The sequence below is a fragment of the Hemiscyllium ocellatum genome, chromosome 27, assembly GCF_020745735.1.
Source record: "Hemiscyllium ocellatum isolate sHemOce1 chromosome 27, sHemOce1.pat.X.cur, whole genome shotgun sequence".
NCBI lineage: Eukaryota > Metazoa > Chordata > Chondrichthyes > Orectolobiformes > Hemiscylliidae > Hemiscyllium > Hemiscyllium ocellatum.
The window spans coordinates 2,118,776-2,190,864 of record NC_083427.1 but is presented as its reverse complement, the minus strand read 5'-3'; the positions used below and the strand labels follow the sequence as shown (position 1 = coordinate 2,190,864).

The 72,089-nt window shown below is 39.3% G+C and overlaps 1 gene segment (V, D, J or C); it reads right to left on the bottom strand.

The window, feature by feature from the left end:
- Nucleotides 1-33,255: 33,255 nt before the first annotated feature.
- LOC132828620 (Ig heavy chain C region, membrane-bound form-like) lies at nucleotides 33,256-65,825 on the bottom strand. The segment is given in 9 exon segments: nucleotides 33,256-33,354; nucleotides 36,412-36,569; nucleotides 45,407-45,727; nucleotides 46,323-46,643; nucleotides 49,763-50,080; nucleotides 50,157-50,453; nucleotides 52,583-52,897; nucleotides 65,379-65,657; nucleotides 65,783-65,825. Coding segments are annotated over 9 exon segments (2,151 nt in total).
- Nucleotides 65,826-72,089: the final 6,264 nt, after the last annotated feature.

The window sequence follows — 72,089 nt, the reverse complement described above, 5'->3', positions numbered from 1 at the left end:
GGTCACGTCCTCTGACTGCCTGTCTATCTGCCTGCATGTCTGTCTATCCATTTCGACTTGAACTATTCATCCATGCTTTGTCATGTCAAACAAACACACGTGGTAATTACGGTATCCCTGGATGTGAAAACAGAACTCTGATAACAAACATAGAGATTTAGAGCCCATTTATCAACCTCTCGGAAGTCGCACCGAACATGATGCCACCCACCGCAACAAACCAAGACACTTCAGAAGCAAGCGACACAGAATAGCAATACTTCACTGGAGGCTCACTGATGATTCTACCCAGCATGGCACTGAAACGTTTGAAAGCAAAACCATTAGCACAACGAGCAAACCTACAACCTGCTCCACAAGCGGAGCTGCAAATCTTGTCAAAAAATCTCAACGTGTCCGTGCCAAGTTTTGCTCAGGAATGTTGAGCTCAATATCCCCACAATTATTTTCACATTCACAGAATATAGGCAGCTATATTTATACAGGCAATCACACCCAGACTTTCATAGTCTGCTGAGGATTTGTATCATTCACCATGCCCACAAATTAATCTGCAAACTGATGCCAATTTGCACACAATGTTGGTTTTGTTTTTGTTGCTTCCTGGTATTATGTTATTTTAGGCATTTGTTTGAATATAATCGAAATAAATGTTTATCATTCATCATATTTCGAAAAACAAACTGAAATAAAAGAGGGCCTTTTGTTCAACTGACTGTCGTTGAGCATTTGAATTCACTCTGTGCAAAATGATTCAATACTGCAATACCTCAATGTGCACTGGGATACTTCCTGATACTGTCAATGTGTGTCGCTTCAATGGCATGGCAGAGAAGATTCACCATTTCCCACCAACCAAGTGAATCCTTGCATCGATTGATCCAGGCTGGTACAATGCGTGGTGCGTGCGTTCGTCACTGGGACTTCAGAATGCCAGATGAGGAAATTCCCCCACACTTACCATCGGTTGTTCAGTGTATTGGAAAGATGAGTAGACTGACAAAGAAGCGTTATGAAATCACTGCAGCAATTTTTGGATTAAACTCAGCATATCTGGCAGTACCTGTGGAGAAAGAAACAAAGTTAATGTTTCAAGTCAAGTGTGACTGTTCTTCACAACTCACCGGTATAGAAATGTGTTTTTATTTAAAGTTTCAGAAAGAAGTAGAGAAGGTGTGAAGAGAACAGGTAATGACGAGGCCTGGTACAAAAAAAAACATTTGTTACTGATGTTGAAAGAGAAATAGGGATGAATAATGGGCGTTCATTGAGGTGTGAAGGGACAAAAACGAGTCATGTCTATTGAGAGAAAAGTAAGCAAAAGACAGATAAGCCAAATTCTGAGTGGGAGGGCATGGGTAGAATATGAGGAAAATGAATAACACAAATCATACGGAAGGCTCTGAGGCTATGGAATCCAGTATTGAGTCTTGGAGTCTGCAAAGTGCCAAACAATGAAAACGACATAAACAAAATGGAAGCTTGAGGAAAGGTTTCGAGACAAGGGTGACAGAAGATCACATTGCACAATGAGACAAAAAATAGACTTGTTGGAGTTATTGCACAAATGAGACATAATGTTGTTCCACAGTGAATGAAAATGGGCAATAAAAAGTTCACATGACGTCAATCACTCTGAAAGAATTAACAACATCCTGAGGAAAAATAAGCTTCGAAATTAATGACAATGTTCATCGTCCGAAGTTGTGAATCTGAATGTTGAGCAAAGAATGCTGTAAAAGTAGATGGAATCAAAATACTAATGACGTTAAATGTTTGTTTGGAATGTTCAAAGACCCAATTTTTAGGGATTGAGTGTCTTGTTCAAATTCTGTTTGGCATATTACAGGGTATGGTGAAATGCCGATTCATCAGACTGTGGCATGTCTTTATAATTGAATCTGTGATGCTCACAACTTACATAACGTGATTTTGTATTCCAATGTATATACACCCTGAAGAGGTGACATACTGGAACGCTGAAAATGTCACAAGTAAACTTTTATAGGATATTTCAAACGTTCTTTGCTTTTCATAAGCAAACATAAGTGTAACTTGAAAGCTAGCAAAGTGAGCAATTAAATCAGTAAATATGTTGTGGTCAAAGGATGTTATCCTTTTCCAATTGTCTCTCCGCTCACCACTGCTAATAGCAGATGGAGACTTCAAGACAACTTGTATCTATTTGAGTGATATCAAGTCAACGCGTATTCCGATCAGTCGATTACATAGAATAACGTGTAGAAAGACCAGTAAGAATTTCAATTGCAGTTTTGGCTTCAGATGTAAATCGACCTGCTCTTCAAATGTTTTGTTCCGTGCCACGTCATGTTAACCTGACTTCTTCTACGTGATCTTGTGCAATGATCAAATTGATTTGAAACTGAGTTTGGAAACGATCAATATATATTTAAACACTGAATGATCTTCCACTGGGATTTCAGACAGTCAATGAAAGAGAGACAGATGATGATAAATGATATATCTCCTTGAGGATCTCGCTCCACGCAAGTGTTTCCATGTGTTCAGGTGTGTTCTGTTTTCTCTGATCATAGAAGCATAAAAATATTCTCAGCATTACTAGTGTTACGCTCATTTGAAGATTCGAAATTAAATAATCACATGTTAATGAGAAACAACCATTGTTACTTATAAGAAAGAAAAGAATAAGTCATTTCGATGCACTGGCTGGAAACTGATTCGAATTATTTGAGAAGACTCCAATGACATAACGCTTAATGAATGATTCGTGGCTGTAATATTGTCTGAGGCATGGTACTGACGTTGTAGGATCAGGTCTCAACTGCCCTAAAGACGTGTCCAAACATGTCGAGCGGTTTAGTTGATATATTCCATTTTTTATAAATAATAGTTTACGTGATAATGAGTAGCATATTGTGAAGCAGACATATCAAGTGACAAACGTGGTTTCTGGCGCAGCTAACATACATCAATTCTCCCCAGTTTAGACCTCGAACAAGGCTCAGTAAACATGACAGAATGAATTACTAAAGGAAAAGACAAAATTTAGGACACCACATTTAAACATATCTCAGATGGTCGACTTGATAGGAATGAATATTCCACACAAACGTTGCAACAATCTGTTGTTAAGCTTAGATCGACCCAAATGTGCAGCATTGGTTTTCTCCGTTAAATGTCAAGAATTGAAGACAATGATGAATGACTTCCTTTTTGACACTGACAGTTTTCAGCAAGCTAGCGAGCCTGTGTGGGAACGCTGCCTGACACTGATGACTGTGGTGAACAGTGGCCATGGTTACACATGATTCATAGAAAAATATGAAAGTGACTGATACAAGATGCAATATGGTCGCCATGTACCAAAACAAAGCGTATCAATAATATGATAGTTTACTATTGAAATAATCTCTGTTCACCCATTAAACCTCTAACAGTTTGCAACTAATCCCTCTTCATTGCTCCCTCTGCGGAGACTTGTATTAACAGAAATCAAATTAACTGCTATTCCCCTTCATCAGATTATAATTCACATTATTTCCAGAATCTCAGTCTTTAACCATGCACCACTTTCTTTTGCAAAAGAAATTCTGCGCATTTGTTCGCCTTGTATAAATCTGAAAATGATGGAAAGCTTCCCTTTTCCTCCATAACCCTGCATAAATCTCTCATCAGAACACTTTGTAATCATCATCAGACGGGGGTATCGCTGACCAGGACATTAGAAATTGAAGTATCACCATTCCTAACTTACCATGTGGGGGTGGCGGGTGGGTACTTTGATAACTTTCATCGTTCCCTGTGAAGATACCGACAGGCATTGTTGGAAGCGATACCAAGATTTGCAAATATCAACTATGAAACGAAAGTTGGTCGAGTTCTGTGTCAGTATTGTGTATGGCTTAGAAGAGAATTTGCCGTTGGCGAAGTGAACATGCATTGGCGTCCCTTGCGATTATTGCTGTTTCTGTATCGCAGTTCGGAAATTAATGTCATCAAAAATCTTTGGAGATGAATGTTGTTCATATTACACACTTTTGGAATTGTGTGTGACTGTCGTGCTCGTTGAAGATGGTTGATGAGGTGTCAATCAAATGGACATGCTTTGTTTGGCTGGTGTCAGCTTCTGTCATGCTGATGAATCTGCACTCATCTGAGCCACTGGAAGAGTTTTCATCACATATGGGAATACTGATGTGTCGTTATAGCGAAAACATTGTGGAGTCAGGAGTTCAATTATGCAATGTTAAATTTAAACTTTTGGGTGTATTCTGGCAGCAATGATATTTAAAGATTGATGCAGTCAGTTTTGGCTAAATACTAAACACTAAGATATGGATAGCACAGGTGTGAGAACTGTTAATAGCATTGAAGAGGCAATGGTGAGCTTTTTTCCTGATGATGATGAGTCAGTGCTTATTTCCTGTGCTGCTTGGCACTTCAGTTCAAAGCCCCAATGCTGTCAAGGATTTTCTCTGTTTGTCTATGGACTTTTCGGAATCAGAGCAGTCCAAGGTAGGGCTTAAATTTGTAGAATAATAAGCAAACATTGCGCGTTCTCACTTGGTGATGCAAGGTTGGTGTAAATGAACCAGATGATGATAATTAAGCCTGTGGCATTTCCCTGCTCTTCTTCAGTCCTGAACAATAAGACCAGAGCTCAACTTCCTCTACTTTAGCCTTAATGCCTCTGCAAATAACTGTACTGCCTAATCACCCGTTATGTATTGCAACAATCCCGAAGTAGTTTTAATAAATTCCCTAACTCTCCATAGGCTGTAAAAATGACTGCGAACTACATTGCTCATTCGTCAGTACTTGGTCCAGTATCTTGGTTAAATTAACTCAAACGGTCTGTCGTCACAATCCTGTTTCAAAACTAAATTAAACTCAATGCTGACCTTCGTTTTTAATGCGCTGTGACAGCTCAATGACGCTGCTTTCTCAGTCAACATTGCACAATGAAAATCTGATTCTCCTCTCTCATCCTTGCCACATATAAATACAGGAGAACCCCACATATTCACGCAACCTTGAGAAGCACCTAAGGTTATGAGCCATGCTGTATCTCATTCTTTATGCACAATTCTGCATCGAATGGATGGAAGATTGCCCCTCGTTCTGCTGTAGTCTTATCGTGGTTGAACACTGATTCCAATTTCAAACGTTTGGCTAATTGAGGCATAATTTCATGCATTAATGAACAGATAAATTACATGCAGCATCTTCATACACTTTGAGCTGTCGTTTTTACACGACTATGATAAAAATCTCCGAGAAATTGTTGGTTAGAATTCTCTGCCTATGGAATAGAGGAAAATTATTTCAGGGTAGAATATCTCTCGGGGCAATTTTACAGAATCAAAATCATCCCACTTTACGGTTTCATCATTTAACTGTCCTTTACGTTCAATGGAAATGATAAGGATGTTTCATTGAGTCCCATTAAGTTAAGTGATTAAACCTATTTTCCTGGTAAATATAGTGGGCTTTCAATGTCATTCACTTGTGAACCTGGTGCTGACATTGCTTACAACATGTAAGTGCTCATTTCCTTTGATGAGCGAATAATTCTTTTGCTAGAAACGTTTCGCACATTCGAGCAAAAGATGAGGCTTAGGCGTTTGTAACATCTTTAGCGAGGAGTGCTGTGTGCATGATCCATATTTGCCTATTCCAGTGTTCCCCAGCATTGCAGATACCATTGTCAGACAATTCGATTCACTCCACGGGATATCAAGAAGCGATTGGTGACACTAGATACTGCAAATGCTACGGGCCGCGAAAACATTCAGGAAATCGTAGTGAAGACTAGTGCTCCACAACTTGCTCCATCCGTAGCATAGCTGTTCCAGCACATGTCCAACACTAGTGTCGACCCAACAATAGTCGCACATTGCCCAGGTATGTCCTGTACACACTAAGCTGGACAAATCAGTCCCATCAGTCTCCTCTTGATATCAGTGTAGCAATGGAAGGTGCCAACAACAATGCTACAATAGCACATGCTCAGCAAGCACCTGTTCAGTTCTGCTCAGTTTGGTACCCACTAGGGCCACCCAGCTCCGGATCTCATTCATGCTTTGATTGAAACATGGACACAAGATCTGAATTACAGAGGTGAGGACAAGGTAACATCCCTTGACATCGATGCAGCATCCCATTAAGTTTGTCATCAATAAGTCCGAGCAAAAATTGAATCAATCGCTATCGGGGAAATCCGAATTGTTTGAAGGCATACTTGGAACATCAGGGAATGCTCGTGGCTGTGGCAGTTCAGTAATCTCAGGTCGAAGGCATTTCTGCAGGATTTCATCAGGCTACTGTCCTTAGCCCAACCATCTTCAGTTACTTCGTCAATGACCTTCATTCCATCAGAAGGTCTGAAGTGGGAATATTCGGGATGATTGCAAAATGGTTTACTCCATCCGTGACTCCTCACGTACTGAAGCAGTCCACCTCGAAATGCAACAAGATCTGAAAAAAATACTGGGCTAACAAGCGGGAAATAACATTCGTGGATTAGTGGCGCTGGAAAAGTATCGCATTTCAGGCAGCATCCGGGAAGCAGGAAAATCGACGATTTGGGCAAAAGCCCTTACCAGGAATACAGTCAGAGTGCGTAAAGGGTGGAGAGATAAATGAGAGGAGGGTGGCCTTCAGGCACTGTGCCTGCATTCCTGATGAAGGACTTTTGCCCGAAACGTCGATTTTCCTGCTCTTCAAATACTGCCTGAACTACTGTGCTTTTCCAGCACCACTAATGCAGAATCTGGTTTCCATCATTTGCAGTCATTGTATTTACCTAGGAAATAAAACTCGTGTCAATAAAATGCCACGCTACGAACAGCACCAATAAGATGCAATCTAATCACCACCCATTGACATTCAATGGTGTTACTGTCAATATGTCTGCCATCATCAACATCGTATGGGTTATCATTGACTAGAAACTCAACTGGATTCAGCATAGGAACATAGATGCTACAAGATCAGGTCAAAGGCTAAAAATACTGCGGCAAGTAGTTCACTTCCTGACTCCTCAAAGTTCACCCAGAATCTACTAGCTGCAGGTCATAAGTATCTTGGAATACACTCCACTTGCCTTGATGAGTGCAGCCCCCAAAACACTCAAGAAACATGACACCAACGGAAACAAAGCAGCCCAATTGATTTGCACCGCATCCGGAAGCATCCACTAACTTTACTGCCGATAAAGCAGGAGCAGGAGTGTTTACTATTTACAAGATCCACAGTGGGAATTCGCCACACACCTTCAGACATCACTCTCCATACCGAAAAAAAATTCGAACAGTAAATTTAAGGATATCGGAACACCACTACGTTCAAATTTCCTTCCCAGACATTCGTTGTCCTGACTTGGAAATATATTTCCGTTCCTTCACTCTCGTTTGTTCAAAGTGCTGGAATTCCCACCCTAATGGATTGTGTGTGAACTTCGTGCAAACGAACTGCAGTGGTTCAAGACGACAGCTCATCAACGACTTCTGAAGGGCAATAGGGATGGGAAAAATACTGATTAGCCAGTGACACCTATATTCGACAAATGAATAGATAAAAATTGAAAATAGGAGCAAAATGGTTGGTTATTGGGCCTTTCCAATCTTGTCCACTATTTAATATCACCATTGGTCGTCATCCATCTCCTGCCTTACAAAACCAGGGACTTGGTTTCAATTCTGCATTCGGGTTCTGTCAGTGTTGAGATTACACCTTCTCATGTCTGTTTGGATTTCCACCCCGTGCTCCAATTTCCTCCCACAGTTGAAAGAGGTACAGTTTAGCTGGATTGTTCTGGCTAAATTGCTCATAAAGTTCAGACGTGCGTAGGTGATGTGCATTAATCCTGGGACTTGGAGTCTCACAAGGAAAGGGTTGCGCGTGGGTTTGGGTGGAGTTCTGGTTGGAAAGTCGATATAGACTTGCTGAACGGAATGGCCTGATTCCACACTGTCACAACTTTAAACACAGTCTGCCTGTTCCAGTTTTTGTCCATATCCTCTTATCCTTTTCTCCGTCAGAATAATATTGAACTCCTTCCTTAAGATATTCAATGCTTGGCTTCATTCATTCGTCATTTTCCTAAACCGTGGATATAAACCGAATCATTCTGATCTTCCGTCATACATTAGCCCTGCCTTCCCAGTAATCAGAGTGTTGTGCAGATAGTTTAGAGAAAGGAAAATAAATGCAAATTTTTTCAGTGATTCTTCTTTATAGACTATCTTGGAGGCAGGGATTTTGAATGATCATTTTCAAGTGCCAACATGCCACTATTCCAAAGGAAGATCTAATTGCATGTCATATATTTCTTCTGTCAGATCTTGCATTTTCTGTCTTCAATTTGCTCCCGGATGTCCTTATGGTCTCAGTTTATTTCTACATTAATTTATATTTCGCACCGCTATGTAAAATGTGCACATGTTCAAAATTAACGTCCAGAATTACATGCATTTGTGAAGTATTTCGATTTTTTACAATCACATTCTATCTGTAGTGTACACTGTCCGACTAGGGCCAGCACTTACAGCCAAAAATCAACCTTCTTATTTCATTTGAGACGTAGAAATTGTTCCTCAACGTCACAGAGCGAAAGAATCTAATGTATTCAAAAGAAACTGAACTGGTTGCCTTGAGGCACGATCTATTGCTTTTTATATAAAGTTACAGAAACAATGAAGGCAAGCGCAGTTTCTGCATATGCATCTCCCTCGTTACTTGGATGTTTAACAAAGAGAACTGGTCAGGAAACGGATACAAGAACAAAAAAATTAACTTGCAGTCATTAGTTATTTGACGATTGTATACTGGCTGGGGATAGCTTATACGGCGGAGTTGTGAGAAATATTTCTATGTTCGAGAAAAAATATAAGATTGCTAAATCCTTTAACGTTTTCTACATGTTTCATCACTGAAAAATCATTGACGCTTGTCTGAGGTTATGTGAGCAAGGAAGTACCATGGTATGTCAACTGCTTTGTGCACGTATATACGTCAGTTGTGGTCTATCAGCTAGTCAGAAGGAATTGCATAATTGTCATGTTGAGCTTAATTCACTTGTCTCGAGCCTTTTGATCAAACGTTTTCTGTGGTTATGAATCTGAAGAATGATGAAGAAGACGAATTGCAAAGAAAGATAGAAACGAGTAGATTGTTGGAGAGCGATAGGGACACAGTTTGTGAATGGTCCTGAAGCTACGAAATGAGGAATAATTCGGACTTACTGACTGAGGCAGATACTTTTGATGGCTTTGTGATTGGAAATAGTGAGATTTGCAAGCAGAATTGGTCATTTTTTTCTGAAAAGATCTGTGATGATCTCACCTGCCCGGCCCTGAGATAATGAATATTGTCCTGGCTGCAAATGTGTTGCTGGTCAAAGCACAGCAGGCCAGGCAGCATCTCAGGAATAGAGAATTCGACGTTTCGAGCATAAGCCCTTCATCAGGAACAAGAGAGAGAGAGAGCCAAGCAGGCTAAGATAAAAGGTAAGGAGGAGGGACTAGGGGGAGGGGCGATGGAGGTGGGATAGGTGGAAGGAGGTCAAGGTGAGGGTGATAGGCCGGAGTGGGGTGGGGCGGAGAGGTCAGGAAGAGGATTGCAGGTTAGGAGGGCGGTGCTGAGTTGAGGGAACCGACTGAGACAAGGTGGGGGGAGGGGAAATGAGGAAACTGGAGAAATCTGAATTCAGATTTCTCCAGCTTCCTCATTTCCCCTCCCCCCACCTTGTCTCAGTCGGTTCCCTCAACTCAGCACCGCCCTCCTAACCTGCAATCCTCTTCCTGACCTCTCCGCCCCCACCCCACTCCGGCCTATCACCCTCACCTTGACCTCCTTCCACCTATCCCACCTCCATCGCCCCTCCCCCTAGTCCCTCCTCCCTACCTTTTATCTTAGCCTGCTTGGCTCTCTCTCTCTCTTGTTCCTGATGAAGGGCTTATGCTCGAAACGTCGAATTCTCTATTCCTGAGATGCTGCCTGGCCTGCTGTGCTTTGACCAGCAACACATTTGCAGCTGTGATCTCCAGCATCTGCAGACCTCATTTTTTACTCGAATATTGTCTTGTACTAATATTGCTGTAATTAAGAAATGTGTGAACCAGTTCCGAGGCACAACGTGTTGTGCAGCATTCAGCGAGATAAGGAAAGAGAGACAGATTGAGATCATTGATAAAAAAACGACCACAGATTTAGTAGAGGTGCAAAAGTACAAAGGCTATTTTGTTTCTCTGTTATTAAGTGTCACTTCAATGGTGGCTCAGAGGATGGCACTCCTGCCGAAGAGCACTGAAGACAAGCATTCGATTTCAACCTTGGGGCGATTGTCTGTGTGGAGTTTGCGCTCTTCACTTTTAATCTTTGGTACCTCTCACAGTCAAATAAAGTATATATGGTTTAGCCATGAGAAATGCAGGCTTGCGGGGATATCAGAGTGTGTTTAGGCGGGGTTACTTTCAGACAGTCGGTTGTGGGCTCCATTGGTCGAATGCTCAGCTTCCACACGGTCGGGACTGTATGATGAATGGCAGGCGAGAAGAACAATGAGTAAAATGGACTGATCTACAGAGAAAGTAATATTTTGCTGTGGAGAATTTCGCCAATGTTGCATTATTTCTCGTCACTGCCCTTCCAGGGAGGAGCTATTGAACTCAACCTGTCCAAATGGCACCAACTTGAGAATAGATTTTTGCATAACCATGTCATCTTGATGTCATGATTTTGAATTATGCCTAGGGCAATCTCGAGTCGAGGTGTTTTTTCGCAATGAACACTATTCAAAATCTGGAGATATCTCTCTCAAAATTGAATAGATTACTAAAATGGTAACAAACAAAGTTGGCGAGATATTTGCAAGATAGCGTTATACCATATCCTGCCAAATTGGCTGAATTTATGCAAGATTGAACTTAAACATGATCTGTATTCATGGAGGAACGGACCAAAGAATTTGACCAGCTATTATAGGTTCCTTGACTCCCATATTGCTTGACATACGCTCATTAATCACTAGGTGGCACAAGATGCTGTACCTCAGATCAAATATGAACGCATGAATTAACCACAGAATAATAACTGCACTCTGCTGGCGCCACAACATATCATACTTTCTGCGAGATTCCGAGTTATTTTGCTTTAATGAATCCTGACAGAAATATTCTGAACAGTCTGAGCTAAAGACTTAAAGCAGAACGCCTGATTTTTTTTTATTCGAAACCATGTATTAAGCACTCGAAACTAGAAAAAGTATTATACTTTGGGAATTTCTTGGCCGTTTTCCACGTTCATCTGAATAGTAAAAAGCACGTCATTGAATCAATCTGATTCTCACATCCATAATATGATCATTGCATTTAACCTCTTGTTTATTGGCTTCTTTGAATTAATTTCGGAATACTTTATCGTAACTTTGCATTATTGTTTGTTCAAACTCACGCGATTGAATTTGAGCTAGACAACTGCTCAGCGTGTTTATGATTCCCTTTTTAGATAACGTGAGCACAAAATACATTTTAACAGGAAATTGCTTACATAACTATAGCACTGAATGACGTTTTCTCTGAAACGATTCCAGATTTTGGAAGAAGTAAATTTCGCTTTCTTTTAGAGGAGATAACGAAGTAACTGCTGCCACGTAGGACAAGTTTTAATCAGTTTCCTGTACTGTAGATTTTAAAAATAAGCTGCACTGAAATTAGTGGACATAACACACCGAAGTTTCATTTTGTTTGCTGATGTCAGTTTTTACATTATGTTTCAGCATCGAGGAAAAATGTGAAGTAAATAATGCCAAGTTATGTTTTCATACGTAATTCTTCTGATCATTTCAAGATTGTACCTCTCAAAGTTTTCAAATTACATTATTGCACGAACGTTTTAAATTTTTTGAGACTTGTTTCAACAGCAATTTCCTTAATTTCATATTGGGACAATAACAAAACCTGTGGAACCATCACTGTATCTCATTCTTTGACCTTTGGGCAGTCAGGGGAATCACTTAGCCATCACAGAAGTTTTCTTCTCTGAGCTCTTTTTTTTACCCTAAAGCTGATTACTGAATATGAATCACTGTACTCTCTATAACAAGTAGACTTTTTATACACAGCGACTGTTCTGAGGTTCTCCGACTTCCAGATTTGCAGAATCCGCAGTTTTTGGCTTTCTGTTAAAATGACAATGCCAGATAAATCTGTGGAAAACGATAATCCCAAATTGTTGATAGAATGATTCATACACTCAGGTGTTCCTTTCGAACCCTTGCATTTTTTTTTTGCAGAATTCACTCAAGTGCTAGATATTAGGTTTGGAATGCATTACTTGAATCTGTAGATTGGAGTTTGCTGTGCATGACATTCTGCTACATTCACTCAGTGCTTTTCTGTGGCTCTCCATTTTAAGATGATTTAACTCATTCATTCCAAACCAATGAACTGTGTAGTCTGGAGCTACAAGGAAATAATACGCAAGGGAACATGAGCAGAGGGAAGATCGCATACAAGTCACTATTACAGAGTACTATTCACCAGACCTCAATTGTCAGTGAATCAATAACTTGAAAATTCCGTCCAGAAACAGTTGCATGTGCAGCAACAAGACATACATTTCAAACGTTCAAATAATGAATTCATTTTCAGCTTCTCAAAGGTAATTAATTCTGCATACGTTTTGACCATAACAATGTCTCACACACACCCCAAGAGCGAAGTCAAATATAAAATCAATTGACAGCTCTTCAAACCTCCCTAGATAAAGGGATTCCATTTCTTTGATTGCATTTAACACCTATATGTATTTATTTGCGTGTGGCGTCATGGGTATGACAATTCAGTTTGAAGTTTACAAGATTAATCGTTGACAGAAATACAAAGCTGTAAAAATGCTCTAAATGTATTCGTTGAATTAGGCAACAACCCTTCAATGATAAAAGAAATAAAACTTCCATCATATTTGGAGTCATAGTGTTAAAATAATATACAGCATGGAAACAGACCATTCATTTCAACTCGTCCATGTCAACCAGATATCCGAACCTAATCTAGTCCTATTTGCCAGCACTTGGCACATGTCCCTCTAAGCATTTTATATTCATGTATCCATCCAGATACATTTAATGCTGTAATTTCATCAGCCTCCTCCACTTCCGCGGGCAGTTAATTCCATACAGGCATTTCCAACTGAATGAAAAAGTTACCCCTTAGGTCCCATTTTCATATTTGTCCCCACACGTGCTAATTCTATGCCCTTGTTCTGGACTCAACACAAGAGGGAAAAGCCCTTGTGTATTTTGCTGACCGGTGTCAAACATGATTTTATAAACCTCTTTTATGATCTTATACACCTCAGCCTCCAACCCTCCAGGAAAAACACACCAGCCTATGCAACCTCTCCTTTTTGCTCAAGTTCTCCAAACCTGATAGCATACTTGTAAAACTTTTCGATACTCTTATCTGTTATAGTTCAACGTATTATGTTGACGAAATTTAACATTGAGTTGATAGACAAATAATTTTGCTTTTAACATAAAACATGAGAAACGTTCTCAGAGACGATAAATAAAAATGTAGCATGAGATGCAAATGAATTGCACAGACTTAGCAAGACGACAGACATTTTAATTGTTTACGACTTTTCACTTAAATGAATCTCTTCAAATGGAACCTTATCTGCAAATCTCATGAAACTATATTGTAAGGAATATAGAGAACAAATTTTAAGGTCCAAAGCAAAACATGCATTTCATTAATGGCTAAGATGGCACAAGAACTTTTTTTCTGTCCTGAAAGCTGCCCATTTTAAAACAATGTCACTTCTGACACTCTGGTATAAATCAATTCACGTTGTAACTTTGGTGGATATCAGTTTTCAAAGATTATATTGTATTGACATAAACGATACAATTCATATTTTAACTAAAGCTAAAGATATTTTGCAAGTGACAATGTAAGTTGTTTGTTCCTGGTGTTTCTTGGAAAGTCACTAGCTCATCTAAAAATATTTTTCCAAGGGCCTTAGATTTTTTTTTCAATTATGTTCATGTTAGCGATACCTACCAGGAAAAGAAATACCCCAAATAATGCTTATCCAAGCTTTGAAACATTAATCCAGTTTTGGCAGTTTCACTCCGGGACAGCCATGAGAATCTTGAGACCAGTTCTAGGTTTTGGAATTTGAAATGCTCTTGTGACTGACAGAATCGAAGTGCATGTTATGTCCATTACATTGTAAAGGGGAAGTACACAAAGTTAGCTTTTTTGACACTGTTTATCTTTCGATGCAAAGGCTGTTGAAGATTTCCTGATTTGAATCACTAATGTATTTGGCAGCAACCATCGTATTTAGCATCGATCATTTCTTCCGTCCACAAAATACTTTGAAGAGGGAATCTACAGCGATACGAACTAAAGAGCAACTGAATGTTTATTTCCGGCTTTAATGTTTGTTTTAGATTGTTCTGCTATCTATTTTGTAGCTTACTTCTATGTTGTTTTTTGTTCCGTAGGGACGCCTGAACGCTGTGTTGCAAAGAAATGCAAGATTTCTGGGAAGACAGACATTCTCAGATTCGTATTGATGAGTTCAAGGATGTGGTAGGAACGCTTTTCGTGTTTCCTTTCGTGGAAATGTTGATAATTAATAATGGCCAGGATGATAAACCATATCGCTCTTGTAATATCCAGCCGAAACATAAGAGTTGTCAGTCAGTTTTTCTCAATTTATTTCGATTTATGTTCTGCAATTTCGCCAGTTCATTGGTTTGTTGCATTTATGTGGAATTCTGCAGATCACTACAGTGAAAGATGGAGATTTGAATGTGCAAGTTAGGAGAAGCAGTTAAGCAAGCAGTTTAAATCGCTTTTTTGCGATTGTATCTTGATACAGATTGCCATACGATCCTACATTCGTATTGAACGCAAACTGAAAGCAAACATTTCATGATTTTGCAAAACATGGAGTCGTTCACCTATAATAACAAACTTAGAATGAGAGACCAATCGGAAGTAGGAAACGACTGTATGTGATCACATTTAATAACCAAAGAATTAATCAATAATATTAAGCCTCGTCACGAAATGTGAAATGATTTCAGGTTAACTGCTCTTGACTAACGTAAATCTATCATGGTGAATATTCATTGCCTTCCATGGAATTTTATAGGAGCGTTTTATCAAGAAGAATAACATCCAATTTCAATGGTATGCATCAGTCCTTAACATTTCCGGAAAGCTTGAATAGACTGGATCTTTGTGAAACAGTGTGTAACAGCATTGAACAAAATAATTTGAAACCAGGAGTCATTTACATTTATGTTGAGTGGATCCTACATTTAGGTGAAAAGAAAACGCTTGTTTCCAGCACAAATAGTTTGACATTAAGAGAACTTTAAGTTATTCAAATGAATTTCTTTCTGCCCTTTTGACTAATTTACATGAATGGTTATCGATAATCTTTGGAATATTTTGCTTTGGAATAATACCAAACTTTAATTATTTTAAGCTGTCGTTCTCTCCCACTTACTTTGGTGATCTGTAAATTTGAAGCAGAAATAAGGAACATTAGGAGGGAAGACAATATGCTTTCCATTATTACACCAAAGAATGTGAGCGCAAATGTCACAGGACAATCAAAGAGGAAAAACAAATACTATATTTTAGTATTATAGCATATATATTGGAAAATATAGCGTTTACTTTCCACTCTTATTGCCCTGAGAAATGTGATCGACTTTTAACTACATTTTGAAATGGCCTCACAAAATGTTCAGTTGCACCAATTCCTCGAAAGTTCTCAGCTGAAACCAAACAGGCAAGTGTCACCAAATAAGACAGAGGAGACAGCAACAGCAAACCCGTCTCGGTCGAACAGTCATGGCCGAGTATCTGACAATGAGAGCTAGATTGAAGTAACTGATACACAGATGAGTGAGAAATGAGCCTGACATTGTCATATGCACAGAATCAAATTCCCAAACACCACCATCACGGCATCGAAGCTACTTATGTCCCGTAAATATGGCATACACAGCAGAGTGGATGACGCAGTGGAAAAGCAGTCAGGAGCGACATTGACCCTACAGTTCATGAATTCTCATGACAGCAGGTCAACAATATGCAGGAGAATCCCGTCAGTCCAAACAAACAGTGCTCTACCGTGTTCAGCACGAATTGAAAGAAGAACTGGAATGTCGTAACATATAGAACAGGTGGTGGGGTGACCGATAAGAGGAAAAAGATACTTGACCTCATCTTCATTAATATGTCTGCTGCTATTGCACCTTGCAATGACAGTGTTGATAAGAGTGACCATGCACAGGCATGTCGTCATAGCACAAAGCATTGCCGTTGTGATCATAGCTGCATTTGTGTTGTTTACAATTGTCCTCTTGCTCAGTGTGATTGACATAGAATAGATCCAGCAAATCAAAACGGAGCATCAAAGCAGAGGCATGGAGAATCATCAGCAGAAAATTGTCCTCCAACGAACTTGCAACCTCATAATATGGCATAGCCAATCTACAAGAACCATCATCAAAGGGGTTCATCACTTGTTCAATTACATATGCATGAAGGAATATTCGGAGCAGCGCAGGGTGATTTTATGTTTCCTATTTATTCTTTAATACCAAACTATTTTTTATTCTATAACAAATATTTAAGTATCTGGAAATTGATGTTTTGTACCTAAGATGCTGACAGAATATGGCGACTTGTCAACTTGTAATTGTACACATGCCACACACATGTGAAACTGAAACTATTTCAGTTCAATTAAATGCACTTCGTTTGAAGGATTACTAAGTGCGTCAGATTTCAGCCCTTGGTGATTGTCTGTGGAGAGATTGCAAGTTATCCTTGTGTTGCTGTAGGTTCCCCAACAATCCATAGATGTCAAGATTCGTTGATTTTCCATGGTGAAATGTGCCGCTTAGTGTCTACAGATGTGTATGCTGTGGGATTGGCTGTGGCAAAACCCCACAGCAGAGTTACAAGGGTGTGGAAAACAGTGGACTGGCCTCTTACTGAACAGTCAGGATTGTGTCATTGTGTGAAGTGCCTCGTGCATGACCAAAATTGGCCTCGTACAGATAATTCTTGATTTCCCTAGATTAGTCAACTCTGACAGTACCCAGGAAGATTGACACCATCCACGACAATACAGGTCACTTTATCAGCAACAAATTTACAACCATTCACTGCTTTCTTTCATGATACTCAGTAAGAACAATGTACAACCCGCACGAAAGAAATTCATCAAGTGTGTTTAAATAGTAACCTCCTTTCAATGTCGGTCTCAATGGAGGATGACAATGGCATCAGCTGCACATGCACGTCGCCAACTGCCATTCCCCTTCTATGGCACTCATCATCGACAACTATAAATAAATCACCATTGCTCTGATGCAGCAGAGGGAAAGTCCTGGAGCGTGCTCCTTCAAACAATTGAGCTGTGTCTTCACCACATGGAATGCAACAATTGGAGAAAGCTGTTCACGATCACTTTCTTAACCGCAACGAGAGATGAGAAATAAATGCTAGCTCAGCCAGTGACGACCACATCCTATGAATGAAAAAAAACGACAGGAGACACAGAATAATGAAAAGGCTAGGGCCTCTGATAATGTCACGACATTCAAAGAGAAGAATGGAGGTCGATAATTTTTCAGCTCCAAGTCAAACAGTTCCAGGATAACTGAAATATCGGTCTCTCCTCGAAAATGCAAACACTTGCTGGATTATGTCATGTACAGTAAAGGCAGACCACATTCAATCCTCGAATTACTGCTTGATCATTCTACTCCAGATCATCTGAAGTGAAAGGAAATATATCAGCAGTGTTGTCAAATAAGATTGGCCTCGGAATAAGTTGCTTATTGACAGTCAGTTTCGATTTAGCCAGACGGAGTCAGCTCTAACCCTTATCATAACGTTATCCCATATTTTGGAGTAAAATCTGAGTACCAGAAATTAGGTGGAATTGACTGCCTGGCATGTCAAGGAAGTATTTGAATGAAAGAGTGTGGCGTCGAGTTGCCCTCGCAAAATGGAACCCAGTGGGCGTCATGCTGACCGTGAACAGGGTAACGAAAATGATCGTGATTCATGCAGTGGCTATGTCATCATGCATAAAAGTTAACAAAGGCAAACTCAAAAATTAAAACAGAAAACTGGAAAACAGTTCCCTCAAACTAAACTCATCCCTAGACGAAAATAGTCATGCAAAACAGAAAATACACTTTACATCATTGCGTTGGCATTTAGCTATCTCCAGTAATCCCACATCCTAGTAATTGACCCTTTCTTTTCAGATGCCAATTGTTCACAAGTGGAGTCCTGGAGGTATCAGTACTTGGGCAACAACGATTCATTTTTTTATATTAATGAAACGAACGAATGAATTGATGCCAGTTTTGTTGAGTTTGCATGTGACACAAAGATTGCTGGAGGGACAGGTAGATTTGAGAAACTGGGGAGGCTCCAGAACAACTTGAACAGGCTAGGAGAATGCACAACCAAGAAGGAGATGGAGTACAATGTGAGAAAATGGATATATGCATTTTGGTATTTTGAATAGAGTAGTCGGCCATTTTCCAAATGGGGAACGTTTTCCGAATTCCAAAGTACAAGGAATCCCAATTATCGATTGTTTAATTGTTTGATTCAGGTTTGGTTGGCAGTTAGTAAGTGAAACTTAATGTTATCATTCATTTTTGTTGGTTTGAAATACAGGAGTACTGATGAACTTCTGAACATTTGAGACAGTGATCGGGCATGCATTCGAATGTTTTCAGCTCTACTACCGTTCCAGTTTCACAAGTGTCTATTTGGCACACACTGCTGCCCAGGAAGGTACTTTGCAAGGGGAAAATGATTAATGCATTGTTAGCTGCATGAGAATCAGGCAATGAAGTAATGGGGACAAAGTTCAGAGACTGGGCAAAAGATCATCAGCAGCAAATGATTAACAAAATGACTTCGTTTGGGGAGATTGCATTCTGCAGTATATCTAAGGAACTGGATTGTGGATTAATTAGCTGAAGAAATACTGCCTTGCTGATTTCAATGTACAACAGTTTATTGAACCGGAATATTTCGAGGCTGAGTGGAGACAGTAATGTAAAATAAACGAACTGTAGAGTAATAATTATTAATCCAAGATAACAGATATTCACAGAAGTTAATGAATGAAATAAACGTGGAAGTATTAACTTATAAAGCAAACAAAGTGTTCGTGAACTGGAACGAAAACGTACTTCAGGATTCAGAAGCAGATTCTACATTATTAAAATGAAGGAATATTCCGTGGAGACACTGCATTGTCGCCTGTGTCCAAAATCCAAGGCATTACAATTACATTTTAATGCACAATGTCTCTTTTGCACGATAACGCTGGTTTCCCTTTCAGCCTCCATGATATGTTTTCACTGTTTCCCTCTGCCTCTCTCCACCTCTTTTTCATTGCTTAGCTTTCTCTAACCCAGCTCTCTCGTTTCCATCTGATTTTCGGACCTCCACGTACCCATCATAACTTTGTCTTCCGCTCTCCTTCTCTCCCTATCTCTCCCTCTCTTACTCCCTCTATCTCTCATTCTGTCGCTTTCTCTATCTTAGCCTTTCTGTATTAAACAAGAATTCTTATACCAGACAGTACATGCCATCCAAATGTCGAAGTGTGGGAATATTGCAAAATGGCAGCCAGACGTATTCGAGAATAGAATGTGTTTTTTTTTCAGCTGGAATATGGTTTAACCACAAGCACCAGCGAAACACTTATTTTAAATTCGACCAACCAAGTTCGAGGCAACTGAACTCATTGGCTTCATCTGGAATATTAACTGGGTCTTCAGGACCCTTTCACGCATTACCAAAGGAAATGTGAAGAGTGAGGGCTTTGGGGTGAAATGCCAGGTAACGAATGTTTGAATCAGGAAGCTCTGAAACGAAGTCCAAATTTTTTTCATGGGAGTGCCATAACATCACTGAACGGTTCAATGAGAAAATTCCTTTTACAATGTGAAGAGGCATTTCTAAACCAGCAGGTCGTACTTGAATTCCCATCAGCTCCAGCGGTGGAAATAGCATCTGTGAATAGGTTGATTGAAAAATTAAAATGAAAATGTAAAATGCTCCGCACTGGTGGTACAAAAGGTGCGTGTTCAAATCGATTCAAATCCTTGGTTCCCACATCCCACCTGCTGGGTGAGTAATGACGTCTCAATAGATTTAAATTAAAAAGTTTGAACAGGTATCACTGAACGAGCAGGCTCGAGTGTAACGCACATCTGCTCGTGGTGTGTGCAATGGCATCACGAAATAGGCTGTTGAGAAAACATAGAAAAAAGATGTAGAAAAGTACAGTGACAGTGTGCCTTCCTCTGGGTTGTCGAGGTCTGCATTCACACCCACCCGCTCCACTGATTTGTACTGTCATGTCTGAACTTAATTAGATAAAACAATGTAAAGCGAGATTTGCTTATGGGAAAAGATTACCTTTCACTTTTCTCTAAAAGCAATTTCGGGTGGGAATGGTACTATTTCGGATTACTCTGTAGCTGCAGTGCTCAGTCACTTGCCTTGAACGCGACCGATGGCATTTTTTTTTATTTACAATAATCTGTATGAGGATTCTGTATCAATACTGGGACCTTTGCAGTTTGATATGTACATTAACGACTTGAACGTGAATGCTGAACCACTACTTAGCATGTTTTTGGGTGACTCGACAATTGGTGATATTGTTGGTAGTGAGCAGTTCTTTCTCTGAACAGTTGAAAATGTGTTGCTGGTTAAAGCACAGCAGGTCAGGCAGCATCCAAGGAATAAGAAATTCGACGTTTCGGGCATAAGCCCTTCATCAGAAAACGTCGAATTTCCTATTCCTTGGATGCTGCCTGACCTGCTGTGCTTTAACCAGCAACACATTTTCAACTGTGATCTCCAGCATCTGCAGACCTCACTTTTTACTCGAAGATTTCTCTGAACAGTGTCTAAAATTGATCATCTAGTCAATTGGGCAGATAGAATGTAGTTCTATATAATAGGAGGTGATGCACCTTGGGAGATTCAGACATGGAAAGACATATATAACGAATCGTGCAACCTTAGGTAAACTTAGGAACAACACGAACTTGGTATGTACGCCTACAGAAACTTGACGTTGCCTGCAGAGGTGGAGTGGTAAACGAGGCATATGGGATGTTCGTCCTCAAAAACCAAGGCGTAGAATGTGGAAAAAAGTAAGTCTTGTTGCTACTTAAGAAACCAAGCAGATTAGATTACAGAGAGAAAATTGTGTACAGTGCTGGTTGCCACACCACATGGATGATGTGACAAGAGTTGAGAGGAGGTCGACGAGATTCGCCAGCATGTTATCTGAGATGAAAAATAATAAGGAAAGACTGGACAGCTAGGTTTATTTTCACTGTAGCAGAGGAGGCTGATGGGATGGGAGAAATATGATTGAGGTGCACAAAATTATAAGATGCAGAAGAAGAAGTGATTTTGATATTTTATTTCCCCTACAGTTCACGTCCATAACAGCATATGGCATAAGTGCATGATATGGAGTAAGTGGCTTAAAGTTGGTCTGAGGAAAATTACGTTGATATAGGTGGTGTGCAAATATCGAAAATGCTGCCTGAGAAAATCGTCGGGGCGGTCTCATAACATTTAAGATGCATCTGGTTTAATAATTAACGTGCTACGGCACAAGAGGCTATGCAACTAGTGCAGTTCAAAGGGATAAGTAAATTTAAAGTTTGGTTAGTTTACTTTTTTTATTTTCAAGAAAAATGTAGCCTGTTGCATTCCAGAGACAATTTGATTGGTAGAACTACCCAAATTAAAATCCAAATACACTTTATTCATCCACTGTCGTTAAACTACAGCAAAACATAATGGTGGAATTGCAATATAACTGCTCAATGAATAAAAACAGTAGAATGATAGATATAGTAACTATTACTGACCGACTTTTCCATTAACACACCCTGGCAAAATAAAAATTCAAAACACAAATTGTTTCACTTGCAACTTCCGTAGCCCAAGAGGAAAGTGTCATAAAAGAAACTTCTAAAAGTCTCTAGCGACTAGGAGAGATTTGCTGCAGCTTCCAATCCTGCTGAGACACCAGCAGCAGCTGTTGAAACTCAAAACTGGAACTTAAAAATCCTGGTCTGCTCAAGCTTGACCAAGCCATTCTCGCCTGTTTCTACTGTGCCAACGTCAATAAAAAAATCCTCAAAGCTTCACAAGTTGTTTATCTCGCATAGACTGCTCGTCACGTGTCCGGAGATCAGTATCTAAAAGAAAGCACGACCAAACACACTTCTTAACATCGTGGTGCCATCGTACCTACCTCCATTATAAAATGGAATATGAATGCAAAATGATGCCTTCATTTTCTGAAACGCTTAAGTCTTACATTATTAGGTCACATATTTCACATATATTGCATTAAGTCTCAGCCAATAATCATTAAACATTCAGTGCTAATGTTTATTTAAGTAGTTTTTATTCTTGTATACATCCGTAGTCATCAAAGTCGCAACAATGTGTCAACAATTATGTTCTCTCTTCCTGCCACGTGTGTAGTTTTCGAAATGCATGGCTGCAATAATAAGTTCTCCCGAAACAGTCTGTCATTTTTGTGCTTAAGTGTCTCCATAAACTTTAAGAGATTACATTCAGCACCATACATTTGTCTCAGAAATATCATTGCCAATATACATTTCGAAAAAAATTACAAAGCTGAAGCTCTCCCTTCTCAGTCCTGGCATATTTCTGTTCATGACTTTTCAATTCTCTGGAAAAATTCTCAATGAATTGTTTTTTTGCTACTATGATCTTGCAAGGATACAGCACCGACAGCCATATCATTTGTATTGATACCAAATTTTAATTGCCTCACTTATACTGGAGCGGCCTTTAACACAGCTTTCAAACTGTCAATGCCTTTGAAAGTCCTCCGTCCATTCAAGTTTTCTGCACTTATTCAATAAGTAAGTCAGTGAATCAACCACACTCTGCCTCTGTCTCTGTCTCTGTCTGTCTCTGTCTGTCTGTCTGTCTGTCTGTCTGTCTGTCTGTCTCTCTCTTTCTACCTTTCTTGTGTTAGGGCCTCCATTTCGCTTTAATTTTCATTTGCTTTAAATTGCAATTGAAATGATTCATTTCATTTCCTTTTGTTTTCTTTTGCCAGTGTTAGTCGTTCATTTTCATTTGTTCCTGCTTCAGGTTGCGACACTTACAATTGAATAGTAGCCATTTCTAAAGATTCCAGTCGTATTCTCTGGAAATTATAAATGTTGTGTGTTTGTCATAGTCATCTCGCCTTTCCCCAACAGATTCTGCCAAACCCAATTCTAAGTCGTTTGCCAATTGTAAAAGCTTTGCCTCGCTCACTATATGTGAAACACCGTAAGTGAACGTCCTCGACCCCTGGGAAAGACTTTTCGACTGAAAGAGCAATAATTCCACAAGGCCTATTTATCCCAACCGAAAGCAACGCCTCAAATGAAAGATACAAACACGCAAAACTCATTATCTTTCAGTAATCCTAAACAGAATCTGGCATTTGAGATTTTGGTCCCGACAGAAACCCCAAATTTGTTATGGACCAGACCAAACCCTCTCAAATATATATGGAGTAGATAGTGAAGATGTGGATTTTTTCTCATTTTAAAGGGATGTTTCAAACGTTGTATTCTAAACAATCTTTAATTGGTCCAGCAAAAAGATGCTGAGTTTTACAGTACCGTTAAATTGCAAACAAAATAAAAATAAAATAAATAATTGTCTTAACTGCGACCCTATTGAAGGTTTAAACACAACAACACATATATTAACTGTTACTAGTTTACTGGACCAATATCGTCGCATTCAAAAACCAAAACCTTGGCTCGGCCGAGTACACAGCAATCGAATTTCTCACAGACAATTCTCCATTTCAGGAAGGTAAACATCAAGAAAAGGTCTGAAAGAAAGAGTAGCAGGGTGAGATGTACTGAAGGTTCCAAACCCAGATTCAAGACCCCCGCAAGAATTTCGCCTGAAAATCTAAAGGAAGAAAATCCTGTTTCTGTGGAAGCTTGTCGAAAAATGTTCAGGCTGCTTTTATTGTTCAAAGCTTTATAAAATATAATCTTAAGGTTTCACAAGCTGATAACCTGATAGACTTTGAAGCAGAGAGATGGCAACTCTGATCTCAACCTTGCTTCACAAAAAAAGGGTAAAAATGCACCTGTTTAATCTGTAGTATTGTTGCACTTAGGAGGAAAAGAAGATGGGATTTTATACTGCATCTCAAGTGACCGATTTCAAGATGACCTCGTTGCATCAAAACAAATCTGTGTCGAAAGTAGGTCAACATGAATGATTTGTTTAAAAGAAACTCATCCAAATGACAGTCAGCTCCTAATGGTATAAGACTATTTATTAGATGATGTAAGATCTGATACATAGATGACATGTGTTTTCAGATGCACTGTCATGCCTTTAATCCTTATATTGTAAGATATCTGCAAAGGAAATGGACCCTCTGAGAACGAAACTGTAGAAATGTAAGTAGCAGCGAAAATGTGTTGGTGTAAAATTGAAATAATTGTGGAACTGAGAATTACAGAATTAGTTAGAAGACAAGAAACTGGCAGGTTGATTATTGAAAAGGAGACACGTCGTTCGTCACAACTTCAGGCTCATCGTTGAATATCAGTGGTGCAAAAATACTTAAAACCAATAATTGGACAAAAAAAACAAACATGCCGTAGATTAGCTTTAAGTGCAAATTGCAATTCAGGTTTGCAAAAGGCAGACAATGCTTGAGAAACTATTCTTGATTTAATTTTGATGAAGTAATACAGGAAGCTCATGAAAGGAACGGAGAGTGGTGTTCTCTGAATTGGTTTTACGAAATGGCTTTCTTATAGAAAGATGGGTTTTTTAATGGAAAAATGGTCAATACAAATAACCATTCAACCGTGGGAAAATAATATACTGATCATAAAAAAGGAGGACATGCTAATTTTTCAGATTGGTTGAAGTGTTGCGTTTTTATGTGAACACAAAATTAAGACTAGCTAGTGTTAAGCAAAAGTTTGAATCTTGATGAAAAGAAAAAAAAATGTCATGCCACATTTTATTACGCACTGGACAGGTCAGATACAGAAATATGAAATTTCAAGCGATTGCATAAAAGTGGGACAATGAGAAATGATTTTGTCTGTTCATTCTTTTTAAGTTGATTGAGATACAGTCCAAGCTCAGCAACTCGTGTTTGCAAATTTTCAGAACTTCCTAAAGTATCATGATTTCGCTCACATTTCTTCACAATCGATTGACCTATGAACGTGAATCATTTTTGACTTGCGTGGGATATGATATATCAATGTACAAGGACAGGTTCCCTGCAAAAAAAGAGAGGATATCATACCTCCATATCTTTGGTGATTACCCAGGAATATGACAAGAGTGTAGCTACCCGTTATTTTTGAATGGCAATGCATCGGTGGATGAAGTTGAATTTCCAAGAAAGCAGCATATTTATCACACTCGTAAGTAGGCTGTGTATAGTTGATGGGTTCAGATTCTACATACAGGATATTTTTTGTGAAGGTGTAATTACCTAACTTATGGTCTTCTTGGCTGTTACAACAAGTTTACAAAAGGAAACGAATGCTTTCAAACAAGGTGCAGAGAAAGAAAGCGGCAGTTTGGAAAACTTGGCAGATGTAGTTCCAAACGAGAATGCATGAAAGAACCCCCTGCAAATCAGAAAAAGTGCACTCAGAATATTTTTGTTCAAACAAAGGACGAAAATGTATGAAGGAGAAAACGAGACAAAAGATGAACTTGGATACCTCTTTGATTGCACCTTTCAAGCTCTTGGGGGAGAAAAAGACCCCAGCCTATCCTGCCTCTTCTTCCAACGCAAGCATTGCATTCCAGGCAACGTCTGCTTAATCTCTTTTGAATCATCTCCAGCATAATGCTATCATTTCTTCTGCAGGGAGATTAGAACTGACACATTTATCCAGGTGAATCCTTCGCATTCTTAACGAAATGTCCCAATTCATGTACACAAAGGTCTGAGCAATGAAGACAAACATGACAAACGTCTTCTTGGCAACCCTATCTATAGGTGATGCAAGCTTAAAGAAGTATGCACCTGAAACCTAACTGTCAGACCTGTATGTGTATGATTCACAGGTTTCGCCTGAAATCCCTTATTTTAAAAAGGCAAAACATTATTTACTCTACAGTCATTCGGTAACTGAACTGTATTTATCGGCAATACAAATATTTCTGCAAGGGTCCCCTCCGTTTCCTGCTTAACTTCCCGCAAAGTCCCTGGATACAATAGATTAAGTCCTGAAGATTTATCCAATTTGAAATTATCAAAGACGTCCAAGATTTTCTCTTCTGTTTTGTAAAATATTATTTTGTTGTGTTTTCGAGGCTCCATTGTTCTCGTCCACGGGAAAACCTGATGACTAACACTCATTTCATATCTGTCCCATCTCCTGAAGTTCCACACAAGGAAGACATCATTAATGTTTAATGAGCTTTACTTTCAGTCGAGCTGTTCTTTATTCGTTATGTCCTTACAGAATAACTTTGGATTATCCTTAATCTTACTTTCTCAGGATATCTCTTATCTTCTATTTGCCTTCCTGATCACCACCTGAGAATGGAGCTGAAAATGTGTTGCGGGAAAAGTGCAGCAGGTCAGGCAGCATTCAAGGGACAGGAGATTCGACGTGCCCGAAACGTCGAATCTCCTGTCCCTTGGATGCTGCCTGACCTGCTGCGCTTATCCAGCAACACACTTTCAGCTCTGATCTCCAGCATCTGCAGACCTCACTTTCTCCACTACCTGATAATGGCCCGTCACTCTTTACACTGTTTAAAAGGTTCTTTAGAACACAGTTGTTTTTATTAGATATGTGGTTTTGCTATTATTGACTCAATATGTTTTACATCCATTGTGTTCTTACCCTATGAAGTTATATTTCACTCTAACTGGAGAATAATGACTCTGGACTCTCGCCATCACATTATTGAATGCTTTCAATTTATGAGACGTCCCATCATCAATGAACACTCGATTCCAATCAATTTCTGAAATTTGACAACCAAAACATGGAGCTACCAGACCTATCCATACATCGCCCAGAATTTTGTCATATGACGTCCCAAGCCAATGTTGCAAATCACCATCTTTACCTGTAAGACGCCTAACATTGAAATAAATGTAAATTAATTATTCAGAGTTTGTTTGCAAAGGTTTGCAAGGGTTTGTCGCTCAGATTGAGATTTAGGGCGCAGGTTTGCTCGCTGAGCTGTAGGTTTGATATCCAGAAGTTTCATTACCTAGCTAGGTAACATCATGAGTGACGACCTCCAAGTGAAGCGAAGCTGTTGTCTCCTGCGTTCCATTTATATCTTTCTCCTGGGTGGCGTTCCTGGGGTTTGTGGTGATGTCATTTCCTGTTCGTTTTCTGAGGGGTTGATAGAAGGCATCTAGATCTATGTGTTTGTTTATGGCGTTGTGGTTGGAGTGCTCGGCCTCCAGGAATTCTCTGGCATGCCTTTGCTTAGCCTGTCCCAGGAGAGATGTGTTGTCCCAGTCGAAATGTTTTTTTTTCATCCGTGTGTAGGGCTACGAGGGAAAGAGGATCGTGTCTTTTTTGAGGATAACTGGTGTTCGTGCATCCTGGTGGCTAACGTTCTTCCTGTTTGTCCTAAGTAGTGTTTGTGGCAGTCCTTGCATGGAATTTTGTATATGACGTTGGTTTTGTCCATGGGATGGATTGGTTCTTTCAAATTTGTCAGTTTTTGTTTGAGAGTGTTGGTGGGTGTTAGTGTGCTATTAGGATTCTGAGGGGTCTTAGTAGTCTGGCTATCATTTTGGAAATTTCTTTGATGTATGGTAAAGTGTTTAGGGTTTCTGGCTGTGTTTGGTCTGCTTGTCGTGGTTTGTTCTTGAGGAATCTATGAACTGTATTTTTTGAGTATCCGTTCTTCTTGAATACGTTGTGTAAGTGGTTCTCCTCTCTTTTGCGTAGTTCGTCTGTGCTGCAGTGGGTGGTGGCTCGTTGGAATAGTGTTCTGATACAGCTTCGTTTGTGTGTGTTGGGATGGTTGCTGGTGTAGTTAAGTATTTGATCAGTGTTTGTCGGTTTTCTGTTTACGCAGGTTTGTAGTTCTCCGCTGTCCTTTCTTTCCACTGTGACGTCCAGGAATGCGCGTTTGTTGTCGGTTTCTTAAACCTTGGTGAACTTTATGCCTGTGAGGGTGTTGTTGATGATGTTAAATATCTCTTCTATCTTGTTTCGTTTTTTGATGACAAATGTGTCATCTACGTAGTGGACCCAGATTTTTGGTTTGATGGTTGGTGGGGCTGTTTGTTCTAGTCTTTGCATTACTGCTTCTGCTATTAATCCTGATAGCGGGGATCCCATGGGTGTGCCGTTGGTTTGTTTGTAGACTATGTTGTTGAAAGTGAACATAGAAATGTTCCAGCAGACAGCTTTCAAAATTCTGATTTAAAAAGCAACTCACTGCAGAGCTGTCAAAGCATCGGCCTCTCCAAAGACTCCATAAACACTACACCACGTAAAACAAACTCGCATCCACAATTTAAAACAAATATCTTTAGCAATGACTAAATCAACATAAATTCTATGCATATAATTTTCCAGAAAAATAAACGAGCCGTTCACGTACAGGCCTCTCCTGTAGGTCAGTCTTGAAACTCGATGATCTAAACGCAGCACAAGGGTAACAGTATTCAAATACATAAATTTTGATAAAAGGTCTCTGTGCGCTTTTTTAAGATTAGATGGATTTGTAGTGATTTCTTATACATATTAGATTGGTGAATATTTGTAAGCAGCAGATTTGACATTGCCATGTCAGTTCTTTTGCAGGATACATGTATAAGCCAGTAATTGTTTAAATTATGCACAGGCCATTCTAGAGTGAATTTGGAAACAACTGTCACACACATTGTGCATTAACTCTCAAAAGGTGGCGGTTCCTGGGAACTTCAAATCGATGAATGTGTCTTATCGAAGTTGTCAAGGTGCCCAAAATTAAGGTCTTAAACGTTTTTTTTGTGTGAGACTTTTTTTGCGATCTAAATGAACAAAAGTATTGTCTGTCCAATCTGAGATGTCGCCTCGTTTTCCTCGGACATGCAATAGCTAGCGTTATTCTCTAGGTGGCGTGAAATGCTGTGACATGAACCCATTCTCCTTTACAGAAGTGTACCAAAACGGGAAAACATACACTGATTTCTGATCGTGCTCCACTGTGTAATTTTCTGCGGGAAATTCATTAAGTATGGGTTCAAGTTATCTTCTGAGATAAAAAGCTGAAAACTTTCAATTGAGTTTCATTTCTGTATTACGCAATTGAATTTGCCCGTGTGACTGCGATAAGTGAGGGAAGAGGTTATCCACGGAAAACATGCTGGCAGGATTTCGTTTGTCTTGTATAATTTGTAAGAAGCGTATTGGTGAAACCAGACAAAGATTAGCATATTCTGACCATCACACAAATCAGGGACATAGTATGAGAGATTCAACCTCACTGCTCCTTGAAATTTTTCGTTGTTTTCAGGCTATTGAATTTAGTGTTAACCATTCAATTGTTTTGCAAGTGTGTTCTTGGACTCTGTAAGGTATTAAAATCACTTCTCGAAATCCCAATGTTATGTCACTTGTGCCCATATATTTCGACAATATGAAAAGGAGTGAAGCTATTTCATGTGTAATGTTGATGATTTTGAACTGTTCCCATAATGTTGACGACGTTTGAATGAATGCATAGTCAATAACTATTGTAAATCATTGGCTCAAATTTGATTTTGTAGACTGATACCATTTTCATCTCTCCTAATGCTTCGTACAAGAGCCCAGGAAATGCAGGAAATGAAACTGTTTTTGTAAACCTTAGGGCATTGAAAGCATCTAATGTGAAGTCTGTCTTAAATTACAGATATGAGTTAGTAAGGGATTGCGTTAAGAATGAGCTACGTAATGATGCCAAGCGATCTTAGGACTCTCACCCTTGCTTGCTATTGCAAGATGGGACACTGAAAATCGACGATGTGTCTCAGGCCACTGAAAATTTACAATGCGGTAAATTGCAGTAACATTTTGGGGTGACATCTTATAAGATCGTTTAAAAGCCATTGTAAAAATAATTTTCAATATCGGCCCGAGATAGTGGTATCTCAGAAAGGACCAAATTTATTGATCTGTACCTTCAATATTGGGAAATCAGGGATCATTCACTGCACAATGTCAAATCCCTGCCTTCTTCTAATGATAGAGCCAATTGCATTCATAAGCTGGAATAATTATTTCAAACACTAGGCCGTAATATCCAATGCTAAGGTATCAAGATCTGCTAATTACTTTTTTTTCAATAATTGTTTTTTTTACTGTATCGAGCTTCCAAATGTATTCAGATAGATATAATTATTTCTGTCTTTCATGAACAATGAAGAGCTGAAGACTATGATGCAGCTGACTGCTAAAATCCGTGACACTAATTCAATGACTTTCTATCCCGCTTCTTTGTTGTGTGATAAATTCTGAACCACGTTTCTCTACTGTCTGCAAGTACAAGGTCATTCGTTAGCATGGGTTGAAACAGCGCCTGCCAATTCCCCTCGATTCACTTGTCATCCAGACATGTTTTGTGCAGTCCGTATGTAACGTAGATTGTAGCAGATTAAAAAACGATAATCTCGCAAGGAGGAATTGGAGATGGGAATTGAGAGCTGTAGTGTCAATGCTCCCTCCTTCCCAGGAGACAGTTTCCATTCGATCTGACTTTCCTACCGGCAGGAAACATTGAAAGTAAATGAATAGAGCTCTGAACACCGGTTGTTTATTTAAAACTTGATTTTTTTATATTTTACTTGCAAAAGGAACACAATTTATAAAGCAAACATCGGCAATTATTGACGTAGTCATTGGACCAAACTGAATAACATTGAACTTCGAAACCAAATGTTAGTTTTTCAGCCAGAGTTTCAGCAAAACAACTGAATATCAACATGGATCACAAAATAGCAAGCACATTTCACACCTCTATGTTGAAGAATATAAAAGTAGCAACGAAATGAAAACACAACAGGGACCTGTATTGGTGGCAGCATTTCATTTCCACAGATCGTGGAACTGAGTGCAAGTTTCTCCTGTTTCAGACACTCCATTTTTCATTTGAAAATCATAAGGATGACAGTCTTGTCAATGAGGTCAATTCAAATTCTCAGAAGCACGTGGGAATACAGTATAAGATACTGAGCAAGCAAATGACAAAGATGTTGCAAGGTTTGGAATGGTCCATTCATTTCAAGAATGAATCTCTGAGCCACTCAAAACGAGATTTATTCTCTTATAATTAATCATTTTCATTGCAACGTGCAAGGTTTACAGCTGGATAAACAGCAGAGAAGTCTTTCATTTGCATTCTAGCTATGATTATGCAGACCATCTTGTGTCGATTTGATGTTCTTTTGCCTTTGACAGTAGAGAGATAACGAATCGTTTTAAAGTATGTTGGAAAATCGCCCTTCGTCAATTTCCTTTCCAGCCACTATTATAACAACAATTTTGATGGAATTCGTAACAATGGTTTGAAAAAGGAATCATATTTGGAACACTTTTCCCTATATGTGTTGTTACTGACAGGAATGGCAGTGCACAGTACCCATTAGATTTCTACAAGAATGTGTAATCCTGGGATTGTGTTTAGGTGGAATACAATTGAATGCTACTCTCATGAATTTTTATTAAGTGCTCTCTGGTATCTGTATCTTAAAATATCCTGAAGATATTTTCAAACATTGCCTTCGTTAGTTCAAGCAAACGAAATGAATCTTCACATTCAGCATTGATAGCCTTAGTATTTAGCAAATAAAAAACAAACAAACATAGGAATTCTTAATCTCACGCTGGCAGATTATTAGTGAACAATAGTGGGGAGAAGAACGATCAAGCTTGTAGGTTTGTTATCAAGTCATTTCAAACACAATTTTTGGATGATGCATTTTTTCATACTGAAATTGATTTGAACTTCTGTCATCTATCTAATGCTCTTGGGTAAACATTCTATGCTTGATCACATGTCTGTTCGGAAAGTTGCGCTTTACTAGTCACAAATACATATCAAAAATATCTCTAACAGTCGAGTTACATTAGATACACATCAAATTTTCAAAATGTTACCAACAATTGGCAACTTTCAAAGATTTGTCTTCAGCTTATTAAATTGGGAAAGTGTAATTTCCTCAGTCTGAAGCAGTTACAAGGAATTTCGTTAACATCAATATTTGAAAAAAAAGCGTGATTGCAAACATTAATGATGAAAAATGTTCGAGCAGTTCCCAGTCCGAAGTTGAGAGTAAGTAGGATTACACACTGAAGTGATGCCGTGGAGCAGTCAAAATGGTTGAGAGCAAAAATCGATTCAATGCGATTTGCAATCAGCATCTGCTGGAGCTTCATTCACAAGCTTTCAATGAAATTAGATTTAATTACATTCAATAGTGGATGTCAGTTCACCTACAGGGAGAACAAGTGCAATAATTATGAGAAGAAATGTAGAAAAACATTTCGAATTCTAAACCATACGCAAAAAGGCAAAAACAGACGATTTATATGAAGTCGGGACATCTGGAATATGATCTGGAAACTACAAACAAAAGATCACGCCGAGGTTATAATTTTTAATGTTAATCTCTTGTATTTTAAATAAAGCACGCATATAAAATGTGTCATCAGTCAATTCTTTCAGGTTCGACATGCCCTCAAGTATGGAAAGAACACAGAGCAATTTAGACTAGTAAGAAAGACAAATGGAGAATAGATTCATGTTTTCAGAGAAAATTAAGTTCAGTTGCACAGGAGACAAATTATCTGGTGATTTAGCAAATCAAATGAGTACAAATAAAGTTAGATCATGGCCCCTGAGGGCAAATGTCAGGTTTGTTTTTCAGTTGATAAAGACAGATTAAGTTTGATTTCAAAACATCAGCAAATTAAAAGTTCCTGTTATTAGGCTGATTGAATTAATTTTCATTCTACAGCGTCATGCTGCCAGCAACATGAAATGGCCTCAATGAAAACAGTTGACAACGTGATCACTGGTTCAGTAATGCTGTGCCAACAATATGCTTCAGTGGTCAGTTAAAGGAAAACTGTAAAAGCACATCCTGCAGCATAGAACTACAAATTGTTGAGAATCAAATTTCGAAAATTTCTACAGGAAATCCCAGGATAATCTCTTTTCCAAGTTCTCGCAAAGCTGAAAGAATTAACTGATGACACATTATATATGTGTGCTTTATTTCAAATACAAAAGATTAAAATTAAAAATTATAATAAGGCTCTTGAATACCCCTTGAACACTTCCAAAAAAGACTATGAAACCTCCCCTATTTTAATCTGGTGCACGGTGAAATGAGGTTTTCACCTATTTCCTAAACAACCAACTGTCATGCAGGAATTCATTTGTTTTCTGGGTCAAAACATTTTAATCAATGTAAACAAAAACTAAACGTCTGTGGATACAGTAAATCAGAAAGAAAGGGAGGAATTGATGGAAAATCTCCGCGGGTCTGGCAGCATCTGTCGAAAGAAAGTACATTTGACAGTGTTGGTGCAGTAGCCTTTCTTCAGAACTTCTGCATTTGTATTTGTTTGATAGATTAAGGCAGTGTTTGAGACACAACGAGTTGGATATTCTGTTATTATTACATTAGTCATAGAGTCTGCATAGCACAGAATCACCAGAATGAAGTCGTGCTTAAAAACATCAAATGGATGCTGGCTAGTTGCAGTGATCATGGTGAATATCTATTCAAGATAAATTACTCGGAGAGGGTGAGATTAGTTCTGAGAGAAATGCAGTGAAACAAGATAACACTTGAGATGCATGACACCGAAGTGTTGAACTGGTACATCCTTCATCGTTATATAATGGTGAAAAGGATGATAATGGTCACAAAGTACAGAAGGATGGGAGATAATAGTATTACTTAGTGCTAACATATTAGAGAGTGATGTGAAAAACCATTTTCTTTTTTCAAATACAGGGTGTTGGAGATGTTGAAGTCGGCTACTCCAATTTGTGTGCATGTCAAGGGCCACTTTCATTTCAAGAAGGCATTCCAGGCTCTTGAATTTATCAGAATGTATTGTATACATGTAAGACCAGGACGGTTATGTTGAAGCTGACCAAAATCTTGGTGAGACCAGAGCTGAATTACTGCCTGCAGTACTGTTAGAAAACTGTATGAAGGATATTTCTGAACTGGAAGGAGTTTGGAGAAGATTAACCAGAAATGGAGAGCTCTCGATATGAACAGATACTATATGCATCCTGATTGCTTTCTTCACAACAGAAAAAGCAGATTATGAACGTGATTGAGGTGTAGTGACTATAAGTGGCATGGACAGGGTAGGTGTGAAAATGCTGTTTCCTTTAGTTGAGGGTTCAGTAAGCAAGGGACATGTTTGAAAATAAACGGAAAAGGAAGAGTTGGGAGGAAAAGTGGCAAATGGATTTCAATCCAAAAAAATGTGAGATGATGCATTTGGGCAAGAACAACTCTAGAGCGAAATATACAATGAACCTTGGGAAAGGTTGTTGGGCAGAGAAATCTGCGATCGCAGGTCCATTGTACACTGAAGGTTGATGCACAGGTGGATAGAGTGGTCAAGAAGGCTATAGTATGCTTGCCTTCATTGGACGGAGTATTGATTATAAGAGCTGGCAAGTCATGTTAAAAGTGCTCAAGACATTGATTCGGCTGCATTTAGAAACATGTGTGCAGTTCTGATCGCCAAGTTAGCAAAAGGATGTGTGCGCTTTGCAGAGGGTGCAGAGAAGTTTTACGAGGATGTTGCCTGGTATGGAAGGTGCATGCTATGAAGAAAGGTGGAGTAGGTCAGGTTCATTTTCATTTGAAAAAAGAGTTTGAGGAGGGACCTGATTGAGGTTTACAAAATCATGAAGGGTACAGACAGGGTGGATAGAGACAAGCTTTTTCCTAGGGTGAATGATTCAAGAACGAGAGGTGGTACTTTCAAGGTGAGAAGTGGAAAGTTTATGGGGGTTACACGCGGTAGGTACTTCACACAGAGGGTGGTGGGCGTTTGGAAGACTTTGCCAACAGAGGTAGGTGGGAGAGGCAGGCACGGTAGATTAATTCAAGATGCGCCTACACAAATGTATGAGTAGGTGGGGAGTAGACGGACACAGATGATAAGGAATTAGAAAGCAAATTTACATCGGCTCAGGCTTGCCGGATCCAAGGGTCTGTTCCTGCGCTGTAAATTTTCTTTGTTCATTTTTCTTTGGAGTGCGTGTTAGAATGAATTTTATGCAATATTTACTCGGGCAGTGGTGGGCTTCTGGAGTGCACTGCCTCGGAGTGTAGCAAAAGCGAGAAACATTATAATATTTAACTGTGAACGTGGATGACCACTTCAAGTATCATCACATTTAACACAAATGGCTGAAAGTAGGATCAGAGTAGTTTGGTCGGTGCAGACTCAAAGTCTTGAAGTTCCTCTTGTGTGTTCTGTGTATGTATTTCTCTACCATCAGGACAAACAAGCTTTCTGCATTGTGTGAAGGAGCCGGTGTTGGATGGAGGTGTACAAAGTTAAAAATCACACAAGATTAATTTATAGTCCAACAGGTACATTTGGAAATACCAGCTTTCAAAGCAATGCTCTTTCATAGGAGCAGCGGTCCAAAAGCTAATGCTTCCAAATAAACCTCTTGGGCTACAACCTGGTGTGGTGTAATTTTAAACCTTTCTGCTTCTATTCTGTAAAGTCATCAGCGAATCTTGTATTTTACATGTAAAGCCGCCTCTCATGTCCATGTTTTTTTCCCCATCTTTTCACAGTGATCTGTTACTGCTCCATCATTAAGAAATGGTTTCCCCATTCCTTCACGGAGATTTTGAATTATTTGAAACAATTATTTGTGAGCTTCTTTCCATCTATTCAGTTACCTTTATAACCACAGGTATCAATATATTTCACCGTGTCCAGCTTAGTACAAATAAATACAAACTATTTTCTTATTAACGTTGTCTGTCCTTTTATGAGTCGACACGAACTATTAAGCATTATTTGATTACTGACATATTTTTGTTCTTTAAGTCCACATTTCATCACGTGTGTTTGCATTTCTCTGCGCAAACGTCCTAATGAGGATATTTATTCAAAATGGCAGTTACGCACCCAAGTTCAGTATCATTCATTATAGAGGATAAGCTGTTTGCTTGAAATTTATATGCATTATTATGTGCCGCTTAACCGCATCTCAGCTATGAATGTAGTAGATTTGCTGAATGTCATTCTGCTGTAAAATGCATCATTACCTTAAGCACAGTTACAAATGTGCTGTATAGCATACTGAGAATAAACAGGATGACGAAAGTCATGATGGATAAGGTGCTGTTGGCATCTCCATCGACATTTTCTAGTTCGTCTTCTTCGATGCCATTGTCTCCTGGGTATTCCATTATGTCTGGGTTATCTGCAATTAATTGATGAATATTTACGCAAAATTAGTCACGTTGAGTAAAAATTTCAGGTCAAGTATATGTAATATCATGGCACTGGCAATCGTGAGATATTGAGCACATTTGTCATCAGACTGAGTGAATTCAAATGAAGGAATTAATGATCTACCATAGGACTGTCATCACAGAGTAGATTGCATAGTTGTCAGAACAAGCAAAAGAGGGCATAGAATAGCAAACATGGCTTTGTCAGAGACATCATGCCTATCATATTGTTTAGAATGTTTTGAAAGTGCAATAAAGTCTGTGGACAGCGAGAGTTTCGTTGACGTAACTTCTGCATGGATTGTAGCAAAGTTTTTGAAAGACTCCTTACTAGAGTTTGATTGAGATGGTTAAAGTACGTAGACTTGAGGGAAATTTGGCGTGCTCGTACAGAAACTGCCTCAGCAATAGGCCACAAAGTGCAATGGGAGAAGGCTGTTTAAATAATTGAAGGCTTGAGTGCAACGACACATCACAAGGATCAGGAGGAGGACCCTTATTGTTCGTTATATACATAAACAATTTAGACAAAAAAGTCGGGTGATATGAATCAAATGTGCAGAGGACACCGCGTTTGTTTGAATCGTCAATAGTGAAGATCCATGTGGGTTATTTGAAAATATAGTAAGATGTTGAAATGGGCAGATCTGCAGCAGATGGTAATTATCCCTGATAAGTGCGAGATGGTGCTCTTTGGAAGAAGAAATAAGACGAAGGAGTATCATGAGACACTTAGTTTCATCTGTCGTGGTATGGACTATAAGAAAGTAATGTTGGACTTGTACATGATGTTAGTCTGGCAAGAATTGGAATATGATGTGCAGTCCTGGTCACGTCACGACAGGAAGGATGTGATAGGACTAGAGGAGATCCACAGATGATTCACCAGGATGTGAACTGGACAGAGACATTGAGCTAAATGGAGACCCTAGATAGATATGGATCGTTATCGTTAAAGCAGAGAAGACTGAAGGGGCTATGATTAATGTGTATAAGATTATGAAAGGTATGGCAAGGTCAAATAGGGAGCACCAGTTCAAAACCAAAAGGGAGTAATTTTATGGGAAGGGACAGAGGGTTCAGGGTGAATTTAGCAGAAATACTTTAGTCACTCAGCGTGTGGTGTGTATCTGCAATGCACCACGTGGGAAGATAACGGATCTTGGAAACATTACAAACTTTGAAAAAAGAAATTGGATAAGTATTTCAAATATCGCAACATTCAAGGATATGGGAAAAGTGAAGGCAGTTGTGATTAGCGCACATTTAATGGTAGTTATGTTGGTGCAGATTCGAGGAGCAAAGGGTATTTTCTGTGCTATTATGGATATGTGAATCCATGTATCTTCAAAATGTATTAATGTTCCATAAAAATGTGCTTTTCACGTTCGGGGGAAAATGCTTTATGAGGCTGACAACAGCATTGGGTGATCAACAACTAATATCTTGCGTCTTCATACCAATAACAATTAAATAAAATCAATCTAAAAGAAATACATTTTACACTGTTCTGTCCACAAAAGTCAAAGGCATGAAATGGCTAACTGAATGCGGAATCAGATGCTAATTTTATATTAAAGATTACATGAAAAAGGCAACACAAGGGGATAGGAGAGATGACGTCAATTCTCGTTTAAAGATTTAAGGCCTGTTCAGTACAGCGTACTATATATGTTTCTCAATCCAGAAGTACCACAGTATGCTCTGTCACTTGATATTTGCATAACTCCTTGTGATGTTTTACAATTTTCTATGTGTTCCGTGAGTTTACACGTGTGGATAAATATTGTTTCTCTTCCTCTTGCGATTTCAAGCCAGGGACTCAAAAAGATAACGCACATGGACTCACTTTGTTACCTAGTCAAAAGAGAAATCACGTCACATGACTCATTTTTCCTGTTTAGAATCATGACTTCATTGCTGTAATTAATTCACATGACTGCAGCTGGCTTTCAACTTTATCCAAAATGATACATTTTAATTACAAACCATATCCCAATGTCAAAGTTCCATTGACTGGTTTGAAGAAACATACATAGGCAATAAGTTACGGTCAAGCTTGAATGAAACCTTGCAGAACATAGAAACATACAAAATTACTGCACGTTATAGCACCTCAGGTGCACATCCAAACTGGATGCAATTAACTTGAGGAGTTCTGTCTCAACCACCAAACCAGGATACCAGACAGCCCCGAACATCTGGGAAAAATGTTTTTCTTTCCCTTGCTTCCCCTGTCGTACTTAGGGGTACTCATTGGTTGAATACGGTCAGTTACCGTTTTCTAATTAGAGAATGCGGCTACAACGAACTTACTTTAACCGTCTCTCCTGCAGTAATGTAACTCCCTCTGGATTCACAGCAATAATAACACGACTTCGCTGCCCATGCCATATAAACGCCTCATTGTTTCGTACTGTTCAATTTAGTTGAACTCAGGCATCTCTCTTTTAAGGTAAACAACAATGGTACCTTCACTGAAAAGTCCTCATAGCATTCTGGTTGTACTTGTTGTGCTCTCCCCGGAACAGCTTTGCCTTTCCAGGGATATGGTTGCTTGAACTCGATACAAAACTGCTGAAATGATTTTTCAAGCAGCCCAAATATTTCCAGGATTGCACCTATTTTGTATTATACATTTCATCAAAACTAGGAAAACGCCGCAATAGTTTACGCATGCATTTTTTTCTAACCAGTTCATCTCCTGTTCTTCAGCAAACACGGACCTCTGGACATAAAATCCAAACTCTCTAACGTCCTCTGCACGTCATAAATTCTCACTGACAGACTAAATTCAAATTATCACATTTCAACGACCGAATTGAACCATTAATGTAAAGCTGCCTTCGACAGCCGATATCAATCGTATAAATCACACCATCAACTTTGTATCATCAGCGAAATCCAGCCCACATCTTACGCATTAAATTCTAAATCGTTAAATCACACCTAAAATTTCGAGGGATACAATACTAAGTCGTGTCAGAAAGTACTGGAGATGGTCAACAAGAAAGGCAGTCTGCACTTTTAAATTTGTCTTCCTGCCGTGAACTAGTTTTGCGTCCAAACTTGTCACATTCTCTGGTATTCCATTGGTTCTGTCTTTCTGAACAATCTTCCACTTTGGACCTCGGCAAATTCCTCACCATATCCATTTAGGCTGTAAACACATTACTATCCCCATGAATCCCCTTGTTCTTTTCGCCCCAAGAAAAAAATCAATTGACTTCGTAAGATACGATGTTCACTTCATAAATTCATACCGACTTTTCCTGATTAGTCCATTCCTATCTTGGTAGCATACCATCTGATCTCTAATTACTGGTTCTTGTAAATTTCACTGCACGGAGTACAGACTAACTGGCCAAAACGTATATGGTCTATTATCAAAGCATTTTCCAGGCTGAAACATTTGTCGACATATAATAACACGTCTCTGGTCCCTTACATGCATCTCGTTAGAACTGATAAATGATCCTTTCAGCATCTATTATTTCCTCACTGGCTTCTTTTTTACCACGAGATAATCATGCAATTTCATGGAGGTTTGTCTCTGTATTACATTCATTATCATTATTATTCTTTTCTAATATCTCACTGGACACTTTTTTAAACGACATTGTCTGCATTAACTCCCTTCTTCGTGATGAGAAAGCATTCTGTAAGAAATAGTGACGATGCCCATGGCTCTTCAGCACAACAGTTTCATTATTCACCATCTTGCCTTAAAAAGCACAAAAAAAATTTAAGTTTTCCTTAAATTTCCATTGTTTTCATCCTCTCGTTGCTTTCCAAATTTTTTTTTTGCTTTAATTGCTTTGAATTCTGCGGTTTTAAGCTCTTGTTTCCATAGGAACATGGAAACATATGGACACGATCAGATAATTCAACCCCTTGTGACTGATTCACCATTCTCGATCATATCAGATCATCTACTTCGTGCTATTTTGCCATACATCCACATTGGCTCTGGTGTTATTCGTATCTACAAATCAATCGTAGACTCACATGCACATTCTGGATAAGTCTTTCATTATTTGGTTACCTGAGACTATTAGTCCAGTCTCTTCGAAATCATTTCATATGACAGTCTGACAATCTCATAAATCTGTTTTCCGGATATCCATTGCGATTCATTTGAAGGGAAGTGGGTCCTAACTTAAGTGAAAGTCGTAGATTGTGTCCTATATCTCGTTACAATATTTTCAAGATTATAAATTTGAAGCAAGGCAGACGTTCATATTCAAATTTGCTCACGATGGAAATTCTTAAAACATTGGCTTTCTTCATTGCTTACTCACCAATTTGATTTGGTTGGGTTTATTATTGTCATGTGCACCTCCGTACAGTGAAATGTGTTTTTCGCAATGCAGTACAGGCAGATCATACCATACAAAATGCATCGGGTCACAGACAGAGCGAACAAAAAACGTGACGGCTGCAGGTAAGGGATACAGGGAGCGATCAACACGAAATTTAAAATTTGATATTTCCATTCAGCAATCTAATAGCAGCAGGGAAGAAACTCCTCTTGAATGTATTCGTGGATGTGCACAAACTTCTATTTCATCTGTCCAATCAAAGATGATGCACGTAAATGTAGGAGGGGTGAGAGCGGTCTTTGATTATATGAGTTGCTTTCCCAAGGCAACGGGAAGTAAACATGGATGCAATGGTTAGAAGTTTGGTTTACGTTATACGCTGTGCTGTCTGCATGACTATTGTAATTTCTTGCCGTCATAGGGAAAGCAGTCGCCAAATCTCAGTATGATGAATACACATAGAAGATTGTCTATGGTGCATCTCTGAAAATTGGTCAGAGTCCTTTGGATATATCAAATTTCCTTAAAACTCCTGAGGAAGCAGTGATGCTGTCGTGCTTTCTTGAGCATTGAGACGATATGGCAGGACCAGACAGATTGTTGATGATTATCACTTCCAAAACTTGACGCTCTGCACCAACTCCACCTCAGCATTTTTGATGTAGACCAGGGCGTGCCATCAGCTTCACTTCCACAAGGCAAAGATGAACTCTTTCGTTTTATTGACTTTGAGAGTGAGATTATTGTCTCTACAGCATTCTTCTAATTACTCCATCACTTTCTTGCATTTGTTAGATTTCAATAACTATTCTAATCAGTTTTGCAAGATGCTTTTTAGCACCAACATTTGCCATTCGCTTGGCTTTCCAAAGATATTCCTCTTCGAAGGTCGTCATGCCAGTCAGTGGAACCATGTACTTGATCCGTAATCTAATCCATCTGCTCTCTGCTTGCTCAGACATCAAACTGTCCATATCGGCTTGGAACCTCCTTACATTCTCATCACGACCCATAAAAATAAGTGCTACTCACAATGCTGGAAATCTAGTATTTTCTCCTTATAATGGTTGACACAGTTTGGGAGTAAATAGTGCATAAATGTTGGTCATTATAATAACTCACTAGAGCATTGCTGCAACTTAATTATTATTTGTGTATTCCATTGAGACTGACTTCATGTTTTCTTCAAATTGCTTAAATCTTAATTAATGCCAGTATAATATCCGGCATCAAGAAATCTTTAATTCACACCAGGTATAGTTAACATGGAGAAATCAGTGCTCATAATGTCTTCAGGCAGTGGGATTTCATATTCAAAATAATCATGATCGATGGAGTGCTGTACTTATCACAGAATGAACTATTTCAGAGAATGAATTAAAGGCTCACATCGAGGGTTTTAGCCTTTCACTGCACTGTCAGGTTGAACTGATCTACTCTGTATTCTCAGCAATATCTGAAACTGGCATCCATCTCAACTCAAAACAAATCATTTTTGATTTACTCATGTGCAATTAATAACAGGACTTCAGTGAGTTGTAGGAGTTCACATAAAATGACTGAGTAACAGACGATGAAAAATAATGAGTTCTGTTGGCAAGGAGATATTTCAGCACTGTGGATATCGATTGAGATCTTGAAAAGTAGATTGAAGGCAACACTGGAACTTTATTTGCAGTTCTGCCTGAACGAAAACTATTGCTCAAATCGCTGACATAGCATGTTCGCTTGTACAGTTCATCAACTAACCTGCATGTAAAGTCGCGGATCCCGCAATAAACGAGATTCTTTTTTAACATGAAGAGATACCACACACAAAAGCTTCGCAGTTTGTATTATCGTCAAATCAAACAAGATTATACATTTACAGATTCTACTTCAGCAGCAGCATCATTCTTCAATTCACAGGGAATGTCAAACATGGATAGGTAGGTTGACCTGAGTTATCTGCTCTAGATACTGACACCTCCAACACTATGGACTAGCGGGACACTATATGGCACTGTGTTTCTCCTATATAACGAAACAGCCACTGCACAAACAGATGCCACATACCGCATTAGAGTTATTTTCTCATTCAGAAGACGTCTATGGATACACAGAACAAACAATTGAAGTTCAGCTCTCCAAACACTAATCAAACAGGGGCAGTTGTCACCTCACATTGAACAGACCTAAAAACGCACAGATACGTCCGACAGCGTGGAAAGATGTCAAAATGAAGAGTAAAACAGAGTGTCACACGCAGATTTGCAATCTACTGAGAATAAGTATCTCATGTCATGAAATCGCGACATCTGCTGAATGTAAGAAGTGTCAAAACATTCAGATCAACGGGTCAGACACGTATGTTCACCAATGCAGGTTTCCTGAGCATGGCAACTCACATTGGTGTACACCTTCGTAAATGCAGAAGAACCTAAACAACTGGCAACCAACTACTCTATTGGTTTCAGTTTCTTGTGTGCAAAATGCTAGCATAAAATTTTAGATAAAAATAAAAAGAAACACTGAATCCTGTAAATCAGAAACAAAAGCACACGTTGCTCAGAAGGCTCGCAAATCTGTCAGAATCTGTGGATAGAAATCAGAGTTTACATTTCGGGTCGACTGATACTTCTAATTGGTACTAAAGAAGATCACTCGCACAAAATGTTTACTCTTACTTTTTTCTCTCCACAGACGCTGCCAGACCAACTGGTAATTGAAACATGGACTGTTTGGTGCACAGGTTGTAAACGGCTAATTCCAACAACGATATAATCAGCAAATGGATGTGTTTATTATCTAGCTGGAATTTAAATTTGTTTGTTATTATTCAGGGCCAGCGTGCCGATTCCACATGGATGAGGTTCTAAGCATGGTGTCTTGTGGCGATACAGTAATAATGCTGTGCGAGTGAGATTAGACATGCCTTATCGGAATATTTGGGAAGACTGGTTAAATGAAGTTAAGTGTCGCCAATCACGAAATTGAATGACTGAGTGTAATTCAATGAACACAGTGATGGTAATAAAAATCTGGAAGTAAAAGAGGCCAGAACCGCATGGGTGCAGAAATGTCAGTGAAAATAAATCGGAATGGGTCACTGAAACGATGATGGATGAGGATGTGGAGGAATTTAGACACGTCAGGAATAATTTTATAAGGGAAGCAGGAGTGGACATTATTGAATAGTTCAGTGGTGATGGATGATTGGGAACTCCTGCGAATTCATATGCCACGTAACTGATATTTGTGTAAATTTAAGACAATAGAGAGTGGAAAATATATAGCAGACGACCAGTGTTGTCAAAGGTCAGTGTGAAAGACATGATGTTGCTGAAAGCAGATTAAACCAGAAGAAATGCAGTCATCTTCTGGGTTCAGTGATCGGTTTAGAAAATCAGTTTACATGGAAGGTAAAGTCAGAAAAATAAACAACTGTCACCACAGGAAATGGCCAAAGACATCACTGATTCAGATGAGTGACGAGCCTGAGTAGTCACCATAATATAGGACTTTGATTTTGGACTCTGCACTTTTTTATTGTGTGTTCACGTCTTTGGATGCATTGGACATAAACACGGGAAAAAAAAAGCAGACGATTGTGAAAGAGAGTTGTGTGTTATTAGTGCCAAATTGGAATCTGAATTTGCATGATATGAGCAAGGGATTGGATGTAGCCTGTTCTGGATGAGGGCTCAAGCATAGATCGTCGTGGGGATGCAACACGAAAACTATAGACTAAAATTGGACATCACTGTAGTAGAAAACTTGGCAGGACTAGGGTAAATGAAGGTGAGGGCAAATTGGATGCCTGATTGTTGAACGAAACAAGTTGGCATCGCATCAACTTCAGTCATTTCATTTCAAATCTCGATATCCCATTAGCAATGGAGAACGAAAGAGTGCTGCCAAAAACGACTATGTTAATAGTGGCCAAGTCAGAGGGAACCCGAGCGAGTCTAAAGTTCTGCACGTTTAAACAAGCTGCAGTGCTGGTGTTTCAAAAACTGGATATCACAAACACTTCAATCAAGGTCTAAATCATCTTTCTGAAAGTTTGATGCATGTAAATAAAGAATAAGCAAGTCAAAGAGTTTTCATTCTGCATTTATTGCAATAATTGGAGCCACATACAGACTTAAGCACAGTTTGCTGTTCTTTCAGTAGCGGTGTGGAAAGTTCAAACGATCTTCTGAACGATTGTAATCACAGGACAAGCTTTTCCTGGAAATTCCGATTCTAACCTTAATTACCCTTTATCAACAGATTCAGTTTAGAATAGTGGGCATTTTGCTTTTCACGAAAGTGTTCACTGATCAAAAATGCGACTGCTGCATGCAATGAATTGAAAATGCATTAGTTTGGTTGTTTAAATAGTTATCGCCATAACAACGTTAAGCTATCTACGGAAAACAGTTCATCTATCCCTGCAAGTTATGTGCAAGATTTAACAATGTCGCTAAGTACGACTGAAACATTGACTGATGTCGGTTTACCACGAGACTTATTTATACTTCTGATTAATTCTCGGCTGAGCGATGGGTGCCCCACCAAGCAGGAATAAGTGATGTCACTGTTCCATTCCGCCGCTGTGACTCTCAACCTGCTGATCATGAAGTTGGAACCATTCCCCTTCTCACTATCCATGTGCGTCCGATACCCGGCATGCAAAAGCGTGTCATTGGCCATCCAGCCAATGTAAATGTCAGCTGGGTAAAAGCTGGTGCCGAGACACATCAGGGTCGCTGAATTCTCGGTGTCAATCTCGTCAGTCGATGGATGCAGGAGATAAATCTGAGGAGGACACATTTGACCATCTGCAAAGAGAGGATGATTGTTTAACTGAGACTGTCTTATGTCTGTGTCACAATTTCTTTGTTCGTTATGCATGTGGTAGATAAAATATTTCCTATCTGCAAGACTTTGCGAATATCTGTAAATGCTACAGCATTTCACGTCCCTTATTTTTCCTATGACCCAACCACCCACACTGCGCATATGTGAATATGACCCCTCCACCCAATCTGCACATCTTTTTACTCTGGAAAATAAACCCGACCAGCCGAAGTAAACCCACGCAGACATGGGGAGGATGGGAAAATTCCATACAGACGGTGCCTAACTTTTAATTGAATGGGGGTCTAGGCGCTGGGAGGCAGCAGTACAAACCAGTGACTCACCTCGCCAATGCTAACTTCTGACCATTTAATGTAACGCATTAATGATTTGACAGTTTATTTAATCTGACAATTTTATGAGTCAGGCTTATCTCATGGTAACATTAACTATTATTTATGGAAAGACACATAGATTCTGCCAGCCATGCTCAGTTTCTACTGAACATTTCTTTCTCATTTCAGATTTCTGAAATCAATTCAATTTTGATGTTATTGCAGTACTATTCCGTCTTACCAGTTGCCTTCTTGATAGAGGCTTTCACTGGTGTTGGTAATTGACTGTCTTCGACCAAGCAAACATATTCGACACCGCTATCCCACTCTGACGCCATGATTTTAAGTTTGCTCACAATGGTGAATTTACTTCCGTTCCAATCAGGATTTTCCGTCACGACTCCTTTAGTTCTCCCAGACCCGTTCTCTTGCCAGACAACATTAATATTTCCTAACTTGCTGTAAACGATTTTGCAAACAATGGTCGCTGTCTTTTGTGTCCAAATCTCTTCAAACGCAGGTTTCAGTACGTTGACAGAAATATCTGGCTGATGGCATTCATCTGGAATGAGAAAGGAATGCAGGTTTTCAGGCTGAAATATCGATATTAATTCCAAAATACTTCAGGAGATGGGGAATAATTTTACTTACTGTGATCTGTTATCTCTTCTATTTGAAAGTTTCGACTTGGTGAATTAGATGTTGTGCTCTCCTGTTCCTGTTGGTTGCATTCACTCTGACTGCTATGGATATGACTTCAGTAATATTTCCAACGTATTCTTGCACAATTTGGAAATAGCTCTGCCTTGGGTATACTGATACCTATTGTCTCCGTTTGAGTACTGCACACTTTCAACTGTTGCAGTTACGGATGCCAGAAGATAGTTGCTGCGACGTGGCCTTAATTCGACAGAATCCAATACCAGGCGAGCAAAAAACGCATCATCACTGTCTGCTTTATAAAAGCTAAAATTGCTTGCACTGTGGCCGACCAACCATTGGAGAAATTTACCTGGTATCAACTTGCATTTGATAGTTTGCACTTTTTAAACTGCGTTTGCTGTCCCGATTCGTCAGCAGAGCCTTTTAGTTATACAAAAGGATACTTACTGCATAATTCAAGTCCAATCAAGGGCACTATCAAACGTTTTTGTATACTTTTAATTAACTATGTTTGAAGAGTATGAAGTAAGGAAGTATAAAATTTTGTGCCTACATGTCTTTCACAGCTCAACTCAGATACTGGGAGTTGATAAAACTAACAGAATCAGTTATCAGAATCATGATAACATTAAAGGATGCATTAGACGGGAAAGCATGTTTTTAGATGTCTTCAAGCTAAATCGTCGGGTCTAAATACACTAGGAGTTACTTTATTTATGCATAACGGAAAATACCAATGAAAGATGCTTCTTGAATGTTCTGCTTGTGTCGTTACCATAAATATCAGTACCTTTATTATGTTCGCTAAACCAGTTATTTCTGAAAGTCCCAATACCTCTTGTGATGACTCATGTTCCGTGTCTCTAATGGACTAATTTTATTTTGTATGCATACTATAAAGTTTATGCAGTTCTTCAATTATGCCAGTGTCTCTGCGAGGTTGTTTGGGTGAAGAGGATATTGCTGAAATTACTCCCAAGTTGATTTATATTACTAGATCAGTGGTGCTGGAAGAGCACAGCAGTTCAGGCAGCATCCAATGTGCAGCGAAAACGTCGATTTCGCTGAACATTGGATGCTGTCTGAACTGTTGTGCTCTTCCAGCACCACTAATCCAGAATCTGGTTACGAGCATTTGCAGTCACTGCTTTTACCTACCTGATTAATATTACAGTCTCACAATCAAAGCTCTTAAGTCTAAATACCTGCTTGTCTCCAGCCATCCAGAGTTAATCTCTTCCACTAAATCTCCTTGCAACCAAGCAGACTGTTAACATTGATTTGTCGATTGACAACCTGAGCTCAGTCGCGGTATATTTTCAATTCGTGTTTGAATAATTGTGCCCCATTTAACATACAAGATCAGTTGCATCTGATGAGTCTTGGTGATTATTACTTCTTCAAAATCTTTCAGCAATAATAGATGGATGGTGAAGGGAATTGTGGGAAAACCGATCCGAATGAAATTAACCATCTCCTCGCATTACAAACAGAAATCAGAGTTTTAACAATGACTCATTCAAACAAACAATTTCAGAATATTTCGTTTATGGCTGAGATGATTTTAACAATGACACCTTTGCATCGAAGTTCTGAACTGAAAACTATCATATTTTCATGTGAATGTCTTCCATTACTGTGAAGAGGAAAATGGATTTTCATATTGATATGCAAACAGTATTGGTATGCAAGCTTCCTTGAGGAATCTCACATTGACTGATCAGTCTTTGTAAATCAGCAGAAGAAATGGAATATAGGCAACCCAGTCCACAGGAAATATGTAAGACTCGCATTTGCCCTTGCCCTTTGCAGGAGTGCAAATACGTTTATTTTCAGCAAGACTCCTCAGATGAAAAATAGCACAAAGGGATTGTATGGAAATCATACAAGTCTATTCCAGTCTAAGCTTCAAAGAATCATCAGCAGGCCGAAATCATCGCATAGGTGTCTCGATGCCTGCTAGTTTAGTGCATGGTAGCTCACCAAACGGAATTTGTCATGCTCAGTGTTTGTTACCACATCTAAGAGCAGTGTTTGCTCAGTGCAACTTTGCTCTTTCCATTTGTTGTATGTGACTTTCTGACATCCGTTTGTCAAATCAGTTGTCGTTCCACTGAAATCTATGCGCTAATTCTCGGCAAGTGCATGACCAGAAGTTTTTCACAGCCCGTTCATCCATTCCCTTGATCACAGACCCGTGTTGCAAAGATCAGTGATGCAAAGTTGAAGCATTGTGACTCGTTTTTTAAGAACATGAACCGGTTTTTGCCCGGCCCACATCACAGTCGGGTGCAAACCAGTACCTAAGCATACAATCGGAATTAAAGCCAATTCATTAGTCCATCTAACTTATTCTCATCAAGTACAAAATTATTTCTCAGTTCCTGCGACGTTCAGGGGAAGAGGACAGAAGAATATAATCTTTGATGTATACAAATTAATTCACGAGCTTTCGTCCTCCACGTCAGAAATGTTTGCATTTCTGTGTACCTTTGAGTTGATTGTCAGCAACCACTTAAGCTGGACTCAAAGGTGAAGCAGGGACTGAACCAAACAAGACATTGAATCATGGCGACCCAATCTCCCTCTCACCACCATTCAATGTTGTCAAAATAAAACACACCTTCAAGACATATTCGTGCAATGAAGCTCTTTTTCTTAGGATATATGTTTAGTTAACAACTTTTTCTCATCAACCTGTTCAGACAGGCTCAAGACAACACTCTGGAGCAGGTGGGAAGTAAACGTGCAACTCTTCGTCCAGTGCACAGACACTGCCAACGTGCCAAAAGAGGGCTCTATCCGTTCTTTGTATCAGCAGACTTGACACTGCCTGAGCCTACGTGTTTGTGGGATATTATTGTTTCTCCTGTCAACCCGTGTACAATGTATGAAAATTGTTTCATTTCAAGAGGTTTTGTGCATTTTAAAGTTGGTGGAAACTTGGAATGTTTGGTCATGGTTTCATGTTGCGTTGATATTTACCACAAAATGATAACTGTGGGAATGGTTGCTTACCTTTCGGATGGCTGATTTCCCTTTTCACGGTGGACTGTGAAGATGGATGAGAGGCAGTACAGGTGTATTTTGCTCCGCTCTTCCATTCCACTGCAGGTAAAACGAGGAGGCTCCGTGTGCTGTAGGTCAAGTTCTGTTCCAGAGCAGTGGGGAAAATGGTGATGTTTGTACTGACAGAAGCTCCGTCTTTCTCCCAGTTTACTCGTATTTCGTCAGGGTAGAATCCTCTTATCAAGCATGTGAGAGTAGCAGAGGTGCCGTTTTGAACCTCGTTTGGTGATGGAGGCAGGAGGCGGAGATGTGGCTTCTCTGGTTTGACTGTAACAGAATTACAATTTTAGAATTTCGTCGTTGATAAAATGACAGATATAAATGCATATCTTTGTTGACCAACCTCTTGCCATTCTTGTTCGTTTTGATACTGCGTTTGATGATTGATCGTGTTTTGCAGAGCATGTGTATTCCACCCCACTCTGCCACTCTTCCACGCTGGTCGTCAAGCGGCTGATGGTCAGACGTTGGTTTTCAATATCTGCTTCAGTTTTAATGCCTTCATTCCGCACCTTTCCATCCACCATCCAAGAGATGACAACCCCAGCTGAAACAGTGGAAAGCACTTCACAAACCAGAGTGGCATTTTTATTGATCCACATTTCTTCAACCAAAGGATCTCTTAGTAATACAGCAATCTCTGTTGGTGAGAAATCAGAGTTTCAAATTCTTTTCCATGTTCCATGTAACCAGGATTGCAACAAGAATGCCAAATCAGTGACAAGAGATGGGACGATAAATTGCGAATGTCTCTGTCACAGATGCAGCAATATAGAATTTGAAGTGCCATTGCTGGTTTTCACGTTTGTTGATTTGATTTATAATTTGTATAAGCCGGTTAAGTACAAAATAAACAAAAAGGAAAGCAAGAGACGCACTTTGTGGAATGAAAGAATTGATGTGGATCCATTTAGTAAGCAGGACAGAAATAAATAGAGAAATAATCAGCAGAGAAGAAAATGCAAACTCGTTCAAAATGCAAACTAATTATAAATGCAGATAAATATATGCAGTAAGACGGACGTAGGAACAGGGGGAAAGTGAGGCCTCCAGATGCTGGAGATCAGAGCTTAATAATGCGTTGCAGGAAAAGCGCAGCAAGTCAGGCAGCGTCAAAGGAGCAGGAGAATCGACGTTGCAGGCAGAAGCCCTTCTTCAGGAAGAAGGGTTTTTGCCCGAAACGTCGTTTCTCCTGCTCTTTTGATGCTGCATGACCTGCTGTGCTTTTCAAACAGCACATTTCTAAGACGGAGGAACAGGTGAACTCAGATTGCCAGATAGATATGCATAAAGGCATAAACTTTGAGAATGGGATCTGGAGATAACAGGCTGGAAATGACAGACAGAAAGAGCGGAAGATGGTCAGACAGTACCAAAGGAAAGAAGACAAAATGGAGGAATAAATACCAATATGCGTAAAGAAGAAGAGAAGCGTAAGCAGCTACGGTCAATGATGCATAAAGAATTATTAAAATCTGCAGAAACAGGAGCGTGAAAGAATAAATATTTTTGAGAAGGGGAGAAGCAGAGAAAGCGAGACATATAGAGAGATGACCAGTGAAGCGAAAGATCTAGTTACAGAATGAAAGTAATCAGAATAAGCAGAGCGACTCAAGCCAACAGACAGAGACGAAATGAGCCTGGCAGTAGTACAAGACCGTGAGATAGCAAGATAAAGATGGAGAGACAGAGAAAATTTACCACATCATGAGGGTTGATGAATTTTCAGCACATAATATCATTGAGATTATTATCCTTGATTACGTCATTGCATGTACTGTCCGAAAAAAAACATTTGTTTGTCTTTCTGGCGATCAATATCAGGAAGGTTTCAATGAAGCATATATTTGTATGCTTGTTGTATCCCATCCAAAAACAGATTTATGTCTCTGTTTCACCAGACTCCTGTCTCTCCCCTTAGCTTCTCTGAACAGCATCCTTCCAATTCATCTTTTCTAAAAATGCTTGGTTGCACATAGCAGCAGCAAACATTAAATCCTTAGCATGAGCAGTAAAATTACTCATTGTTGAAGTTGTTTCCTTTCGGATGCAGTCTCGGCATTGACAGAGTATTTTTTGATAGAAGAAAGTGACGGCTGCACATGTTGGAGATCAGAGTTGAGAGTGTGCGGTGCTGGAAAACTTCAGCAGGTCATTCAGAATCCGAGAAAGAGTTCCTGATGGAAACGTCGATTCTCCTGCTCCTCGATTGCTGCATCATTTGCTGTGCGTTTCCAACACCACACATTCCCAAAAGTATTTTTGATGCCCTGGATTGACTTGGTAAATTAATTAAAGCGTGGAACTACCTTGTTTTATAAAGAGAATTAATATCGAGAAAAAAAGGAACTTTGTTTAAAATCGTCAATCCTGGGGATTGCACAACATCTCTCATTCAGTTGCTTTCATCACAGTGTCAATATCACTGCCTCTTTTCCTCTGTCTTCTTCCAAGGTTTCTACTTATTGCCATCAGCTTTTGCGAGTGAGATAAAGACTTACACAGAGCAGAGAGAAATAATTTCAGATATTGTAAACAACTATAGATTTGTGAATAGCTGCTTTAGGTACCTGGGTCATTCCCAATCACTTTTGCTGTAACATTACTCTGGATTACAAATTGCCATTGACATCACGCAATGCAAGTATTTCAAGAATGCTTCATCCTCAGCAATACGACAACATAATTATGTTCCCTCTAGTCCAACACTTATTATGCAAGTGATTATCGTTATTAATATGAGTTTGAGAGATTGTTCAACTTTCTTACCGGCTGCTGAACGAATTTCCTTTCTCTGGTTACTGCTGGTTGCAGAATGTGAAACTTCACAACTGTACACAGAACCGCTGCTCCATTCCTGCAGGGATACTTTAAGCAAGCTTGTAGAGCTAAAGACATTGTTCGATGTTTTCAATGGCGATGTGGTTGTAAAGCCAGAATCTAAGGCATTTCCATTCTTCTGCCATTTCACCGCAATGTTTTCAGGATAGAATTTGTTGATGAGACAGACCAGCTGCAGAAATCCGTTTGCTCTCTGTTCGTCAGAGTAGAGGAGACTGATGACTGGTTGAGAAGGGTATGCTCCTAAAATTACAACATAAAAAATCTGACAGTCTTGTGTATAGATGATTAGAAAGTTTCTGTGCTGCCCTGTTGAATCGATTACTGTCCAATATTACAAAATGCAATCATTTTATTGTGTCATGGTATCATGTTGCGAAAATAAACTACTCTCAACGTTGGAATCATATCTAACCTTGAAGTGAGCTCCTAACTGGATAGACTGATAGTGTCCAAACAACAGAGAAAAAAAAAACATTCAGTAGAATTCATTCACGCTGACCTGGTTTCACGAATTTGAATTGTCCCATTTAGAGTCATAGAGTCATTGAGATGTACAAAATCTTCAGTCCAACTCGCCCATGCCAACCACATTGCTTAAATTAGTCTCTTCTCATTTTCCAGCAATTGGCCCATATCCCTCTAAACATTGTTATTCATGTCCCCGTTCAGATGCACTTTAACTATTGTAATTCTGCCAACATCCAAAGTTGTCAAAGTTGTCCTTTAGGTCCCTTTCATACCTTTTCCCACTTTGCTCAATCCGACCCCCTCTAGATTTGGACTACACCAACCCGGGGAAAAGACTTTGTCTATTTAAGTTCTCAATTTCCCTCACAATTTAATAAAATTCTATAAGGTCACACATCAGCCTCCGAGGAAATTGGCAACAACCTATTCTGTCTCTCCGATCGCTCGAACTCTTCAACCATGACAACATCCTTGTGAATCTTCCCTGAAGTCTTTCAAGTTTCACAACATTGGTCCCAAAGCAGGGAGACGAAAATTGCATACAACATTTCAAAGCGGCATAACGAATGTTCTGTGCAGCCGCAACATGCCGTCCCAACTCTTATACTTGGTGCACTGATCAACACAGGAAAGTATACCAAGCGCCTTCTTCATGTGCTTTACTTGGTCCAAATTCTACAAACAGTTTTTCCTACTGTGTGTTTCCAATCGCTTTTAAATGTTCTAACTGTACCGTTTCTACCACTTTCTCTGGCAGTTCATTCCATATTTACACCACGATCTCTGCGAAAAATCTGATCCTCAGGTTCTTTACAATCTTTTCCCTCTCACCTTAAACCTATCCCTTCTATATTTGATCTCCCCTACCCTAGGGAAAATGCTTTTGTTACTTTCCTGGTACAGGCTTCTCATGATGTTATCAATTGTTAATATTTGCCCCCGGACTTCCTTGTTAAGACCACCTGCTTTTATGTCTAACTTCCGCCTATCTTTGACTCTCAGCTTGTCTACTGTTCCAACATTATGTCATGAATTTGCACAGTCTTGAAAATGCATTCCTGGCTAATCATCACTTTCAACCTTTAGGGCATTAAACAATCTTCTAACTTGTATCTTAATCACAATCTAAGTACCTATCCCGGAACACCTGTCTGCTTTGTGGCCTATATTTTGCCATGTTAAGCCATCCCTCCATTTCATAATTCACTTAGTTGTCCTCAAGTTATCAATAGCTTCACTCATCTCTCGCTCTAAAAGTACCTCGAACTCACATCGTCTCAGAAATGTGCATACATGTACTGGCCTCTGGAGAATTCCTGATTTAAACTGTCCCAACACGAAAAAATGTACTTCCAGCCTACAAGAATCGAGGTTCTGTAATATTCCTACATAAATCTATTTTCTTCTCATCCCTTCTTTGTATTCTTTGTGCATTTGTTAAAGCATATCTTTCTATTTTAGAATTTAGCCATATCTCCAACGTTTAATGATTTATTGCCTATTGCTGTTATAAATTTCCTGATAACGAGGCAATTTCATCTTATATAATTGTCGTGTGGAAATTTTGAACAAGCTTTTCATTTTGGTGTCATTTTAATTTTGACAAGTCAACAGAAATTTGTTTGCACACCAGAGGCAAAAGGAATCTGGAGGCCTTACTGAACTAGAAATTCTACAGTTTAGAACATGGAAACATGGAAGTTAGGAACAGGAGGCGCCCATTCGGTCTTTTGAGCCTGCTCTGACATTCCCCATGATCCTGCTAATCTTTCAACTCAATAGCTTAATCCTGCTTTCTCCGCATAACATTTGAGCCTATCCATTCCAAGTGCAATATCATGGTGCCTGTTTTGGTTTCAACTACTTCCTGGGGTAATGACTTCCACATGCTCACCACTCTCTGGGTGAAGAAATGTCTCCTCAAATGCCTCCTAAATGGTCCAAAGCGAATTCTCAGACTGTTTCCCCCGTTCTCTCGAACACGTAGCACAGGTTAGCAGCAGACATAGATCAATTCCCCATCCACGAACTGTGATTTTCTATCACTGTTGTCAGAGTCCCATCGTGGAGTAGAAATGAACAGTTAACGCCTATTACTCAGCAGAAATCATATTCTTAAGTCCCATAACTTCAAGATTATGTTTATTCCAAACATTCGCATTCCTGACTAGCTGTTGTATAATGTACACACAGTAGTTCTGGGAGAATCAATTCTTTTGGAGCGAAATACCTTGAACCTGACATTTATCTCGATTGTAAGAGGCATCACTTAAGATATCCTTCAGTTTGACTTTTCTTCAAAGAATCACTTGTGACCCCAATGGAGACAAATGGGTTTCTTTCCATTCATTGTTTGGTTAGACCTCATAAATTTAAGACATTCCTGTCAGGAAAAGAGATCACGTTTTCTTTACATAGAACATAGAGCATTGTCGCGCAATATAGGCCCTTCAGCCTTCGATGTTGTGCCCATCTATGAAACCAATCTGAATCCCATCTAAACTGCGCTACTCCATGTTCATCCGTATATCTATCCAATGACCATTTAATTTGCCTAACAGTTGGCGAATCTACTACTATTGCTGGCGATGCGTTCCACTCCCACACTACCCCCGAGTCAAGAAGCTACCTCTGAAAACTCTCCTCAATCTGTCACCCCGAATTCAAAGTTATGTCTCCTCGTGCTAGCCATCACCATTCGAGGAAGAATGTTCTCACTGTCAACCCAGTCTAAAACTCTGATTATCTTATGTGTTTCAATTAAGTCACCTCTAAACCATCTTCTCTCTAAAGAAAGCAGCCTCATGTCCCTCAGCCTTTCCTTGTGGGGCCTTCGGTCCAGACAGGCAACATCCGAGTAAACCTCCTCTGAAGCCTTTCCAAAGCTTTCACATTCTTCCTATAATGCAGTGACAACAACTGTACACAATACTCAAAGTGCAGCTGCACCAGAGTTTTGTACAGATGAAGCATGATCTCATTCGTCCGAAACTCAATCCCTCTACCAATAAAAGCTAACACACGACATGCCTTCTGAACAATCCTGTCACCTTCGGTGTCAAATTTCAGCAATGTAACTACATGGACACCGAGATCTCTCTGTTCATCACATTACCAAGAATCTTATCATTAACCCAATAATCTTCATTCCTGTTACTCGTTCCAAGGTGAATCACTTAACACTTGTTCTCATCAAACTCCATTTTACACCTATCAGCCCAGCTCTGCAGCTTTATCGATGTTCGTATGTAATCTAAACTGTCCTTTGGCACGATTGACAATTTGACAAACCTTGGGATCATCTGCAAATTTAATATATCATCATCCTACGCCCTCTTCCAGGTCACTTATAAAAATGACAAACAACAGTGGCAAAAAAAAACAGACCCGTCCGATGCACTAGTTTTAACTAAACTCCAGCATGAACGTTCGCATAGCCACCAAACTATGCCTTCTTTCAGCATGCCATTTTATTCTCCAAACAGCTAATTCACACTCAACCCCATGCTTTCCTGTTGTGTGCAATAGCCTACCGTGGGGAACCTTATCAAACACCTTACTGAAATCCATAAACACCAAATCAACCGCTTTACCCTCATCCAACAGTTTGGTCACCTTCTCAAAGAACTCAATAAAGTTTGAGAAGTCTGACACAGACTTAACAGAGCCGTTTTAACTATCTATAATCAACTTATTCCTCTCTAGATAATTAAAAATCTGAGCTGTTCAAACATTTTCCAACCCTTTACCCACACTGAAGTAAGGCTCACTAGTCAATAATTACGAGGGTTGTCTATATTCTACTTCTTGAAAAACGAAATGACATTTGTGTTCCTGACGTCTTCCAACACTACATCTGCAGACAATGACGGCGTAAAGATCAAAGCCAAAGGCTCTGCCATCTCCTCACTAGCTTCTCATAGAATCCTAGGAAAAACCCATTCAGCAGAAAGGATTTATATATGTTCACACTTTCCAAATTTGCTGACACCTTGTGAAACCCAATCCTTTCTAATCTAGTAGCTTGTATCTCAGTATCCTCCTCGACAACGTTGTCTTTTTCCTGTGTGAATCTTGATGAAAAATATTTATTTGGTGGCTCTCTTATGTCTGCGAACTCCACGCATAACTTCTCACTCCTGTTCTTGTCTGGCACTAATCTTTCTGTAGTCATTCTTTTATTCCTGATGTACCGACAGAACGCATCAGGGTTTTCCTTGATCGCATCCGCCAATGATCTCTCACTTCCCTTCCAGCCTCTTCTTCGCGCTCTCTTTATATATTTCCTGGCTAACTTGTAACTCTCAAGCATTCTAACTAAGCCTTCACATCTCATCTTAACATACGCCTTCTTCTTCCTCTTGACAAAGAGATTCGACTTACTGTGTGAACAGAGGCTGCCTTGCTCGACAACTTCCTCCCTGTCTTACAGGCACATAATTTTCAACGACACGCATTAGCTGTTTCTTGAAGGAGCTTCAGGTTTCAATTGTGCCAATCCAGTTTAGTTTTCTTCCCCGTCCTCTGTCTCCTAAATCTTCCATAATCGCATCGTGAATGCCTTTCCCCCAAACTATGACTTTTGCCCTGCGGTATATAGGTATCACATTCCATCGCTAAAGTAAACAAATGTTTAAAACTAAACAAAATCTATTGCCACCAATGTAACCATCTGACCAGACTGTTCACAAGCTGGGGTTTTCTCGTGACCTTGTTATAATCATCAGACTACTTAACACAAAATCAGCAAGACGACCTGCTTGATCATGCTAACTAACCCCTCTCTCTAAAATGCCTCAGCTGATCTGCGACCATAACTTTCAAGCTCTGCAAAGGTATCCGAGATTTTCCGTCATTTTTCACTCTGGGATCCCATCTTCAAACTCTTTGAAGTAAATCTAATCAGGATTGTTCTGCCAATCAACGCATTTTCTCAAATTCAGACAATACTTTCGAATCAAATGTCTTTTCCATTTATGCAAATTCATCCACAGCCACATTTTTACTGTTTCAATGGCCCAAGATACACGCACTCTGAGTTTATTGTACTGGTCCATTGCTGACTTATTTTTAGGATCTAATGTCTATCATTACTAGGCTGTCATGACATTATTATCATTAGAAACTATCACTTGTGAAGGTTTAAAATAAAGTAATCCACCACAGCATCAAATATCAATATGCTTGCAAAGGTCAAGTTGCTTCTATTCTTTGGTCCTTGCACACATGAGCACTGCTCCATTATCTCCAGTAACCACACTGTCGAGTAACTGCATAATTTTGATCCAAAATTAGATATCAACATGTCACAATGCTCTCTGTGACAATGACTATCCATAACAGTCTTGGTAACCAAATACAACTGCATAATAACTGACTCGACCTGCAAATGAAGTATCAGTTTTGTGATACTTTCCAACAAGTATTCCAACAGGTACGTTCGATTGAATTGAAATGAACGACGTTCACGCTCATATTCAGCATTTGCCAAGAACAATTGGTTATGAAACTGCTCTTGGCCTTCACTACTATCCTTTCTTCAAGACGATGCGGACTGGATTCGCACAGATGCTGTAGGAAAGAGGGGAGACTAGGACACCTTTGCATGTGCAGCAGTCCATTCACAATGCTATTGCAGAACAGAAAGAGTTGCAACAGAGCCACATCAGACTAGAAACAAACTCTGTCTCTGTCTTGTCACAAACGCTGCCAGAAATGTTCTGGCTGTTCTTATTTTATGAAAGCCAGATGATTGTCCACCATTTCAGAAAGGCAGTCCGTGGAAAGGGTTTTAAGTAAAGTTGAAAAATTACAGCTCAAGCAGTTAATTTTGGGAGTGGTGTTCGGATCAACATTGTGTAATTATACGATTGGGGAGGGCATAGATGTAAACGTTATAAGAGCTTGTCTGATAATGTTTATTATCAGACAATCATATGGGAGGTATTATCTGTAAAATAACTGTGAAAGTAAGATGTGCAAAGACATCCTCCGTATGGAGCTCCTAAAATGATTTTGGAATAGTTCGTTCAAATCACATGTTTTCGACATGTTTTGAACCTCCTGCAATGGTGAAATAGGTAGGATTAAATCATTACTACATTGTAAAGGCCTCTCTTGTGATTAGCAACGTTAACATGATTGCATTCACATTCAAACTGTGCGAGAGAAAACTGTTGTTTAACATAGGATACTATGAGGGCACGAAAGCAGAGCTGGCTGAAGTGAATTGGAAAATAATTATAGGGGAGAATTCATTCATGATATAGTGGCAGACGTGTAAGGAAACGTTTCAGATCACATAAAAAGATACATGCTAAAGATGAAGGAAAATTCTAAGTTTCGGAATGTTATCTGTGGTTTAAGATAATATTAATACTAAGCAAAATGGATGTGATTGTGGACAACCAGACGTAAGCCAGAAAATTAGACAGAATAGTAAAATTTGAGGAAATGAAAGAAATGAAAATTAATAACTATTGAATCATCAGCTTTTGATAGGAAGCTCACCAGAGATTAAATCAGAGAATACGAGTCCCTGCAATTATTTTGAAAAGGAGGTAATTGACAAAGTGAACTTCGGTCATACAGAAAATAAATGCGGGCAAATCATGTTTGCAATACATGCCTTCGATGTAGACGGCCATGCTCCGTTAGCCAAATTTACTGAACTTTCAAAAATGTGAAATGAAATTAAGTCATCAGAGGGCACAAGGAAATTAAAAGATTATCATGACAGGTGTGAATAATGATACGAAAAATGATTGTGGAGCTTGGTGAACAAGAAGACCATTTGGTAAGAGGAACAGACAACAATAATAAAAATGATGACAGATTGTAAAACTCTGAGGTGCAGACGGACCACGATTTCTGAATGGATGGATATCTTGAGATTAGCACAGATGGGCAGCAAATAACTCAGAAAATTAAAGCAATGATATCAGTTATCAAAAAGGAATCTGGATACGAATGTACAGAAAGAGAAAGTGGGGAGTGCAGCTGCTGGAATTCAGAGTCGACAGTCTGGTGCTGGAAAAGCACAGCAAGTCAGGCAGCATCCGAGAAGCAGTAGAATCGTCGGATGCTGCCAGACTACCTGTGCTTTTCCATCACCACACTCTCGACACAATCTACAGAAGTCATTTTATTTTCGATAAACCAGACACATGCAAGCTTACCCCTAGAATGTACTGAGTCATTATGTTCATCTCATCCACAGGAGATGTAATTGCATCAGAGGATGTTCAGAAACGGGTTACCTGACAATTCCATGGAATGAACCGATTATCTTTTGAGGAATGATTTTGCAGCCTCCTGGCTGAACTTTTACTGGAATGTTGCATATATATGTAGATATTACATTATCATGTTCATAACAAATGCTAAAAATCAGCAGACGTCAGTGTACAATTTCCCAGTAATATTTGAGACGTCCAAGGAAACACTGTTAATTAGTCCTATGGAGCAGCAGGACATTGTCACGAATTTTATGATAATGCATGTCGGGTTGGAGGAACTGCTTGGTCTAATTTGCCAAGAACTGCAATAAAATTGTTAGATTATGTTGAAGAATGCAGCAAAGTTTATGCCATATTTTATAGCGTAGAGTGCATTTATATCCTAAATTTGCTGGTGTGAAAATAAATGCTGCCTCAGTTGGTGATGCCGACATCCTAGGGGTCTTATTTTAAATCAAATCAATAGACATTCTTCAGACACGCAATATTTATAAAATAAGCAGTATTCCCTGCGATGTTGGAAAGCAGAGAAGTTTCAATGAAATATTGGAAACTTCAGAGAGAAGTGGATGCATTACAGTGAGTAGTATTTGACGACAATGTTAAAAATGGCAGAGCTAATGAAATAACGACAGAGGTGGTGATGAAATAACAAGTTGGAAACAATGAGAGTAATTATCTGGAAGATTACTAATAATGTCGGTATTAAATTCATACTGCTGGGCAATTTTGAATATTAAATATATGTTTTCCGTGTAAACGCAGCTGGCATAGCAAGTATACCATTGTATTATTCATTGTTTCAACTGAGAGAAAACAAACGTCAAATGTACTTTGAAAATCGCTGTCAGACATTTCAGTGAAATACAGTTGAAGCTCAATTTGAATCATTTCAGTATGCCATGAAATTTTCAAAAGAACTATTAACTGAATGAAATAAAGTAACATACAGACAAAATTAATATCAGTTCTATGGTTGTCCAAGCAGTCATAGAAACAATTGTTTTGGGAGAGGTTCAGGCAGGAATAAGTTACCTGAAGCCAAATGATTATCTCACAACAGCCTTTCCTCTGCCCTTCCAGAAAGTTTCCTACCTACAATTTATTCTTCTACCTTGTTGATGAAATACATGAAACTCCAAATCATTTTTTTCTTCTCTCAGAATCATATGTGTCTTTTATATCCCTTCAGACGCAGCACTTATCTGACCGAACTTGATATCAGAAAATTTCTTGGGTGGGCAGGACTGAACTGTTTGGAGAGAGCAAATTCAGTCGGACCATATTAACTGGAGAGCGACAAATGAGGGAACCCTCATGAATAGTTACAAAATTCTAATAAGATAGCGAGGAATTACTTCACCAAGAGAGAAGTTAACCTATGGGATTTTCTGTAAGAGAAAACTGTTGAGGCCAATACAGTCATTGTTTTCGAGACCAATTCAAAAACGTTCATGAGCCAAAAGGGATGAAATAACCTCGGAGAAAAGGGGTAGAAAGATTGAGCTGACTCATCAAAATGGACTTTGGAGCAGTTTAGATTAGGTTGGATTCCCAACAGTGTGGAAACAGGCTCTTTGGCCCAACCAATCCAAAGCAACCCTTTGACGAGAAACGCACACAGAACCATTTCGCCCTGACTAATGCACCTAACATTATGGGCAATTTAGCGTGGTCAATTCACCTGACCTGCACATCATTGGACTGTGGGTGAAAGCCGGACAACCTGGATCAAACCCACTCAGAGACGGGGAGAATGTGTTAACTACACACAGACAGTCGCCCGAGGCTGAAGTCGAACCTAGGACACTGGTGCTACGAGGCAGCAATGCTAGACATTGACCCACCAGAACCGTTTGACTTTCTGCAACTTCAATTTTCTAAGGTTCTACGTTTTATATTGAGGTGATCCTTCACGTTAACCTCATTTTCTAGTCTGCCCAGCTGATCTGTTGTCCTGCAAAATTAACTGCATACTATCCCTTATGGGAAGGTGCAGAGCAGTCATTTGTGTAGATCATGCCGTTCAGATTTGATTTTGGTTCAAATTTTAACAATTGTGTTTGACACATATTATAGTGTTTTAGGGGCAAATCACAGGCTATAATAGATCTATATTCTGGGAATTTACCAAACCAGTCCCAATATTGTTACTTTTCAATTACAAGTGACATGCCTTCGGTCTGGCACCCTCTAACTGCACTAAAATCATTTTTTGTGTGTATGTGTGTTTTCACATTAGTCTACGAATGCCGAAAAAGCAGAAATAGTTGCTTAGTGGAGTGAATGTTTTCCGTTGTGGGATTGACAATGCGGAAAATCCAGAGTTTTCTTGGATTTGGAGGTGACATTGTTGAACTGCGAGCAAGGTCTGAAGTCATATGACACCAGGTTGTAGTCGAACAAGTTTTTTTTAAATCACATACTTGCTACCCCTTCGTCAATTGAAGCCTGAGTTCTGACACTTTCTAAATTCTTTTTCAGTTACTAACCACATTTTTGGGATTCCCCTCAGACCATCTGCACGCATAGCCACCTATCTACCCAAAACACAACAAGGTGGCTGCATTACAACAATAACGTATCCGCACACAATTAATTCATTGAACATGCTTTGTTTAGTATGAATTCTAATTCCTATGGATCCATGAGGTCAAGACAAAAAATTCTAATTAGATAAGATTATGTGATTAAAAGTATCGAATCGGACAGCAATGAGTGTAATCTGAAAGTAAAAGAGTAAATTATTCTACTCTCCCAATCAAACAATAAAAATCGAACAAATGGGATACATGATTTCCAGTTTAACTCAAACTGAAAGTTTACACTAAACCTATAGTGGCTGCAAAGTTCTCAAATATTCGACCCGCAGATGGATAGGGATCTGTGAGAGCAGATTTCAGGTGATCTGGTTTCATGCTGAAATCCAGCGAAATTACTCAGTTATGGTTGTCTGAAATGGGGCGCTGGTGAAAGCAGTGCACAAGCTATTCAGTTTATTGCGCAACTGGAGCACAGCTCCAATCAACCATTCTTTTCAAGCAATCTAGCTAGCACGTTCAGCAAGCTAGCATTGTTCCAGTTTCAAAAATGGACGGCATATTTGCTGATTTTGTGACAATGTTAATGTAATCGAAATTATGTTATACGATAAGTCTGGTCTTTTGAAACATATTAAGCTTGAACACAATCAAAACAATAATGTCAACAGAAAGATTTCCTCAATCCAGACTTATGGAAATTGTTTGGATTCGAAGTTTTGCATACTTGCGCCACACAGGCATGTATTAGTACAGCCTCATATCGTGGCCACGTTCTTGTCTGAAGATTATAATTCAAGATCCACACAAATAAACATCTTATGTTTTCTATGCCAAGCAAGATATATATTTAAACATTGGCTAGTTCCCAGCTACATTACACCTTTATATTTATATATTAACATAAATTTGCTCAAACCAAATCTGCAGATGAGTTTGAAATGGAAGACACATAAATGACAGCATAAAAGATTTGTTGAAGAGAAAATGTTCTGATTCTCAATTGTGCAGTTCAGCCTGTGCAGTTCTAACCAGAAAAAAAATCATTCTTTTAACTCGTCTGCAAAATCATAGCGATAAGTAGAAAAGGGTCACTTACTAGGTTTCACTGTCAGAAAGGTGCCACCTCCTGCATGGTATTCGTCACAATCCGTCAGCTCCCATTCAACGCCATTCAAAAAGCTTCAGTGAAGCAAAAGTCCTATAATCAATAAACCAAAACATATCCTGTCCACTATATTCCATATATATTCACTGCATGAACAAATCTTCATTTGTCAACAGTTTAAATTTACTCCTACATCCGCTATCTCCAAAGAGAGTTTGGGTGACATTGAAAACGTCGACATGCTGAGCTCTAATCCATGTGCAACATGCATAGAATTCCAGTACTGGGCAAATTGTATTTGATGTTAACTACATAAAGCAACATGCATTGCAAAAAGCCCATTATGAAATCATGTCCATGAGACGTAGAAAAGGGAAAACCTGGCCGAGAGGTTTGTGCTGTGTCTTGTGTCACTGTGCAAATCCAGCTACACATTGTTTCACACCAGCACAAGAAATCCATTCTTGCAAAAATAACCGAAGATCCTTCAGCTGTTCAGGGATATTGAGTGATTGATTGATGCAGCAAGTATGACGGAAATCACTCCCTTTATATTGTATTCCCAGACAAAGGCTATAATTCTCAAGCACTCATCAAATGTGGAATACTTACCAATATTGTGCAGTGAATGTGATTTGAAAATTCACGTAATAATCAGTTAAAAGAGTATGAAAATCTTTCAATAGCAGTTGTCAGGCCATAAAAGTTGCAAGACAAATTTCAGCATGAGGTACGTAAGCATGCAGAAAATAATTTACATGAGCAGGACATTCAGATTTGGCAGGACGTTTTTGTATTATGGTAATCACGGATTCGTCATTGAGGTAGCACAGTGACACAGTCACACACAGCAGTGCAAAACATTGCATTGTCGTTCATACAACAACCTCAAGAAGTTACACAAACTGAAAATTGGATTCCTACAAATGTACATCTTCTCATATCTGTTTCAGAAAGCCAAGTGTTATAGCCTTCCTAGTTCTGGAATAGCTGACCATCCAGATAACAAATAAATCAAAGTATTTGTGGTGCTGGGAATAATGTGTGCTGGTAGTTTTTGTATTACAGTGATCGAGTTCTTGATTGCTGTGGTCTTCACAGCTGTCACAGTGATACATCCCAGTGCAAAAATGAATGCTGGCACGTTACTGTAGGTTCAAGAACAGTACTGAATATCCAAGTGCAACTTCTCTGAACTTCCCTGCTTAATTTTGCTAACAATCATTTAGAACCTGCCTCCTGTTAATCCGGATCATAAATAGTGGCCACAAAGTCCATGTTGAGCGTTGATATGATGAAGCAAGGACAATTTACTTCACGGAAAATCTGAAGGTGTTTTTGTCTTGGTGGAAGATCAGGTTTGTTACTGTGTTCAAAATCTGCCATACAGTTATATGCACCACTGTCTTCAACTCTCAGGTCACGAATTCGCAAAGAAAAGGACTTTGATCCTTTGTTCACTGTTTCGGAATATCGTCCACTAATTGATATGCTCTCCTCCTTTGTTGCACCCAATTTTGTCAGATACCATAACTTGTTGCCCAATGCACAGTCAGACCTTTGAAAGACGCAGTTGATGGTCAGTGATTCGCCTGTCTCCTTCGTTACCATCCTCGGTGTTTGCTCAAACAATGCAGTAACGATATCTGGTGGAGAAAAATAAATTTAATACAGGACATTTATCTCTAATCAGGAATCTTTCAGACAAGGACATTTCAATAATATAAACACGGTCATTCTGTGAATAACATCGATAAGAAACAGTACTTACTTGGTAACCAAGCTAGAAGGCACGAAAACAAGAAAATATTCATTCTTTCTGCACCGACAGATAGAACCTTATGCACAGTCAACGCTGGAATTCAATGCCACCTGTTCAGTGCAACAGTGTGTGTCAGAGAACCGACCTTATAAACCACTGGAGACTGTGCTTATTTTCATCATGTGGAGCAAGAAACCAATCACGTTGATTCTAACTCACGCATTGTGGTGGGCTGAGCCTTGTGCAGACTAACCGTCATCACAAAAGGAAAAATTGCATCAATTCAGAGTGGAAAAAATAGCAGCATGTGCTTAATTTCCTTGTGTTTAACTTGGTGCCATTTAATTTCATACCTGGGAACATCTCTCATGTTCAGGCAGCGAACTTGTGAACAAAGGGGCACACTTAAATAATTAACATTGAAACCCATACATGGCCAACTCTGACAACCGAGGAGCCACGCAAACATATATATGCATGTTATGCTCACTAGAATCATACAATCTGATTTATTTGACGGCTCTAGTTCCTTGAAAATCTCGCATGAAATGTTTATTGTAAACAGAATGTCTTTAACTGTTAAATAGCAGTGAAAATAAGTTCATATTTTTCAGAATGCAAAATTCGAAACCGGTGAATGAAGTCGATTGAAGCTTTTGGAACCGTGAAAAATAAAACAACAAAATAAGAGACGATATTGAGACTGTTTATAAGTGGATAGAGGCTTCACAAACTATTTGCTTCTAGATAAAACTTCGGTCACGTTGATCTCACCATCTGGGTGTAATCCTCGAGATGGTGCGGCTGAAATGCGAATGTTTAAATCAACTACAAATTATGGCAAGCAATTTAGAAGATCAAAGAGATATTGATACATTGGTGTGATTCTGTTTAGAAGAAGCAGACGGAAGTCACTATCAATAGCAACACATTTTGTCAGTTGTTTATCAAAAGAAGGTTCGATATGTTTTGAATTGGTAAAAGTGTTATGTTCCATTGGGGAAGGTTTCTTTTTGAGCATAACGTTTGATCTTGGCACGACTCTACAAAGAGTCAAACGAAATTCAGTTTGTGTTTGGTAAATCAGTACAAAATGGTGCAATTAATAAATCTCAAAACAATACCACAGTTCAGCCGTCGACTTCAACAAAGAATTTGCGTTCTGTGATTTCAAAGATTGCACCAATGATTCTTTAGAATATTGAGTGACATGTGGAAATATCAATATGAGGAATACGTGAAATTACGTTTTCTTTGTTCAAAGAACTATGTAGCCACATAATACACCTTTGATTTATGAATGGAAAGCTTTTCCATTGAGAAAGAATGCTTCGAGAGGTTGTAGAATCTGAAAACACGAGCCGTCATACACGTGTAAATGTAAACTCTTTGTCGGACGGACTGAAGGCACACCCTCATCGACAAAGTTGTGACGCTGTAAACTCTTTTCCCAAGATTGTAGTTTCATATCGGGAAGTTTCATTAGAAGGGTTCCGATTAAAATACATGGCGTGAAGTCTGAACTTTGTTCTGCTCTACTCAGTCATTACTGACGTTGCTGAGCATTTCCAGTGTATTCCAATTCTCCATTTTTAATGCAACATTTTCAGCATCATCGCATGCTGTTTTGAGCATAAACAAGTGGAGCAGGAGTTGAAGATGTTTACTGTATGAGGCATTCCACACAGCCACCACTCTCTGGGTGAAGACGTTTCTCCTCATCTCTGTCCTAAATGGTCGACCCCGTATTTTTAAGTTGTGTCCTCTGGTTTGGCACTCACCCATCAGTGGAAACATGTTTCCTTCCTCCAGAGTGTCCAATCCTTTAATAATCTTATATGTCTCAATCAGATCCCCTCCCAGTCTTCTAAACTCAAGGGTATAAATGAACAGTTTGGTAGAGTATGTATTGAATGTTTATATACTGTCAGGAATGTCCTTACACACTTTTCAGATAATAATTTTGAAAGGTCACCCAGTTCCAACTGTGCTCAGAGGAGTTCCATCGTATTTAGCAAAGAGGATTCATTTGGGCAAATTGCGCACAAACTACATTTGGAATGTTTGCAACTCCCTGCTTTTATGGAGGCTTCCTGGCCATTCTACATCAAAGTCTTGAAATTTGGATTTATATCTCTGGGGACAGTAGTTTTTGTGGATTATTAGATGGCAGACGGATACAAGAGATTTCATAGCCTGTGAGACACTTGGCACAGTTTTATTTTCATCCGCCGAAACTGGAAAGTGTGAGGTTCGTTTGAAAGTATAATGTTGACAAGTCGATACTGCTGAGGAGCCTGCGACAAAGTTTAAGAACTGAGAGGGATTCACCAGGATTGGGCATCAGATTTCTGTTTGTTACAGATATTCATCACTGAGGAAAGAAATGGACATTTGTCCAGATTCAGATAAACTGATGTATTATATTGAATTCTAAAAATCAACCACGTTTCACAACCTGCTATTGCAGGATAAGTTGAATAATACTTTCGGGTGAACGAGACTACATGAACATAATATTCAAAAATTGAATAATACTGGAAGGCAACTGCAGGAAACACGAATCAGAAACACAATCAGAACAGGAAGAAGCAATTCGGCCCTTCGAGCCTGGTCAACCATAAATCAGGATCAATTCAAAAGCTTAATCATGATTTCTCCCCATAAGCTTTGATCCCATTTGCCCTATGTGTTATATCTAGCGCCATCTTGAATATATTCAATGTTTTCTGTTGGTGTGGAGTATTGCTTTTCAGGCTGGAGGCCTGGGACCCAGTGATGCGCAACAACGTTTTGACATTTATTGGAAAAAAGTGGATGTAAACATCGTGGTCAAGCTTAGGAAGTTTGCAGATGACACCAGTTTTGGAGGGGTAGTGGGTGGCAAAGAAAATTACTTCAGAGTACATCGGGATGTTGTTCAAATTGGCGAATGGGTCAAATGATGGCAGATTCAGTTTAATTTAGATAAATGTCGATTGCTGCATTTTAGAAAGGGAAATAAGAGCAGAATTCATGGTCTTCATGGCAAGGCCCCGGAGAGTGTTGGTGAAGAAAGATTCCTTGAAGCGCAGGTTCGTGGTTCCTTGGAAGTGGTGTCACAGTTAAATAATGAAGAAGGCATTTGTATGCTTCCCATCAAATATCTTGGGTATAGCAATTGAGATATCATGTTGCAGATGTACAGGATATTTGTTAGGTCACTTTTTGGAATATTGTGTGCAGTTCTGGTCTCTCCTCTGGGAATGATTCTATGAAACTTGAAATGTGTCAGGAAGGATTTGCAAAGATGTTGCCAGGTTTGAAGGGTTTGAGCTAGAGGAGAGTCTGAATAGTCTAAGATTTTTTTTCCTGTCGTGTTGATGGATAAGGGGTGACTTAATCGAGGTTTTTTTTTCAATTCAAGATGGGCATAGATAGGGTAACTCGACAAGGTCTGTTCGCTGTGGTGGGGAGTCCATAATTAGAGGGCATAGGAATAGGCTGAGAGGGGAAAGATTCAAAAGAGACCTCGGGGCAACTTTTTTTTTCATTCAGAGGATGGTGCGTGTATGCAATGATTTCCCAGAGGAACTGGTGGAAGCTGGTACACTGAAAACTTAATGCATCTGTATGGGTATAAGAAATACTAATACATTGGAGGAGTATGGGACAAGTGCTCGCAAACGGGAATAGATTAATTTCGGATACCTGATTGGCGTGCATGTGTTGCATAGGAGTGTCAGTTTCTGTGCTGTACGTTTCTGTGACTCTATACCTACTTCTTGGCGTAATGAATTCTGTAGGCTCACCACTCTTTGGTGAAGAAATATCTCCTCATCTCCGTCCTAAATGGTCCACCTCGAGTATTCATAGTGTGATCCCTGAGTTTGGATGAACCCACCATCGGGAACATACTTCCTGTATCAAACCTCTCGAGTCATTGTTAGAATTTCACAAGTCTCCATGAGATATCCCATCATTCGTCTGAACTACAACGGAAGCAATCCTAACCTAATCGATCTCTCCTCATAAGTCACTCACGCCATTTCCAGAAATATTCTGGTAAATCTTCGCCACGCTGTTTCGAGAGCCAGATCATCTTTGTTCAGAAAAAAGAATGACCAAAACTGCCCAGAGTGTCTAGGTGTGGCCTCATCAAGGCCCTGTATAAATGCAAGAACATATTCCTGCTCGACACCTCTCACAATGAGGGAAAATTAAAACCTGGAATAGTTTGGTTTTGGATCCGATTCTGCCCTGGATATGCGAAAATGATTTATCTTCAGCAGAACATGGAAAAACTGATACGCTGTTGCCGAAATTCATTCTATTTTCTTCCCACTGTGGTGATCGAGTGAAATGATTTCCCAGCGTGGCCTCTCCCAGATCGTTCTACACCTGTTGGTGCAGAAGGTGTATCTGGTAAGGTACGAATATGGGAGAGGAACGTTTCAGTTAAATGTTGTCGAATCATTTAGTTTTAATTCTGAGAAAGATACGGAAGCACAATTATGTAATCAAATCTTAGGCATGACCAATTAAATGAACAGAATTCTCTCGCATTTAATTATGTTTCAATTCCACCTCACTAAATTGAGGCTTGCTGATAATAACAACAATGTGATAGTGTGTGCGACAATAAATAAATCAGCAAGTACAAAAGGGATGTAAGAATGGCACAATTGCAATAGCCATGGTGCAACTTCAATATTCTGGCAGACTGAGAAAATCAGGTTGGTACTGAATCCCAAAAAGGAATTATTTGAATGTCCACGGGATTTTATTAGTTCAGCATGTGATAGAGCTCACCTGGGAACATGCAATTCTGGACTTGGTGAGAATTATTGGGACAGTCCTGATTGGGAAATCAAATAAAAAAAGCACGTAATGGCAATAAAGATAATGTGATAGAATTCAGTCTGCAGTTTGAGAGGAAGAAGCTATGAAAGAGTTAGCAGTAAAATGCCAGAGAGCAACGTCAGGTGTTTCTGGGACAATTTGGAAGACACAGCAGAATTTCGTTCCAAGGAGAAAGAAATATACTAAGCTGAGGACAAGGCAATTATAGCTGACAAGGGAAATCAGAGAGAGCAGAGAAAAAAAAATACAATGTGATGGTGAGTGGGATAAGGAGAGGATTAGAAAATCTCGAAAAGCAGCAGTAGTCAACTGATTTAAAAAAGAGGGGAGAAGATGATTTGTCAGAAAAAGCTAGCGTTATTATAAAAGATTACAAATAAATTTGTTTACATTTTAAAAAAGGTGATGGAGATGCAAGAATGGACATTGGGAGATTGAAAAATGAGACTAGGGAAGCAGAAATTATGAACAAACAAATTGTGGACGAAGTAAATGTGCACGTTAGAAAAGTCTTCAAATCGGAAGACTCCAGTAAAATACGGAAATTTCAAGAATGTCAACGTGCAGAGGTGAGTGGAGAGCCCATCACTCAGGAGAAAGTGCTGGGAAAGCTGAAAGTTCTGAAGATGGATAAATCACCCTAACCAGACGGACGAAATCCCAGATTTCTGAAGACGATTACTGAAGAGATCGTGAAGGCATTGTGGTGATTTCTTAGGAATAATTGAAGTTCGGTAGCGTCCGAGAGGACTGGAAAATAGTTAATGTAAAACCCTTGTTTAAGTGTGTCAGGAGACTGTATATTTAGGCTGTTTAGCCGTACCTCAGTCATTCGTAAGATTTTAGAGTACATTATTCAACGTGAGATCGCAGAACATTGAATGTGATTGGTAAAATAAGGTTGGCTCAGCATAACTTCGTCATTGGGAAGCCATGCCTCACAAATCTGTTAGAATTATTTGAGAAGACAACCAGCAAGTAAGACAAAGGAAACCTAGTGGACATTATCTATTTAGATTTCCAGTGTGATTTTGGCAAGCACAGGGAGCTGTTAAGTAAGATAAGATCCATCGTGTTTGGCATATTGCACTGACATAACTGGAGAATTCGCTGAATACCAAAAGGCAAAAGAGGATAAAGAGATCATTTTCAGGAGGGTAACCAGTCACTACTAATGTTCTGTAGGGTCAGTGTTGAGAGCACAGCTATTCACCTTATTCATAAATTATCTGAATGAAAAAACTGAGGGCATTGTTGCCAAGTTGGCAGATTACACAATGATAGGTTGAGGGACAAGTAATGCTGAAGAAGCGGATTGTGCTCAAGGATTTCGACAGTCTTGGAGATTAGCAAATAAGTGGCAGATGGAATATCATGTGGGTAAATATAAGGATAAGAATTTTGGTTGGAAGGATAAAGACGAGATTATTTTTCCTCAAAGGGGAAGGACTTCTGAAACTTGAAGCATGATGGG